The sequence below is a fragment of the Chelonia mydas genome, chromosome 6 (genome assembly GCF_015237465.2).
Source record: "Chelonia mydas isolate rCheMyd1 chromosome 6, rCheMyd1.pri.v2, whole genome shotgun sequence".
Lineage (NCBI taxonomy): Eukaryota > Metazoa > Chordata > Testudines > Cheloniidae > Chelonia > Chelonia mydas.
This window is the reverse complement of record NC_051246.2, coordinates 14,400,510-14,461,457: the sequence shown is the minus strand read 5'-3', so window position 1 is coordinate 14,461,457 and position 60,948 is coordinate 14,400,510. Positions and strand designations below refer to the sequence as shown.

Sequence of the window (60,948 nt, the reverse complement as noted above, 5' to 3'; positions counted from 1 at the left end):
GCTGATGTGTCCCAAGTCTCTAAAGTCCCCTGCAACCTGCGAGCGTCTGGAATTGCTGGGGCGGTGGGGACCGGTGGGTGCTGCAGGCTCAGGCCCTGGCACTGTTCCACCAGGCTGACCTCCCCCAAGGTGCCAGCCTGAGCTGGGGGCTGGCGTCTGCTGCCCTGGGGGGTGTCGTGCCCTCACTCTCAGCAGGGCTGCTTCACTCCGCTTGGGAGCGCTGGTGCTGGGGGGTGCCCAGTCTGGCCACGAGGGGGCTGGGGGAGCAGGCAAGAGGCCCTGAAGTTGACTGCCAAGGGCTGTGCATTCAAGGCCCGAGCGGGGTTAGTCAGGCCCGGTGTGCCCAGGGCCAGGGAGCTCAGCAAGAGCCGTGGCTCCCCCAGTGACGGCTAAGTGGGCCTTTCTGCTTAAGGGCTGATTCTCCAAGTGCCATCAAACCCCTGTGTGCAGCGAGCTGGGCTGCCAAAGTGCTGCCCCCCAGCAGGGACCGGGCAGGTGCAGGGGTGTGAATCCAGCCCTCCCCACTGAGCGGCTTATATCCTGGCCAGATGCCTCCTAGACTTTAAGGCCAGAAGGGACCATTGAGACGATCTAGTCTGACCTGCACATTGCAGGCCACAGAACCTCCCCCACCCGCTCCTGCAATAGACCCAGGGCCTCTGGCTGAGTTACCAAAGTCCTCCAGCCAAGTCCTCCATGCCTCCACTACTGACTCTGTCTGGTTCAAACCAGCAAGTGACCCATGCCCCGATGTGGCAGAGAAAGACAAAAAACCCCAGGGACTCTGCCAATCTGACCAGGGGGAGAATTCCTTCCTGACCCCAAACACGCCCTACCAGCCAGGCACTTAGTTATGGCCCCACCCTGGAGCCTGCACCCCCAGCCGGAGCCTTCACCCCCTCCCGCACCCCAGCCCCCTGGGTCAGCCTGGTGAAAATGAGCAAGTGAGTGAGGTTGGGGAGAGCAAGTGGGGGGGGGGGGGGGGGGATGAAGTGAGCAGGGGGGGGGGGCTTTGGAGAAGAGGCGGGGCATCAGAGGCGGGGAGGGGCAAGGGTGTTTGATTTTGTGCCAATAGAAAGTTGGCAGCCGTAGCAGTGCAGCAGGGGCAGGCTCAGCGCAGGGCGCAGGCGCACAGCGGTGGGATGGCAGGGGCGGGCAGGCAGGCTCAGTGCATGGTTAGCATTGCCAACTTCCTAAGCGTACAAAACCGAACCCCCTAGCCCTGCCCCTGCCACTCCCTTTCTCTGAGGCCACTCACTCCATCCCCCCTCCCCCTCGCTTGCTCTCTCCCACCCTCACTCTGGGCTCACTGGGATGGGGCCAGAAATGAGGGGTTCAGGGTGTGGAAGCGGTGTCCGAGCTGGGGCAGGGTGTGAGGGTGCTGGGATGGGGCTCGGGATGAGGGGTTTGGGGTGTAGGAGGGGTCTTTGGGCTGGGGCCAAGGGGTTTGGAGTGCGGGAACAGGCTCAGGACTGGGGAAGTGGAAGGGGTGCAGGCTCCCGGAGGGGAGCAGGGCTGGGGCAGGAGGTTGGGGTGCGGGATGCAGGCTCTGGGAGGGTGTTTGGGTGTGGGAGGGGTTCAGTGTGTGGGTTCCAGCCAGGTAGCACTTACCTCGGGCGGCTCCTGGTCGGCGGTGCAGTGGGGCTGAGGCAGGTTCCCTGCCGGCCCTGGGTCCGTGTGGCTCCCTGAAGTGGCCGGCGTGTCCCTGCAGCCCTGAGGCGCAGGTACGATCAGGGAGGCTCTGCGCGCTGCCCCCACCCTGAGTGCCAGCTCCACAGCTCCCATTCCCCGGGAACGGCTGGGATGGGCGGGCGTGGGGGAGGCTCAGGGCAGGGCCCAGGCACACAGCGCTGGGATTGGGGTGTGGGGCTCAGTGCATGGCCCAATGGAAGGACTGGGACAGGCATGGTTGAATGGTGACCCTCCCGGTCCCGTCTGGGGCATCCTGGGCCGCTGTGGGTCTGAGGTGCCCTGAAGGGTACAGCCTGCCTGGAGTTGTGCTGTACTCACGCCTGAACTGCAGCCCACCCTGGGAGCGGCCCAACAGCCTTGCACAGCATGAGCCAGGACCCGGCGCAGCCCCCGGGGCTGGCTGCAAGGCGGGTTCGGTGCCCGCCTCGCGCCCTGCAGATGCGTCAGCGGGACTGACCAGAACAGGGCAGTTGTCGAGCGAGCCAGCCCCTATCAGCCAGTCCCAGCTTCTGCAGCGAGAGGCTTAGGGACACCCAGAGTGCAGGGCTGGGTCCCTGACGAGTAGCTTCGGTGGCCCTAGCCTCAAGGTTAGGTGGTTAGGTGGTGACTTGATTACATTCTCTGCATGGGACCAGACCTGTACCAAAGGGCTTGTCAGTCTAGTGGAGAAAGAGCTAACACGAGCCACTGGGTGGAAGTTGCAGACAGCTAAAGGCCAACAGGAAATAAGATGCACATATTAAAAATGAGAGTAATTAACCATTGGACCAATTTACTGAGAACCGTGGCCAATGGGAGCTGTGGGAGTGGAGCCTGTGGGCATGGGCAGCACGCAGAGCCCCCTGCCTGTGCCTCCACCTAGGGGCTGCAGGGACATGCCGCTGCTTCTGGGAGCCGCCGGAGGTAAGCACTGCCTGGAGCCTGCACCCCGCATCCCCTCCTGCACCCCAACCTCTGGCCCTGAGCCCCCTCCCACACCCTAACTCCCTCCCAGAGCTCGCACCTCAACCCCCTGCCTCAACCCTGAGCCCCATCCCACCCTCCAAACCCCTTGGCCTCAGCCCAGAGCCCCAGCCCTTCCACACTCCAAACCCCTCATTCTCAGTGCCACCCCAGAGCCCGGACCCCCCAGCTGGAGTCCTCACCCCCTCCCCCTGCCCCAGCCCGGTGAAAATGAGCAAGTGAGCGGGGGTGGGGGACAGCAAGTGACAGAGGGACTGGGGCTAGAGTGAGCAGGGGAAGGGCCTCAGGGAAGGGGGCGGGGCCTAGGGGGCAGGGCCAGGATGTTCAGTTTTCTGCAATCAGAAAGTTGGCAACCCTACCCCCAGCACATGACATTCAAACTGAAGTCCCCCTCGATCACAGCTCCCCGCCCCCCCACGCACACAGTAGACAAGTGCGTAAGGAGCAGCCATCCCATTCGCTAGTGTGGTTTGGTGGCTGCAGCAGACACCCGCCAATACCCCTCTTTGTTCTACCGGGTAGGGCACTGGGCCATGAGCAGTTGAGATCATTTTCTTCCAAGTGATAATCCTGTCTTGGACAAGGCCTCGCTCCCCGCTGAATAGGTTATAACTCGTGATTTTAATACTCCAGTCACATAAACCTCCCCCCTGCTGCCCTGTATTCCTCTTCCTCGCCCGCAGGAACCAGCCCTTCTTCTTTGTACCATTCTCTGTTTATTTATTTTTACATTTTTATTCCACATTTACACATTTTTTTAAAAAAAACAAAGAACCATGAATCTTTCTGCATCCCCCCCACCAGGCCCCGCCTCCTCTGGGCCTGGCCCCTCCCTTGCTAACTCCGACACCAACAAAAATAAATAATGAACCCCCCTGCCCCTGGGTGGGGGTGTACCGTGCCCAGCCGGGGTGCATGGCCTAAACTCACGCCCAGGCCGTCTGGCCCTGCTTCTGGGATCCAGCATCACACAGGACACAGCCGGGGCTGGGTGCATGGGTGGGGTCTCTGTGCAGGGAGGCAGGGTCATGCAGGCTGTGAGGTACAGGAGCTGCCCAGAGACAGGGGCAGCTACCCCTCCTCCTAGTCGCTGTGATGGGGACAGCAGGGTCCAGGGGCAAATGTGCCAGATCTAGGCCTTGCATGGGGGGCAGGGTGGAGAGGCCCAACCCCCTAATTCCCAGCAGCGACTCACCTTTCCCCGGGAAACCCCGCCACATGGCAGACACTTGCTCCCAGAAAGCAGCATGGGCAACAAGGGGGTCTCAGGGATGGGCTGGCAGAGGTCTGTGGGTCAGGATTGAGGGGCACCAACAGAGGAGGGGGAGGAGGGGGGGTTGGGCCCAGGGCTGGGGGAGCAGGGAGGCTGTGGGTGGGGGAGGGGACCCCAGGGCTGGGAGAGCAGGGGGTTGTGGGTGGCAGGCAGGCCATGCCCAAGAGAGCAGTGGACTGTGGGTGGGGGAGGGGAGCCCAGGGAGATGGGGGGCAGGCCATGCCCAGTGCTGGGGGGCTCCTCTGGCCCCCACGCATAGTTCTTGCCCCGCACCGGCGCTGCGGTGCAGCGCGTGGTCCCGTCGGAGCGCCCTCTCTGTGCTGGACGCCCTCGTCTCCTCGTGCGGGCGCGGCGTGTGCTCCAGGCCGGGAAGCCGCGGGGGGCTCACTCCTCGCTCTCCAGCTTGAGGCTGATGCTGCGGGCCTTGGCGCGGGGCGGAGCCGGGGCGCCCCCCTCGCGCTCCGCCTGGCTCTGCCCCCGCGAGCGCAGCAGCTGGCTCTGCTTCCGCAGGAAGTCGACAGGGGCGGGGCAGCCGTAGGTGCCTTTGCCCAGCGTGGGCCGCGGTGCCCCCTTGGGCGAATGTGCCAGCGATGCCGACTCCAGCTGGGCCAGGTGCGCCACGTAGCCCTCGGACAGGAACTGCGGACAGACGCACAGACCGAGCATAAGGACAGCTGGACGGGGGAGCACTGGGGCCCAGCCCCCACGGTCTCCATGCCATGGGCACCACTGCCTCCCAGCCCAGGCGCTCTGTGCCCTCTGGAAGGGGCTCCCGTGTCCCATTCCCCACCCCCCTGAGCCAGCCAGTCTCCTGCCCTGGGGCCAGACCAGAGCCAGCGCCCCCTAGAGGGGAAAGGCCCCAGGTCCCAGTCCCTGAGCCAGCTAGTCCGCTGCCCGGGGACTGCGACTTGTACCCGCTGGTGTCCGCGTACCTGGCACTGGTTCTGGAACTTCTTGACGGTGCGCCCGACGATGTAGATCTGGGTGGGCGAGAGCCCCAGGGAGCTGTAGACCGAGATGTCCTTCGTGGAGCCATAGCCAGCCACAATGGTGACCTCTGCCTGCAGCACATGGGTACTCAGCCTGGCACACCACCCGAGCCCCGCCCACTCCTGTTGCCCGAGCCCCGCCGCCTAGCACCTCCTGAGCCCTGCCCCCACATCCCCTCAGCCCCGCCTCCTCGTGCCACCTGACCCATGCCCCCTTGTGCCGCTAGAGCCCCACCCCCATACCCCAAGCTCCACCTCCTCGTGCCATCCCAAGTCCCACCCCCTCACACCACCTAAGCCCCACCCCTCATGCTGCACGAGCCCCACCCCCTCGTGCCCCCCAAGCCCCCCCCAAACCCTGCCCCCTTGTGCCACCCCCTGGCACTGACTGAGCCCCGGCCTGGCCTGACCCCCGCCACTCCCAAGCCCTGGCTGTGCCCTGTCCACCGTGGCGCTGGGCGCGGGCCCCACCTCGGTGCGCAGGCTCTGCAGGAAGGCAGCTTTCTGGCGCAGGGGGTCGTGGGTGAGGCCATCGCAGAAGGAGACGACGCCGTGTGGGAAGTTGTGTTGCGACAGCCAGGCCACCACGCGGTGCTTCTGCATGTCAGGCCGCCCTGTCACGTAGATGATCATGTACCCCGAGTCCTGCCAGTGCCTGGGGCAACACAACATGAGCATCACGGGGGGCTGTGGGGAGCTGGGGGGGGGCAGCAGCTGAGAGGAAAGCAGCGGGAAGGTGGTTAGCAGGGTGGTAGGGGGTTGCTGGGCGTAGGGACAGGAGTGGGACGGTTACCCGGGGGGGAGGGGGCGGGTGTCACTGGGGGCACCTACCGCACAACGTCGACGGCGCCTGCCCGCACCTTGGGGTCGCTGCCCATGATGGAGACGCTGGCTGTGAAGGAGCCGTCGATGCTGAACACAACCGCCTCGGTGCTGCTTGCCACCACCGTCAGGAAGGCCTCGGCGTAGCTGTGATCCCCTCTGCACAGGAGCGGGGGCACGTCAGGGACCGAGCGGGAATTGGGAGCCCAGAGGACCCCCCCCCCCCGCCCCTGCACACAGATCTCCCCCTCCTCCGCACACACACTGCTGGGGGCGGGGGCTCCCACAAGTCTTACCCAGAGGGGTCCCTGGGCTCCAACAGCTTCCCCTCACCCCTTCCCAACACTGCTTTCCCCGGGCCTTCCCCTGAGGGCTCTCCCTGCCAAGCTGCTGGTACAGCCCCACTCCCAGTGCATCTCTCCCCAGGATCACATGCACACAGACAGGGCGGGGGTCTCACCTGACCACCATGCGCACAGGGTACATGCCAATGCCCAGTGCCTTCTCGGGCGGGATGAGGAAGGCCAGGCGCCCGCTGCTGCTTGTCACCTCGGTGCCGTAGTGCAGCCACTTCCCCGACAGCGGCTGTGTCATGATGTAGATGTCCACCTGCCGGGAGCCGCGCAGGCGTTAACGTTGGCTCTTAACAGCCACTGCTCTCTCGGCTCCTCGGCCTGCCCGGGATCCGAGATCACCCCTGTGCAGCACCCAAAAGTCCAGCTTCCCCTTGGAGCGGCCGAGACCTCTTGTCTGGAGACCCCGGCTACCTCTCGAGTCTAGAATTAGGCTAAAGCTGAATGACACCGTTCCCAGGAACGTCGAGTGATACCTGCAAGGGATCTCCCAGCTGCTGTCAGACCCTCACCCCAAAGACTGCCCTAGTTCACTCACGGATGAGACGTCCAATTCGCTTAGTCTAGCTAAGAGCCCCTGCCAGGTGACAGAGAGGAGCAGTTGCTCCCAGGCGTGAGCCAAGGGCCAGGGAGAATAGGTAAGTTTAAGGAGCTGGGAACAGCTTGCAGGGTGACCCAGAAATGTTCCTGAGAGCCCAAGAAGTCTCAACCAGCTAGCCCTCGCTGACGCCAGCGTGCAGCTGCCTGCCTTGGGAGACAAAGCCACCCCTCTCCTCGCCAACCCTCCGGCTTGTTCCTCCCTGGGACGTCTCAGACCCTGGGACAAGCCTGAAGGGTGTGGCAGCAAAGGTCTCAGAGATCATCCGGGGCCGGGGCATTGGGCCCACCAGACTGCAGGGATCTGTCGGGGGTGGTGTGCGTGCTTTGGAGGTGACCGGGGCTCTCTAGGAGTGACAGGAATTGCACAGCTCCTCACCAGAACCGGACTCTGGAACAGTAAGAGAAATTGCTCGCGAGGGGGCACTGGGCTCATTATGAACCAGGCCTGGCCATGAATCAAAGCAACACCCCCGCTCTCTGCAATGTGTCACACACCAGCGCCATCTCCTGGACAGCAGAGGAACTCAGAGCTGGAAAGCGGCATATAAAACCGAGGTCACCTTGGGGGACCCCAGAGCTAGCTGCACCCTCTGCAGGCAGCCTCTCCCCTCGGCCACGGTCACAGCACCAAGAGATGAGCGACTCGCCCCCAGCCCAGGGTTCGCAGGAGAAGAAGAAGTGATGAGATTTCATTTCCCCCCTGTTCTTTAACAGAAATATCTGCAGGTTGGCTTGTTGAGTGTACATGCCCTAGCAACACCTCGGGCAGCCATGTGTTGGATTTAACCACCGCGCTTTGCGCGCCCTTCTTTGTAGGCCTGAGCATTGAACCAATCCACTCGGGGACCAATCCACACCCATAGCAGTGTGAGGGGCTCGAAAGACAAGCGCTTCCTTTCTCCCCGGTGAAATACTGGGCAGGAGTGTCCGTGTGTTCGGGGCGGAAGAATTGCTGAGTGATGATTATAAAGAAACCCGGGTGCTCTGCATTGCTCCTTGATCTAACCGCTTGTCCTCAACCCCACGGTACCGCTGGCAAGGCTGTGCAGGACAGAGCTGAAACGGTGGTTGTATCTATGCTCGAGTGGTGCACTGCTGTTGGTATGCTAAGGTGGCTCTGGCCAATTAATGAATGGGTTGGTTGGGAATAACAGAGTGTCCAGCTGTGAGAAATGCCCTCCGAGGTGAGCGCTGACCTGGGAAGAGCCCAGTGTTAATTAGTAGCTAAGGCTCCTTGGGCTCAGTAAAAGGGGTTCTCTTCTTAGCTTCCACTGGAATATTGGCTACGAAGTGAGAGTTTTCTAATGTTTTTATGAGGCCGACGTGTGCCTCAGTTTCCCCCTGTTCTTTGCATTGCTGGCCAGTGGGTGCAGAAGGGTGAAATCTGCTCTTGAGGCGAGCAGGAGGCTTGAGGTGTTTGTGTCACATGACTGCCAGTGTGGTGGGGAGGAATGGGTCATCGGAGGCCTGGGCGAAACCGACCCAGACCAACGGAGGGTGCAAATAGAGAACCCCAATCGGCACCGAGCAGCCGGGAAGGCCAGCGGCGGGGCGCCCATGCGGACTCAGCTGGAGAGACCCAGGAAAGGAGCCAGGAATGGAGTCCACAGCTGCATGGCACCCCAGGGCACTAGTGCCAGGGTTCACGCTCCCAGCCCCCCCCGTGGGACCCCGCCCCTCCCTCACGGTGCCGGTACCTTCTCCCCAGTCAGCGTCACCACGTCCAGGGGGCCGTACATGAAGCGCCCACTCAGCACCTGGGGCCGCCCCTCGCACACGATGATGTCGCTGGCTCGGTGATTGGACGTCACATTCTGCGGGGCAGGGCAGGGGGGTCAGTGGCGGCTGCTCCCCCCCGCCCCACGCCCGCAAGGGCTGTTGGGGTCTCAGCCCCCCACCCCAGGGGGTCCTGCCTGAGCTCAGGCAGCACAGCTGGGGCTGAGTCCAGCGTCCCGTCCAGAGCCCTGTGGCCTAGGAGCCGAGCCCAGCCCAGCTGTGGGGGCCAATGGAGTACTGCTGACTCGGCATCACCCCGCTGACAACCCCTGCCAGCAAACCCAATGACTCAATCCCCACCTCTCCGCTCGCGCCCCCCAGGCCCCTGCCCCTCTCCATTCTGCCTGGGCCCCCACTGCCCTCACCCGACTATCCTCAGCCCACCCACCCCAGCAGCACCATCTCCTGCCCCAACCCCGGTCCCCCCATGCAGCCCCCTGCTCGGGCACAGGCCAGCTGCCCCAGCCTCAGGCCGGTGGAGGCCGCGTACCCGGATCTTCACTTGTGTCCGCTTGCGCTGCCACTTCTCGCGGGGGATGGCGGGGCTGTAGATGGAGCTCTCCTCGCACTCCGCCAGCTGGGGGCGCTCCTTCTCGATCACCTGCAATAGCAGCGCGGCCTCAGCGCCCCCCGCCAGACGGCGACTGCCCGCGCCCCTCCCCGGCGACGGGGCCCGGGCCACTGCACGCTCCCCACCCTGCTCCCGACACCCTCTGTGCCACCGACCCTGCCCCCAGGCCCGCCGGCCCCTCCCTTCCCGGACCCCTCCGGCGCACCTGGCGCAGGATGAAGGCTACCACGTCGGAGGACTCCCAGTAGCTGGCGTGGAAGAGGTGCGGCAGGGTGATGGTGGGGAAGGCGGTCAGCGCGTCAGGGCAGTACAGGGAGTAATCAATGCGCTTTGGGCCCCACCACCGCTCCAGGACTGCGGGGAGAGCGGTGTCAGGAGAACTTGTACCCCGGCCTGGTCCTTCTGCCCGGTACCCACACTCCAGTCTGGACTGGTATCCCCTCCCGAGACTGGACTGATACCCCGCTTCCTCTGCTCGGTACCCCCTCCCCAAAACAACCTGTACCCCGCTTCCTCCGCCCGGTACCTCCCACCCCAGACTGGCCTGTACCCCACTTCCTCCACCCAGTACCTCCCACCCCAGACTGGTCCAGTACCCACTCCCCAGACCGGCCCTGTACCCTGCTTCCTCTGCCAGGTACCCCCTTCCAAGACTGGCCTGTACCCCACTCCTTCTCCCGGGTACCCCCTCCCCAGGCTGGCCCGTACCCCGCTCCTTTCACCTGGTACCCCATCCCCAGATCAGCCCTGTACCCCACTCCCTCCACTCAGTACCCCCACCCCAGAGCAGCCCTGTACTCCGCTTCCTCTGCCCAGTACCCCCTCCCCAGACAAGCCCTGTACCCCGCTCCTTCCACCTGGTACCCCCACCCCAGGCCTGTTCCCTACCCCCTCACCTTCTGCACTGCTCCCCCCTACCCAAGACCTGCCCCATACTCTGCCCCTTCCACCTTGTGCCCCTCATCTCAGACCTGCCCCTACCCCTCATCCCCTGGCCTACACCATCCATCCTTGAGATGCCCCCTACCCCTCATCCCAGACCCGCCCTGTACTCTGTCCCTTCCACCTTGCATCCCCCACCCCAGACCTGCCCCTATCCCCCACCTCCTGCCTACACCCCCTACCCCAGACCTGCAGCCTACTCCTCACACCCTGCCCTGCAGTCCAGCACCCCAGACCTACCCCATATCCCACAGCCTCCTGTCTTGTACCCCCCTCAATGCTCCATCCCCCCGACTCCCTCACGTCACTCTTGCTGGTGCTGGGGGGCGGGGGGGAGGCAACGAGCTAGGTGGGCAGGGGAGGGGTCGCACTCACTCTTGACGACCTCACTGGTGCTGGAGGGGGCGGGAGGCTCTCCTGTCTCGCTGCCTCTCCAGAAGCCTCCAAAACAGCTGGTAGGGGTGGTGGGAGCTGTCAGCTCCAAGTCGCCCAGGAAGAGGGTGGAATGAGTCTGCAGGGCCTCAGCTGAGCCAGGGAGAGAGAGAGAGAGAGAGAGAGAACAGGGTGAGCACAGCAACCCCAGGGACCCTGCCCCCCACAGTCCCCTGGGAGACAACCCAGAGGGGACCCCCCAATCTTCACTGTCCCCCTGAGAGACAACCCAGAGGGGACCCCATATCCCACCACCACCCTGACAACCCAGAGGGGACCCCCAAACCCCACTGTCCCAGCCCCCCCAAGGGACATCCCAGAGAGGCCCCCTTAACCCTCACTGCCCCCGAGGGACCCCTAACCTCCATTGTCACATCCCCCACTTGCCGACCCCAAGGGGACATCCCAGAGGGAACCCCCAAACTCCACTGTCCCCCCCTTTACCCCACAATATTACCCCCAGCCCCTGGGGACCCCCCTGCTCCCAATGAGACTGCCCCAAAGGGATCCTGTCATCCACGCCCCCCGTTCCCAGCCCTTACCCAGCAGTGCCGAGGTGCCGTCGCCCAGCGGGTATTTCTGGTAGCGAGGCACGCCCAGGGGGGGCACGGCGTGGAAGGCCTTGGCCAGCAGGGGCTCCAGGCGCGAGGCGCAGGGGTCGGCTGCGTGGAACAGGTTGTAGATCTGCTCGCAGGCCGGGCGCATCTGGGCCACTGCAGGGACAGGGGGGTTAAAGGCCTGCACTGGGGGGAGGGGGCTAGTGAGCTACGCAGGGGAGGGGTCAGCCCCTGCACCTTGGTTGTGGGGGAAGTGCGGTGTGAGCAAGCAATGCAGGAAGGGTCACCCACTGAGTGAACAATGCAGGGGAGGGGAGCAGTGATGCAGGGGGGCAAGCGATGGGGGGCAGCAGCCCCTGTGCCTAGTGGGGATGTGAGCAATCCAGGGGGAGTGAGCGCAACAGGGGAGAGAGGCTCCTGCACCTAGGGGGTGGGGGTGGAGCAAGGCAGCGGGAACAAATGTTTCAGGGGGTGGGATCGGCACCTAGGGGAATGAGGGGGCCCCCTCTCTGTTGGAGAGCCACGGGGAGAAGCAGGGGTGCCAGATGCCCTGTCTTGGAGCAACGGAGCTGGCCCTAGCTCAATAAAGGGGACACCCCAGAGGTGTCTGTATAAAGGCTGGGGCAAAGCAGAGACCCTGGAAATCTGTGCCAGCTTGGTGGCAGCAGTGGGTGTCATTTCCCACTTTCAGTGGCTCCAGCCACAGAAACAAGCTTAAAACAATTTGCCAAGGGCCGTGGTGGGTTCTCCAGTGTTTAAATCAAGATGGGATGTTTGTTCTAAAAGCTCTGCTCTAGGAATTATTTTGGGGCCGGTCTCTGGCCTGTACTAGACAGGAGGTCAGGCTAGCTGATCACAATGGGCTTTTCTGGCCTGGGAATCTATGAAAAAAGAAATGGCAGGAGAAGTGACATCTAAACGACTCCCCATGAGGGAGATGGCAGAGCAGTGCGGACACTGGGAGGCCTGCTCCAGGACATCTGGCAAAGAACCCTGGTTCCAGCCCAGCCGAGGCTCTGAGCGGCCCAATCCACCAGCCGCAGGGAATGGAGACCCAGACGCCCCAGAGGAGAGGTGAGAGGCCAAGAGTGACAGCCGCAGTGGCCCCAGCCCAGGAACTAGAGCAGGCCAAACTGGAGCTGGAAGCAAAGGGCCGGCGTCTGGGGCTGCAGCGGCAGGAGCTGGCTGAGCAGGGCAAGCAGCCAAAGAGCAGCAGGGGAAGCAGGCCGTGGCAATGGAGGCCTGAGAAGCAAGAGGCTGTGTGGCAGAGAGCTCAGGGGGCCAACTCCACTGGGAGAGAGATGCTGGATTGGTGACCCTGTTCAAGGTGCATCCTTTTCCTCCGAGGCAGCCTGTGAACCGGATCCCCCTTCAGGTGGGCTGCATAGCCTCACTCCCTTCCTGGGCCACGCGGCCAACTGGGAGGGGCCGATGGGGGGATTATGAACAGTCCCTAAAGGAATCTTTTTGGAAGGTGGCTGCCGGCATGGGGCCCACAGCACAGCCCCCGACTCCCTGCTCAGGGAAGAAAAACATTCTGGTGGTGGCATTTGTCACCACTCGCTACCCTGAGCGGTAGGCTTCCCCAGCAAGGCAGTTACCAGCCAGGAGGCTAATTTCATGTCAACCTTTCTCTGGTGCTTGTGGGTCATAAGAACGACCACACTGGGTCAGACCAATGGTCCATCTAGCCCAATATCCCATCTTCTGACAGTGACTGGTGTCAGATGCTTCAGAGGGAATGAACAGAACTGGGCAATTATCATAGAATATCAGGGTTGGAAGGGACCTCAGAAGATCACCTAGTCCAACGCCCTGCTCAAAGCAGGACCAATCCCCAATTTTTGCCCCAGATCTCTAAATGGCCCCCTCAAGGATTGAACTCCCAACCCTGGGTTTAGCAGGCCAATGCTCAAACCACTGAGCTATCCCTCCGCCCTTGTGATCCATCCCCTGTCATCCAGTTCCAGATTCTGGTGGCCAGAAGTTTAGTTGCGTCTCTGACTCGCTTGGCTAATAGCCAGTGATGGACCTACCCTCCATGATCTCATCTCATTCTTTTTTGAACCCACTTATGCTTTTGGCCTTCACAACATCCCCAGCAATGAGTTCCATGGGTTGACCGTGCATTGTGTGAAGTACTTCCTTGTGTTTGTTTCAAACCTGCTGCTTATTAATTTCATTGGATGACCCCTGGTTACGTTATGTTATGTGAAGGGGTAAATAACACTTCCCTATTCACTTTCTCCACACTATTCATGATTTTATAGACCTCTATCACATCCTCCCCTTAGTCAAAACAGTCCCTATCTTTTTAATCTCTCCTTGTTTGGAAGCTGTTCCATACCCCTAAGCATTTTTGTTGCCATTCTCTGTACTTTTTCTAATTCTAATATATCTTTTTTGAGATGGGGCGACCAGAACTGTGCACAGTATTCAAGGTGTGTACGTACCATAGATTCATATACTGGCATTATATTTTCTGTCTATTCCTTTCCTATTGGTTCCTAACATTCAGTTTGCTTTTTTGACTGTCGCTGCACATAGAGTGGATGTTTTCAGAAAACTATCCACACTGACTTCAAGATCTCTTTCTTGAGTGGCAACAGTTAATTTAGACTCATCATTTTGTATGCACAGTTGGGATTAATTAGCTGGTGGCAAGAGATAATTTTCTTGTTTTCTTTCTCAGCTCTTCCCCAGAGCGGGGTGAAAGGGCTTGAGGGTACCCCACAGGGAGGAATTCCCAAGTGCTCCTTCCTGCGTTCAAAGGGGTTTTGTTTTTTTTTTGCATTTGGGTGGTGAAGAAACAGATTGACAGAGCCAGAAGGGTACCCAGAAGTCGCCTTCGACAGGACAGGCCCAATAAAGACAGTAACAGAAAGCCACTAGCCGCCACCTACAGCCCCCAACTAAAACCTCTCCAACGCATCATCAAGGATCTACAACCTATCCTGAAGAACGATCCCTCACTCTCACAGACCTTGGGAGGAACATGTTGTGACAGAGTGGGCATTGTCTATACTATTTGTATGAATCTTGCCCATGTCTCAGTTTCCCTCATATTTTGCAAGGCTACCCAGTGGGAGGATGAAAGAACTGTTTGCTCTCAGGCAGGTGAAGACACATAGGTATGAATAGCGCCTAGCTGTCTGAGCCGCGATGGGTCGCTAAAAAGGACTGGCTGAGGCTGACCCCATATCAACAGAGAATCTATGAAGAAAATGGAAAGCCAACCACCAGGACTGTGACACCTAGCAACCTGAGGGACATGGATTTCCCCACCTCTCAGCAGGGAAGCTGAGCGACCTCCTCCAGCTGGAGAACAAAGGCCTGAAAAGGTGGGAGGTGGGGATAAGAGTCGGCTGCTGGAAGGAGACAGGGCTCTTGCCTGGGATGTGATTAACGAGGTCAGACTCAGAGACATAGCTTGAACCATGGGGTTCACTATAGCTTGGCTGGGCCCTGGGCTGACCAACCTGTGCTAACCTAAGGGCTTCCTATGCTGTGTTCCAGCTGACTAATAAACCCCACTGTTCTGACAATGCTGTGTGAGCGTCACTGTAAATGCTTGGTGAGGTGCATTAATCCCTGGTGACTGGGCAATGGGGGATAGTGGGGGTTTGAGGGGGCCCCCCTCTGAGATGTCCCTCGAGGTGGGCACACTGAAGGGGTTCCCCCAGAGACTCTTCCAAAGCTGGGGATGTAGCACTGAGCCCGTGGCTCCGTGACACATGGCCCAGGAGTGAAGGAGGCAGGAGCGACTGTGCAGGTGGACAAGTGTAAAGTGGGGCTCACAGAGATGTCGTGCCTGGGCCACAAGTGCCTGGGAGCAGCAGCACAAGGCCAGATCTGCCAAGGTGGAGGCGATTAGAGACTGAGCCGCTCCCCAAACCAAGAACGGGCCCAGGCCTTGATTGGGATGGCAGGGCACTACTGGAGGTTTGGGCTCCACCCTAGTGCCCTAGCAACTCCCATAACCAAACTGTACAAGCAGGGGGAGCTGGACAAGGTGGTCTGGCCGAGCAGTGCACTGAAGGAGGCTCTAAGCCCAGACTCAATACGGGTGAACCCAGACTTTGGAAACTAGGATGAGTTACCTCAGACACAGGGCTGGGTGTGGTGCTGATGCAGGCCAGTGCTAAGGGGGAGAGACACCCGATTGTACCCTTGAGCAAGAAACTACTACCCCAGGGGACAGAGCTATGTCACCCCGGAGAAAGGAGGTCTGGCCGGTGGGTGGGCCCTGAAGAAGCTGCAGCCGAATCTGTTTGGGCAGCAGTGTACTTTGTGTACTGACCATTCACGTCTCACCTGGCTACAGCAAATGAAAGGGTTGAACGCTGAGTTGTTAAGATGGAGTCTGACAATCTGGAAGAGAGTCACGTGAAGGGGGAATGTAAATGTTACTGCTGACACATGGTCCTGAAAGGAGAGGGTCCAACTTCCCTTGGTCACTGGGGTGGGGGGGGGTCACCTGGAAAGAGGGTGCAACATGGAGAATGCAGGAACATCTATAATGTCTGCATGAATAATATACATGACTCAGTTTCCCTGCTCACTCTCGATAGCCCCAAACACACTGGCTGTGAAGAGGTTGCCTTTCCCCTCTGGGGACCAGACCGATGAAGGGGTGCTGCTGGAGGCACTATCCCCAACTATCCTCCAATAAGAGGAGGGAGGGTCCAGCAACTGGATGTGGTTCCATGAATGCCAGGCAGCCAACGCGAGGGGACGTGGAACCAGCGCAGCTGTGACCAGGGACAGAGAGTCCCAGTGCATCACAAATTGAATATGAGCCCACACCAGGATGCAGCTGATGGCTAATGTCATTCTGGGGTGTGTATGTGTGACGGAGGGAGAATTTTCCGTAAATATTTTGCATGAATACTATGTGTGCCTCAGTTTCCCCCATATGCGGCATTGTCACCTGGGGTGTGGGGAGGATTGTTTACCGTCTGCAAGGGTGCGGGCTTCAAGATGCAGGTGTGACTGATGCCTACTTGTCTGGGGTCTGGCCCAGCTCAATGGAGAGTCTGTGAAGACAATGGCATATCCAGTCACCGGGATTTGGTACATTTACTAAGTACATACTTAGCAACTCATGACAATGGATGGCCCACCCCTCTGCAGGAAGCCAGCCCTGTTTCACCAGGTGGGGAACAAAGACGGAAGAGGAGCCAGCTGGGACCTGCCAGGAACTTGAACAGAGGACAGAGAGGGAGCCAAGGGGGACACACCGCTTGGCTGGGCCTCTGGGTAACCACAATGCTGTAACTTTCTTTTTGCTATGCTGCGTTCCAGTTGACTCATAATCCCTGCTGTCTTTACAGTCACTGCAGATGCTTAAGGGGTGTGTGTGTGTACGAGTCTCTCTCAGGTGTCCATCCCAGCAGGACTCACTGAACAGAGCTCAGTCAGTTCTGGGCGCCGCACGCAGGACAGATGTGGACAAACTGGAGAGAGTCCAGAGGAGAGCAACGAAAACGGTCAAAGGTTCAGAAACGCTGGCCTGTGAGCGAAGGTTGAAGAAACTGGACATGCTCAGGCTTGAGAAACGAAGACTGAGGGGGGACCTGATAATGCTCCTCAATTCTGCTAAGGGCTGTTATAACCAGGACTGTTCTCCACACCCACTGAAGGTGGGCAAGGAGCAATGGGTTTAACCTGCAGCAAGGGAGATCGAGGCTAGGTATTAGACGGGCCTTTCGAACGCTAGGGCTAGAGAAGCTCTGGAGTAGGCTGATGTGCCGAAGTGGGAATTCTCTGCAGTATTTTGAGGAGTGATCTGCACAGCAGGGACTGATTTGTCATGGGGCCGGTACACAATGGGGGCAACAGGGGTGTGGCTCAGTGGGATGCGCCAGGCAGAGCTCACAGGGTGGAGCAGGAGGGCTGGAGCCCAGAGGCTCTGTCTCGGAGGTGGTGAGGCCGCGTGGCCGGCCCTGGAGGAAGGGTGGGACCCCTGGGGGGCTGCTGCACTCAAGGGTTCCTCCGAGGGACAGTTTACAAGCTGGGGGGCAGCCCACATCCCTGCAGGTGGGACAAACCCCAGCTGTCAGGGATGGTCTAGATTTACCTGGCCTGTCTCAGTGTGAGGGGACAGAGTTGACCTCTCGAGGCCCCTTCCAGCCCGACATTGCTATGATCAGAGCGTGGCCGTCCAGGGCACGGGCAGGGGCAGTGGACCCCAGAGGCTCTGGGCAAGGGCAGGGAATGGGACTGTGATGAAGTTTGGCTTCCTCACGCGGCCCCAAGTGGCCTCCAGGGGCCTGCCAAATGCGGACTGTGGGAGAGGGCATGCTCTCTCCCTGCAGATCCTTGTGGGGCCCATTGCTCTGCCAGGGGCCTGAGCTCACGTGGACCCGCTGGGGACCCCTGGGGAGAAGCAGGGCCCAGTCCCAGGGGCTGAAGCCACAGGCCTCGCCCTTGGAAAAAGCTGAGCCAAGGGCCTGGCGCCCTAAGGGTACGCCGACACCGGCACGGCCGTGGGTTGTGTTACCTTCACGCTGGGTAACAGCCAGGGCATCGAACCCCCTGGAAGTCTGTGCCGGGGGGAGCGCAAGTGTGTGTGTGTAGGGGGTAAGTGCCTGCACCAGAGAAGCGTGGGGGGGTCAGCGCGGGAGGGAGAGAGGAGGCCTGGTGTCGGCCCCGGGGGAGCCCTGTGGGGGTGCAGAGGCCGGGGCAGGCTGGCGCGAGGGACCCTCACCATCCAAGGCTGGCATGACAGTCTTGCGCAGCGCTAGCACCAGCCCCAGCGGCGAGCCGAACAGGAAGAAGCCGGACACCTTGAAGTCGAGGCGGGCGGCCGTGCCCTCGCCCCCGTCCAGCGCTGAGCCCGAGGAGTAACTGCTGGGCCGCAGCTCCCCCTCCCCCTGGGGGACGCTGGCCTGCAGGCTGGAGAGGACAGGAGAGCAGGCTCCAGCAGGCACCGGGACGGACACGGGGCCTTTCCCCTCCAGGGGGCACTGGCTCCTGTCCAGCCCCAGGGCAGGGGGACTGGCAGACTCAGGGAGTGGGGAATGGGACACGGGGCCTTTCCCCTCCGGGGGCACCGGCTCCTGTCCAGCCCCAGGGCAGGGGTCTGGTTCTGTGCATGTCCACATGGTGCTGCTCCCATGGGGTTGGGGTGCAGCTGTCACACGCGGTCAATCTCCTGCCCCCCAACTGGGGTGAGCCGTGCCATGGGGCCCAGAGCCATTGCTCCAGTCCTGCCAGTGACCTCCTCCCCCTTCCCTTCCCCCAATACCCACCGAGGGCAGCCCCCTCCCCACCCCGGGTGCTCTCACCTGCACAGGAAGGTGTGCTGCTGGCGCACAGAGTCCACGTCGCTGTGCTCCGGGGGGGGCGGGAGCACCCCAGGCTCCGGGCTGGCCCGTCCCATCCCCCCTGCCCCCTCGGCCAGCGGGTCCTTCCTGCTGCCCAGCTCCGGGGAGATCGGCTCCAAGTTCTGGGCAGTGGGTGAGCAGTGAGAGAGCAGCACCCGGCTGGGACAGTACCCAACGCGGGCACCCCACCCCCACGGGGCCGGTGCCGCCCACCCCACCGCGGGCACCCCACCCCCACGGGGCCGGTGCCGCCCCCCACCTATCATGGGCACTGTCCCCACCTCAGGAGGCCCTCGGTGCCCTGTACCCCATCACCTCTCAGAGGTTTGTCCCCATCCCAGACCAGGGCTTCCTGAGCTGCTGCTCCCTCCCCACCACGTAAAGGGTCGGGGCCACGGACAGCCCAACAATCTCCAGCGCTCAGGGGGGTGGGTATGGGGCAGTGTAGAGTGATGTGGAAATGGAGGATCCCACAGAGGGGTTGCCAGAGCCACCCCAGCTCCCTTGGCAAAGAGGGGCCCAGGCACTCACCAGGCTGCCCCGGCGGCTGCTGCTCCGGCTCCCCGCAGTGCCTGCCCGGCTCTGGCACAGGGCATCGAAACCCAGGATGCCCCCAACACAGTCACCGATCAGCACCACCTGCTGGAGGGAGGGACCGTCAGATCCGGGAGGGACCCCATGCCCCATAGCCATAGCCCACTTGGCCCTGCCCGACCCCCACAGCTGCTGCCCCCTTCCCCGTCCCACAGCATCCCCCACAGCCACCAACCCCCACTCTTCACAGTGCCCCCCACTCTGCCCCCCACAGCCAGTGCTCCCTCCTCCAGCCCCACAGCCAGAGACCCCCATCCTCACAACTCCCCCATCCCACTCCCCACAGCCAATCGCCACCCTGATCCCCACAGCTTCAGCCCCACCCTCCTCCCATCTGTGCCCCTCTTCACCTCCCCCCAGCGCTGCCCCCCGACCTGGCCGCAGAAGCCGGAGCCCTCAGTGGAGTGCAGGAAGGCGCTGTGGGCCTGGTTGGCGCGGGCGATGGTGGTGGCCACGGCGTGCTGGTAGCTCCCGGAGGACGTGGCCAGCAGGGGCAGGGCGGCCAATGGGATGTGGTCCTGGCTGCTGGACAAGCTGTCCCTATCATGGCTGTAGGGGCTGAGGCTGGGGGTGAGGGGTTAGTGGTGAGAGAGGTGGCTGCTGCCCGGAGATCCCCATACTCCGTGCCATTGCCGGAAGGCAGCCCCTCCCATGCCAGCTGAGGGATGGCACAGGCAGCTGGGCAGGGCCCTGCGCCCATAGGACCACCACCCGCTGTAGCCCATAGAGCCTGTGGTTTAGCTCAGCAGGAACACAAGGAACCCACAGGCCTGTGTCCTGTAAGACACTGGCTTAAGCAAGTTAGCATGAGTGACATGGCCCTCAGCATAGAGAAAATGGCCTGACCGTTACCCGAGGTTTGGGGAGCTGGGAATAGCTTGCTCGAGAGAGAGTTGGGTCATAACAGTACCAGGTGACCGCAGGAGCGCTGGGGTATTTTGGGACAGAATCGCTGGAAGATGTCGAACCACCCACGTGCCTGAACAATAGGTAAGGCTCTACCAAATTCACAGCCAGGAACCGTGAACTCTGGGTTTGTGTGTGCTTTACCCTGTACTATACAGATTTCACGAGGGAGACCAGCGTTTCTCAAATTGGGGGTCCTGCCCCAAAAGGGAGTTGCAGGGGGTCACAAGGTTATTTTAGGGGGAGCCGCGGTATTGCCACCCTTACGCCTGTGCTGCTGTCAGACCTGGGTGGGCAGAGAGTGGCGGCTGTTGGCAAGGCGCCCAGCTCCGAAGGCGGCGCCCCGCTAGGAGCGGGGCAGAAGTAAAGGTGGCAATGCCATACCATGCCACCCTGACTTCTGCGCTGCTGCCGTCAGAGCTGGGCGGCCGGAGAGTGGGGGCTGCCGACTGAGGGCCCGGCTCTGAAGGCAGCAGCCCAGAAGTCAGGGTGGCAACACCACACCAGGGCCATCCTGGCTTCTGGGCTGCTGCTGGGGGTGGCTCTGCCTTCAGAGCTGGGCTCCCGGCCTGCAGCCGCCGCTCTCCAGCCGCCCAGCTCTGCAGGCAGCGCTGCTGCCAGGAGCAGTGCAGAAGTAAGGGTAGCAGAACTGCAACCACCCCCCCCCACACACACTAATCTTGTGACACCCCCCACAACTCCTTTTTGGGTCAGGACCCCCACAATTACAACACCGTGAAATTTCCGATTTTAAGAGCTGAAATCATGACATTTACGATGTTTAAAATCCTACAACCATGAAATTGATCAAAACAGGCCGTGAATTTGGTCGGGCCCTAGCAATAGGTGACCTATATGACAATGAGCTAAAAGGCACTGATGTGTTAACCGACAGGATACGGTCACCCCAATATTACAAGGGTGAGGAAGATAGATTGGACACCGAAGGCTGGGCATCAGAACGAACGGTCGTGATATTGCCCAGGCTCTAGAATAGGCCAAGCCACCATGCAGCGGGGGCTAGCTTTCCATAAGTGACCCTTCAGCTCTCCACGGCTATCTACCACCGACCTTTGGGCGTCGGGGGTCTGGACCATCGGACTCCTTGGGCAGGCCAGGGACATGGCTGGTCCTTTCTCTCTCCCCACCACGTCCCCAAGGAAGGGCGTGAGTAGATGAGCACATGCACGGAATGGCACCAAAGGGGCCCCTAGTACTGTGTCCTGCTATGGGGTTTGGAGCTTTGCTGTCTATGGATTGCATGACTAAAAATCTCCATGACTTTGCTTTGCCCGCAGCGGGAGAGTCTTTGCCATTCACCTGAGGTTCCCTACAAGATATTGAATTGTCAGTTTTAATTCTGCGGAGCCTGGTTCTGGGACAAGACCCCTAGTACCCCCAGCTCGTTACATTAGTATCAACTGGTAATCAATGCAATTATTATTCACCCATCCAAAGGACTGGGCAACACCATACCCAGCAGCCACCTCATCTGCTGATACAGAAGCGCAGCCCCCCTAGTGCCATGTTAGAGCCAGCACTGGCTGAGGGAGAGTGCCCCCATGGAGTCCCCAACCTACTCCCCGCAGCAGAGCACCCTAGCGCCGCACTGGGGCACAGGGGCCAGCCCTGACTGCAGGCAGTGCCCCCTGCAGGAGGGAGGACATACTTGGAGACCAGGGCGTAGGCGGTGGCGCAGATGGGTGGGCAGGGCACCAGGCGCAGCGCCACGTGGCCCAGCGCCTCGGGGAAGTGCACGCGGGCGACGGCATCGAAGGTGGAGGCCAGCGTCTGCACATCAGCCTGCTTGGAGCCTGGTTCGCCCGCACCCTGGTCCAGGATGTTCCCACTGTGCAGGATCAGGAACAGCGCGTGGATTCGGCAGGCCTGTGCCACGCTCTCCACAGAGCCACCCTGCGGAGACACATGCCGTCAGTGGGGCAGGCAGGGACGGGGAGGCGTGGCCCTTGTGGGGCGGGAGGGGAGATAACTGTGCCTCTTGGTGCAGGGGGAAGATGATGCCCACAGTGGGCACTTGGGAAGCATGTCCCTGAGGACCAGGTTAGCCAGCTTACGCAGCTCTGGACTGGGGTCAGAGAGCCCCCACTTGGCCCCACGCAGCTGCCCTAGGGACACTGGACTGTGAGCAGCCAGCTCTGCCCCCAACTGGGGTCGGGGGTGTCTGTGCCAGGGGAGGCCATGGCTGGTGATTCCTAGGGGAAAAGGCAAACTGGCATCTGGGTCGCAAGGAGAGGGCCAGACCAGATGGCGTGGGGCAGGGGCTGGGGCAGGTGAGACAAGACAGGTAGCAGGGCTGGAGTCAGCACCAGGTGGGCCGTGGGTGGGGTGGGGGGTAGGGCTGGGGCCAGGGCAGGGGGCACACACCTCGGCAAAGCTGGCCCCGGTCAGTCCATTGCCACTGGGCTTGGCCACACTGGTTCCATCTCCTGCACAGACAAAGTCCGGGTGAGCCTGCTGGCGTGGGAGGTGCCCCACGGGCCAGGCCCAGCTGCTGGATCCTAACCCCGCTACCCTGGGGTGCTGGGTGGACCACGGGGGCCCTGGCATTCACCCTGCTGTACTCTGACCCACTCCCCCACCTCCCACCCTCTTGCCACCCTCCTCCCATGCCACCTGCCACCTTCACACCACCCTGTTCCTCTACACTATCCCAACACCCACCCTCCTGCCTCCCTGCCCACCTGAAGCCCTGCCTCCCTCAACAGCCCTATCCTCCTACTGTCCTGCCCCACCCTCCTGCCATCCTGTCCCCCTACCCTCTCCTATCCCCCACCCTCCCACTCCCCTGTCCTTTAGGAAGTGTATTTACTCCTTCTATTAACACAAGAACTAGCTAGGGGTCACCAAACGAAATTAATAGGCAGCAGGTTTAAAACAAATAAAAGGAAGTATTTCTTCACCCAACGCACAGTCAACCTGTGGAACTCCTTGCCAGGGGATGTTGTGAAGGCCAAGACTATATCAGGGTTCAACAAAGAACTAGATAAATTCATGGATGATAGGTCCATCAATGGCTATTAGCCAGGATGGGCAGGAATGGTGTCTCTAGCCTCTGTTTGCCAGAAGCTGGGAATGGGCAACAGGGGATGGATCACTTGATGATGACCTGTTCTGTTCATTCCCTCTGGGGCACCTGGCACTGGCCCCTGTCGGAGGACAGGATACTGGGCTAGATGGACCTTTGGTCTGACCCAGTAGGGCCATTCTCATGTTTACCCTGCCCCGACCCTCCCCCTGCCCCATGCTTACCCAGACCCTCGTCCAGCTCTCCTGGCCGGTCCAGCGTGTCCAGCAAGTCGTTGGAGTTCCACTTGGTCATCTCCTTGCCAAAGACCTCGTCACTGTCGGACAGATCCTCTGTGGGGGAGGGTGGGTCATGAGACTGAGACACTCCCCAAAGAGACCCCCCAAGAATGAGGGACCCTCGGGAGAGACACCCGTGGGAATCGGGGACTCTGTTTGCACCTGCCCCTGGGAATGGGGGACCCCCCCGGCATGTGCCCCTGGGAATGGGGGACCTCCCAGCAGAGAGACCCCCAGGAATGCAGGACTCCACTTGCACACCTGCCACTAGGAATAGGGGACTCCCCCAGCAGAGATACTTTCCGAGAAATGGGAGACTCCCCCCAGGCACACCAACCACCAGGAAAGGGAAACCACTCCCCTCCACTCTCTGTACCGTGTGCATCGAAGAATTCCTCCTCTGAGCTGTTCTCCGAGTCCCGTGCGATGTTCTGCATGCGCCACTCTGAGAGACTCTGGGGCGATACCCCCCCTAGAGGATGGGATGGGGGTCAGATACCAGAGACTGGCGAACCTGCCCCACAGCTCTCCCACCAGCAACCCACCCCAGCCCCCCTGCCAGCACCCCACCCCTCCCCCTGAATGCCCCATCCCCCAGCGCCCTGCCAGCACCCCACCCCTTCCCCCCCCGAGCACCCTGTCCCCCAGTGCCTCTGCCAGAACCCCACCCCCCTGTCTGAGCGCCTTTGTACCCCAGTGCTCCTGCTAGCACTTCCACCCATCCCCCCAAAGTGCCACTGTCCCCTAGCGCCCCACCCCACCCTTCCCCGAGTACCTGTCCTCCCACACCTCTGCCAGCACAACTCTGTCCCCCTGAGCACCCCAGCCCCCAGCACCTCTGCAGACCCCACCCCTCCCCCCGAGTGCCCCTACCCACCAGTGCCCCATCCCCCAGTGTCCCCACCCCCTGCGCCCCTGCCAGCAGCCCCACCCTTCCCCCTGAGTATCTCTCTGCCAGCACCATGCAGTCCCCGTGAGCACCCCGGCCCCCAGCACCTCTGCAGACCCCACTGCTCCCCCATGAGAGCCGGCCCTCCTGCCAGCACCCCCCCCCCCCGAGTGCCCTGCCCCCCAGCAGCCCTGCCCTACATCCCCATCACCCCCAGCTCTGCCCAACAGCCCACAGTGCCTTTGCCAGCAGCCCCGCCCTGTTCCTTGCAGCATCCCTTGCAACCCTCCAGCCAGTGCTCCCATCCTGCTCCATGCCAAGGCCTCCACCCCACTCCTCGCAGCACCCCCACCTCCTACCAGCCCGCCCATCCTGCTCGCCGTCACTCCTGCCCCTGCCAGCTCACTCCCCACACGCCCCCAGCACCCACCCCCGCCCTGGCCCCCTCACCTCCATGCTGGGAGGAGTAGGAGGAGCGGGAGGACGTTGACCACTGCTTGGCAAAGGTGTCGTCGGGGGAGGCATCGGGCGGCCCCTGCCCCTCAGCTCGGTCCTGCCCATCGACACCGCCCAGCTCGGCCCGGTCCTCGGCGCTGGGGGCAGTCGCCGCCTCCTCGGCCTCGGTGCACTTGGCCATCTTCTGGGCCAGCATGCGGGCCGTCTCTTCCTCCAGTTGCCGGATGTCCTCCATGGTCAGCTCCGTCCACTCGTCCTGCCAGCACCAGGCCTGGCGGTGTGCCCGCAGCATCACCTTGCGCAGCCCTGGGGGGGAGGGGGGGGGAGGGTCAGGGGAGTGCGGCACAGCCAGAGCACCCCTCCCCCCCTCCAGAGCATCCCTCCACCACCGGGCCTCCCAGCTCTCCCCCTGCCTGAGCCAGAGTGGCCCAATGTGCAGCTCCAATGGGGAGATTCCATGGTGGGGATCAAGGAACTGGGGTCCCCTTAAAAGGGCTCTGCTACACCAGTGTGACCCAGCAGGCTGTGTGAGCAGCTCCCCCTCCCCTGGTTGGGTCCCCCAGCCTTATATCAGGAGGCTGGCGAGTCACGGGGAGCAGCATCAGGGGGTCTTCCCGGGTAGGGCTGGGTGGCAAAGCCAGGGGGTCAGGAGTAGGAGGGCCAATGCTAGGAGGGCGGGGGGGGGGGTGGCACAATGCTAAGGGGCAGTGCTGGGTATGGGAGGCAGTGACACTGGCCTGGAGGTTAAGGCGGGTAGGGACTGCACCAGGGGGCAGCACCAGGGCAGCGCTAAGGGGCAATGCAGTGGGGCGCAGTGCTATGGGGCAGCACTGGGGCACAGCTAATGGAGAGCACCGGTGGAGGGGGGGCATCGCTAAGGAGCGGGGAAGCCAGGGGACTGGGGCCAGCGCTCACCTACGTCGTGGATGAACTGCTCGATCTTGGACTGCATGCCCCAGTACCGGAACTCCACCTTGCACAGCTTGTAGGCGCACATGAGGGGCCCGGCAGCCACGGCCCCCTCCAGCCAGTCGTCACCCAGCGGCCCCCGGCCTGTCTTTGCTGAGCGATACAGCTTGGGGTCCTCCTCCACCTTGTACTCGTTGGGCGAGATGGGGTCCCGCACAATGTCAATGGTGTCTGGGGGTAGCAGGGAGTCAAGACCCACACACGGCACCTGCCTGCCCCAGTGCCAGGGGTCTCACCCGCTGCAGCCCCCCATGGACAGGGAAAAAACCGGGCCCATTCCCCAAGGTTTTTGTTGCAGAGCAATGGAACGGGGGGTTGGAGCAGTGTGCGGGGGGGTGCACAGAAGGGAGGGAGATTAGTGGGTGAAGGAGTGGGGAGAACGCCTGCCCTCCCAGCCCCACAGAACTCTGGGCTAGAGCACACTCGGGCAGCAGGGCTCAAGACGACACCTTCTCCCCACTCCAGCAAACCCCAGACTCAGAAGTAGGGAGCGGGAGCTCTCCAGGCTCCAGCCCTCACCCACCGGACTTGCCCCAGCACTGAGCTCCCGTACAACTAAGGCACTTGTGAGGTAGGTCTGTGCCCTGTTCACGGGCTTCCTCCCCTGGGGGCTGGCTCTGTTGCTCACCGTCTTGGTGGAGCAGCACCGGTGCCAGGTGCCCTGAGCGTGAAGGCACAGATTGGCCCACCCAGTATGGGGCTGGAGGACCCCGTGGGAGCTGTCCCCGCGAGCACGCTTACCCAGAATCCGCTGCCTCTTCTCGGCCGCCGTGAGGTTGAAGACATTGGTCTGTTTGCCAGAGTCGGGCCGGTAATAGGTCTCAATCTCGATGGAGAACTTCTCCACGAAGGGGCAGGTGTATCTGGGAGACGGGAGAGATGGGGGAACAGGGGGGTGAAAATGGGCAGCTTCTGCCCTGCCCCAGCTCTGACCAGCCCCACCCCAACCCTGCTCCAGCCCTTGCCCCAACCCCACCCACCTCCCTCTCTGCCTCACTCTCCCCAAACCCCACCCCCTGGGGCCTGTACCAGCCCCACCCCCAGCTTCTCCCTTGGTCTTGCCCACCCCACATCCCACCCCCTGGGGCCATCAGTGCAGCATGAGGTGGGGCCCCACAGCGCTGCAGGCTGTCCCCTACTCTGTGCCGGTCCCCTGGCCCTGCAAGGGACTTTGGGGTGGCTCCAAGACGAGTGCTCCCGACCAACCACACAGCAGGGGCAAGGGGACAGGGCAAGGAGGCAGCCCCCTGAACACTGCTTCCAATGTTCCTCAGCTGCCTGCCCTCCACCCTGCATGCCGCTCAGCTGGCCTCACACACCCTGTTGTCGTTCCCCCACCCCATGCCATGCTGCACCTGGTGCGTGTGTAGGGATAGGCATTCCATGACTCCTCCTCCACCTGCAGGGCAGCCTTGGGCAGCAGGGCACGGAACCAGCTGGGGATGTGAGAGCCCACGTGGTAGATCTTGTGGGTGTACTGGCCGCTGCCTCCCGGGCCGTCACTGTAGGGCTGGTTGGCCAGGATCTCGACCCCGCTGCCCTCCCCGCTGGATTCCTCCCGGCTCTTCTTCTGGAGGGGAGACACTGACCCATTGGCTCCAACCTGGGTCCTGGAGCCAGTCCCACCCCAACTGCCCCCCGGTGCCGACCCTCCCAGACAGACAGATCCAGTCCCTGCTGTCCACCCAGAGTCCACCCTGCACCCAGACAGACAGACAGACCTCACCCCGCCCGGCACCCACACACAGACCCCTCCCCTCACCTGGATCATATAGAGCTGGGCCACCTGGTACTCCTCGAGGCTCATGGGCAGCAGGATGTGATACTCCTTGATGAGCATGGTGACTGGCAGGGCCTGTAGACAGGGACAAGGAGTTAGATCCCCACTGCCCCCCGGCACAGACCTCCGCCCCAGGGGGCCATCCCTGCCCCAACCCTCCTCCCTCCCTTCTGGCTGCTTGGCCCACAGGATGGGGGATGGGGACCCAGAAGCAAATCCCCGTGTGACCTGCTTAAAAATCCATCCTGCCTGATGCGTTTCCATAGCAATGTGCAGGGAAGGGGGGGGCAACAGGCTGGGGGGCCATCTCCCCTCCACCCCCCTCTCCCCCACACACGCTGTCAGGTCCTCTCGTATCCACCCTGCCCAGCTCTGCATCATCAAGGGACAGGTCTGGACTCCTGGGTCCCAACCCAGGCAAGGTTGGGCCCCTGCCCAGTTCCAACCCCCAAACTAGCTGGATGCTACTGGCAGCCCAGGGCTGGTGGGGGGGCTGCTCCCGGAGCCAAGGGAACACAGCAATGTGGGCACCGCAGCCCCATGGCCGGGGCCACCAAACCTGCCCCACACAACTCCCTGCCTGGGCCTAGGCCACCAAACCTCCCCACCCAGCCCCTGCCTGGGCCCAGTGCACCAACCCCCCTAAAAAAACCCTGCCTGGGGCACCAAACCTCCCCCCACCACACAACCCTCGCCTGGGTCCGGGGCCCCAGATCTTCCCCCCCACAACTCCTGCCTGGGCCTAGGGCACCAAACTTCCCTCCGCACATTCCCCCCACCTGGAGCCGGGGTACCAAACCTCCCCGCACAGCCCCTGCCTGGGCCCAGGACACCAAACCCCTCCCCCAACCCCTGCCTGGGGAACCACCCCCACACCCTCAAAAACCCCTGCCTGGGGCACCAAACTTCCCCCCCCCACACCCCCTTCGTCTGGGTCTGGGTCCCCAAACCTTCCCCGCCCCCCTCAAACTCCTGCCTGGGGCACCAACCTCCCCACAACCCTCACCTGGGCCTGGGTCCCCAAACCTTCCCCCACAGCCCCTGCTTGAGGCACCAGACCTCCCTGCCCCAACTCCCACCTGGGCCTGGGGCACCAAACCTCACCCTTCCCCACAACTCCCACCTGGACCCAGGACAGAAAACCTTCCCTCCCACGCGAACTCTTGCCTGGGCCATTAAATCTCCCCTCCCATAACCCTCGCCCCGGGCACCAAACTTCCCCCGCCCCCACAGCCCCTGCCTGGGCCTGCGCCACCAAACCTCCCCCACTCAGCCCCTTCATGACCCCAGGGCACCAAACCTCCTCCCCACACAGCCCACCTCTGCCTGGGCCGATGGCACCAAGCCTCCCACCCGGGCCACCAAACCTCCCCCCACAGACCCTGCCTGGGCCCGGGGCACCAAACCTCCCCCCCCCAACACACTCACTCCCCCTCCGCCTGGGGCATTAAACCTCCCGCCCCACATTCCCCCCACCCGGGCTTGGGCACAAAACCTCCTCTCCACTCCACCCAGGCCACCAATCCTTCTCCCCCCAACAGCAAACATGTGGGTCTGGGATACCAACACCCCCCACCCAGCCTGAACCCCCCTTCCCAGTTTCACCACAGGCAGCTACTGACTAGAGCCCAGCAATGGGACACCCAGACTTTTCTTGGGGGACAATGCCCAGCCAGCTCCCCTAGAGGAGAAAGGCCCGATGTCCCATTTTCTACCCCCTGAGCCAGCCAGGCCCTTGCCCTGGGGCTGGATCAGAGCCAGCAGCCCATAGAGGGGAAAGGTCTCTGCCCCATCCCTTCACCCCCACCAGGTCAGGTCCCAGCCAGTGCCCCCTAGAGGGGAAAGGTCCCTTCTCCATCCCCCCGCCCCCAGATCAGGTTGCAGCCAGTGCACCCTAGAGGGGAAAGGTCCCTGCCCCACCCCACCCCCAGTCAAGTTGCAGCTGGCACCACCTAGAGGGAAAAGTCCATGCCCCCCTCCCTGGGGTGAAGTCACAGCCAGCACCCCCTAGAGAGGAAAGGTCCCTGTCCCATCCCTGCCCCTGGTCAGGTTGCAGCCAATGCCCCTGAGAGGGGAAAGGTCCCTTCCCCATCTCCCGCCTGAGTTTGCAGCCAGTGCCCGCTAGTGGGGAAAGGTCCCTGCCCCATTCCCCCCCCCCCCCCCGGTGAGGTTGCAGGCGCTGCCCCCTGGTCCCTGCCCCATTCCCCCCCCCGTGAGGTTGCAGGCGCTGCCCCCTGGAGGGGAAAGGTCCCTGCCCCATTCCCCCCCGTGAGGTTGCAGGCACTGCCCCCCTGGTCCCTGCCCCCGTTAGGTTGCAGGCGCTGCCCCCTGGTCCCTGCCCCATTCCCCCCCCGTGAGGTTGCAGGCGCTGCCCCCTGGTCCCTGCCCCATGCCCAACCCCCGTGAGGTTGCAGGCGCTGCCCCCTGGAGGGGAAAGGTCCCTTCCCCATGCCTCCCCCTTCCGATCATGTCGCAGTCGGCGCCCCCTGGAGGCCAAGGCCCCGCGCTCCGCTCCGGCCCGGGTCGCAGCCGCCCCCTGGCGGTCCCGTCCCACCTGCTGGCGGCGCGGGCTGCTCTCACTGCACCAGCCGGGCCCTCGCCGTCCCGCGGCCGCTGCAGCGCGGCCCCCTCCGCGCCGCGCAGTGGAGCATCCCGCGGGGCCCGGCGGCTGCAGCCCGGCCGCTGCGCTCGGCTCGGCTCGGCTCGCTGCCTGCCCGCGTCACCGCCGCCCCCCACCTCCCTCCGGCGGCCGGCTCCGTGCGGGGGGAGCGAGGGGCGGGAGGAGCGGAGCGAGCGCGAGGGGGGATCGAAGGGAAGGGAAGGGAAGGGGAGGGAGCCGTGCGGGGCGGGGACCGAGGGGAGGGCTGGGGGTGGAAGGAGGAAACCGTAGGGGGCAGGGGAGGGCAAGGCAGGGCGGGAACTGAGGGGCGGAAGGAAGGGGAGGGGAAGCGGAGGGCCAGGCTGGAGCGGGGCCGAGGAGGGAGCCGTGGGGGAGCGGGGGGCAGGGGGAGCTGTTCCAGGCTAAGTTGCTGGTGATGGAGCTGTCGCTGCTCCCTGGCTGGCGGCCTGGGCTGGGTTCTGATTCTCCCTGTGAGGGGGAGACTCGCTCAGCGCAGGGACAGCACCCAGGGGCCCGGGGCAGGGGGACTCCCCCTCCCCACATTCCAAGCAGCCGACACGTGGGGCTCTTTAAGAAATCAACACGCCATCCTCTCTGCCTGTGACATCACAGCTAGTTGCCATGGAAACAGCTGTGACATCAGAGGCCAATGACATCAAGCCCCAAAAGGGAATAAACTGCTGCGGGGAGAGAGCGGGGGTCGAGTGTGACTCACTTAAAGGGTCAGCTGTCATCCTTCACTCCGCAGCCAGGGACTGGCCCCACACTCTCAGCTCTGCCCCCCGCCCCCCCCCAGTTCTGCCAGTACCCCTCAGTCCCGACCCGCAGCCCCTGTGATCCTAACCCTTGGCTCCCCCACCATAGCTCTGCTATTGCCCCTCAAGCCTGACTCCCACCACTTGCTGCTGTTAGGCGTGTTGTGGCACACAGCCCAGCTCATTTCCTGTCTCAGTGCCACATGCCAGCTGCTTGCGGGGAAGGCTCAGGAGCAGTGACTGGGTAATTAGGCACCCTTGTGCCAGGGGTCAGTCCCAGCTGCAGAAGCAAAGCCCGCTCCCTGCGCACAGGAATCTGGTGGCTCTAGCCCTCTGCAGCACCCAGACCCACCTGGGGTCTGGTTCAGTGGGACATGCTGGGTAGAGCTCTCAGGGTGAAGCAGGAGGCGATGAGGCTGCATGGCCAGCCCTGCAGGAGGAATGGGAACCCTCGTGGGCCTGGCACACTGAAGGTTTCCTCCACAGGACAGTTTAAAAGCTTGCATCTACCACAGACCCTCTGGATCTATGACACCAGGCATCAAGCCTGCCCACCCCCAGCTTCCTCCCGCCCAGCTCCAGCTCCGTGTGCCTGGGCCAGGCACTGGGCCTGCCCATCACCAGTGCCCGGCTCAGACTCAGCCCAACATGTCTAGCCCTGTTCAGCAGGACCCCAGCAGAAACTGATTGGTGCTGGCTGCAACTCTTGCACTGGTATCACTGGTGCCATTCTCCATGCATCAGCCAGGACCCCCAACCCATCCCAGCCACACCAGGTGTCACAGGCCTGGCAGGTGGGTAGGTGGCAGGGGCCAGAACTTCTCAAAAAGCACACTCCCACCCCAAGAGCCTGGCTGTGGCCCAGACACTGGGCACAAAGGCTGGGAGTGTCCTATCATGCCCAGCATCCAGGAGAGGGCTGCAATGCACAGGCCATGGGCTGCTGGTACAGCACTTGATCCATCAACCAGAGCGGGAGCACACGTCTCACACACAGCTGCTGGGGAGCAATCGCTGGCAGAGATGCCAACCATCCACAAGCAAATCGACCCAAGCTCGTGTAGCTCAGCAGTTTCTGAGCTGGCCCTTGGTGCCACTGAATAGCTGAGCTCACGACAGGCTGTCCCATACCTGGCACCAAATAAAAGGTATCTGGAAATGACAAAATTAGCTATTTGAGGGAGGGTTGGATCTCAGGACCCCTTGACCGAAGGACCTCAGATTTTCCTCACAAAATCTACTCCAGTCCCTGCTGTGTTGCAGCAGTTTTCAAGACAATCTCCCTCTGTATAGGAATTTTAAGCTCTTTGATTATTAAAGTCAGCTCTTTATTGGGGTATGGAGTAAATAAAGTAGTATTATTTACTCCTCATAACACAAGAATGAGGGGTCACCAAATGACAGGGAGCAGGTTTAAAAACAAAACAAAAGGAAGCATTTCTTCACACAATGCAGTCAACCTGTGGAACTCTTTGCCAGAGGATGTTGTGAAGGCCAAGACTATAACAGGGTTCAAAAACTAACCAGATAAGTTCATGGAGGATAGGTCCATCAATGACTATTAGCCAGGATGGGCAGGGATGGTGTCACTAGCCTGTTAGCCAGAAGCTGGAAATAGTGACAGGGGATGTCACGCTCTGGGGCACCTGGTATTGGAAGCCAGGACAATGGGCTAGATGGACCTTTGGTCTGACCCAGTATGGTCATTCTTACGAGGGGAGGCAATAGCTGAGAAACCCCTTTGAGCAGATGATGGTGGCTGGCACTTCAAACTACTGTTGGCCTGAACATGGAAGCATACACTTTGTGCAAAGCATTTCATTTTTCCATCAAAATGACTCCCACCTTTGGAGGCCCTTGTCAGAGTCCTAGAGGAAGGAACCACCAGGCAGATCTGGTCTAACCTGAATATCACAGGCCACCAGCATCGCCCAGCCTTGCTCAAACAACCCCAAATTTTGACCAATACCCTACCCCAGGCTTCCACAGGCACAGCAAGATTCAAACCAATCCAGGTACAAACATGGATTCTAGAGCTCTTATAAGTATCGGCTGTTATCCGGTGAGTGAGCCTAACTCTTAGCTGTAGTGGCCCTGCCACCCCACCCTAACCCCCTTCAGTAACAGCTGTGTGTTCCCCCCTCCGCTCCACTGGAACATGCCCTTGATCCAGGATTCTAACCCTGCAGGGCTCCAAGGATGAGGCCAGGCTTGAGTGCTGGACCCATTCATACTGCCAGCTGACTGGTCATGCTGAGTCAGTAGGATGCTTGGCTAAGATAGTGGGGAGGCAGTGCCAGGCTACTGCGCAGGCAGAACACACTTGGAACGCAGGGGGTTGAGCAGGGCAGGTGTGACTAGAGTAGGGCCAGCACAGCCCCGCCCAGGTGCAATCCCAGCACCACCATGCTGCTTTCCCATCAGCCGCGGTGACTAAGCCATATGCCCCAGGCACACTCCCAACCACCAGCTGGGGAGTGTAGCAGGTGGCATGGCTCCGCATGATGCAGTTCCAGGCTCCAGGTGCTGTGGGCTCTCTCCAGCTAGCCCAGGGAATACAGCATTCTGCCCCTGGTGCAAGGCAGCCTCCCTCCTGTGAGCTGCTGCTGCTTCCAAGGCCCTGGGAGGCCCCAGGAACCTGCTGTGGGAGGGACCCACTCCTTCCTCGTCACTGGGGGCAGCACAAACCACAAGGGCCAGAGGCAGGTCAGAATCCCAATGCTTTCTTTTATTGAGTTATAAAAACAAACATGTTATAAAGATGCGAGAAAAGCCGCTGGCTCCTCTCCCTGGAGATCTCTGCAGCATGGTCCAAGCGCCAGCTTCCCCAGCGCTGACTGCTGGCAACAGCTGCACTCCAGCAGGACCCGCTCCAGATCCTCGGCTGATGAATGCTGAAAGGTCCGTGTGGGGTATGGCAGAGCCGGGTCTCAGGTGGGAAGGTCCATGGGAGGGCAGATCTCCAGGTTCTCAGATCCTCATTGGTGGGAAGGTCCATGGGGCAGGGCAGCAGCTGTTACGTACGGGCATTGCGCTCTGTCTCTGCCAGACACTCTCTCACCAGCGCCCGGGCGTGAATAATGCCTGGAAGGGGAAAACCCAAGGGAGCCTCAGACCTGCTGAACGGCTTCCGAACCCAGCCCAGCAGGACACAGTGCCAGGGCCACACCTAGGCCACTGCAGGGATCCAAGCACTTTTGGAGCTCTAGGAGGTCTGGCACCAGCTCATAGCCAGGAGCAGAATGCCCACAAGCAGAGCTGAAAGGGTAGCATCAGCCTTGCGGGAGAGGCACCAGCCAGCCCTCTGACCCCCCTGTCCAGGAAAGACGGAGTGGATCCCGACTCCTCAGGCTCCACTCACATGGCACTGAGCCATCGGCACTGCAGGCACTGGCAGGGAGCTGTAGCTTTAAGTGGCTGCACGGGGGCACTTTCAGCTTTAGCCTGTGAGGGATGTTTCTCCTCTTTGCCTCCTTGTTGGGCAGGGATAGAGGGGACCTTACACTGGGCAGAGGGGTGAACTCCTCCTTCCCATCCGGGAACTAGCTGCCCCACAGCCCCTCACCCCAATATCTGCCATTGCACCTGACAGCAATGGATACACGCTCACAGGATGGTGCTGCCAATGCCACTGCCAGGAAACAACGCGAACAGAGCAATTGTCTTCATGGGGTTCGGCAAGAACTGCCACTGAGATGCCTGGGGCAGCCCCTGCCCCCTCCCAGTGATTGGTTCAGGCTCACTGCAGATTCAGGCAGTGTCGGTCACACCCAGGGCAGCTCCCGACCCCCAGCACCAGCAACGGGCTCAGACTCAGGCAGCGTTGCTGTGTCAGTCACGCCCAGGGCAGCTTCCTCACCCCGCACGACCCACCAATGGGCCCAGGCTCTCTGCAGCCTCAGTCAGCCTCACTGCACTGATCACATCTGGGGCAGCTCCTCCTCTCTCCCCCAGCAATGGGCTCAGGCTCTCTGAAGACTCAGGCCGCAACAGTCACACCTGAGGTAGCTCAGGCTCTCAGCAGATGGCTCAGACTCTGTGCACAGTCACTGAGTCAGTCACACCCAGACTGACCCCCCAGGGCCTCGTACCTCGTTTCAGCCGCTCCATGGCACTCTTGCTACCTGCATAGGTGGGTCGAATCTCTTTGCCCATCTCCTCAATGACTGAGAGTAGGTCAGTGTACGTGCTCTGGGAGCCCTGGGAACCTGGTGGCTTCATGGCCTGCAAGGGGCAGAAAGAGCATGAGAGAGCCAGCCCTCCCCAGGCCGTGCTGGAGCAGGCAGCAGAGGTGGGGGCAGCAGCTCACCTGCACGTAGCCCATGGACGGGGGGCCAAAGTCGTTGAAGAGGGGCCGGAAGGGGGCAGAGGCTCCAGGGACAGATCCAGATGGCGATGGGACACTCGTGGCTGAAAGAGATGAGAAAGGAGAGGGGAGGTCACCCAGGAAATAGCAGCCCTGTTCCTGCCCCAGTGCCCTGTGGCCAGCACCATCCAGCACACAGGCCCCTCCCAACCCTGCTGTGGGCTGCAGTGATGCTAGAGGCACTGCACTATCCCGCTCACAGCACACGGTGTTCCTTCCCCCTGCTGTGCGGAGTGGGTGAGGGAGTGGATTGGATCTGCTGGGCTTCGGTTGGGGCAGGGCTCTAGCCCTGGTGCTGTTCAGTGATCTCTGGCCTGTGCCATTCGCTGTCACCACAAACCGGAGGGAAGAATCTGCTGCTTCCTCCCTTTGCTTCAATATCCCCTGTAGTTCCCCCCGACCTATCGCCACCTGCCTATATAATAGCACCCAGGCTGTGCCTCACTGCTAGAGCTACAGGACACGCCTCACCAACCCCTACATGCTTGTCTAGCTGGGCTCCTACACTGGCACCGTCAGCATGGTAACCAGGGCTTCTGAGGGACTGCCTTGCCTCTGACAACAATCAGGGACTAGTACAGGCCCATGGCCTGAGAAGCACCACCAGCACGCAGCCCATTTCCCTTCCTTTGGACTTAATGCAGCCTGTGACACTATGGCTCTTCCCTGTGGTGCTCCCGCCCCATGGAGGGCTCAGTTCCACTCTCAGCCCTCGCCACCTTCCTGGGGCCGAGAGGCTGGGCACAGGGCTGGGAGGAGACCAGAGCTCTCGCCCGCTCATTGTGCAATCCTACTTGCCCGCTGTGCCATGGGCAGAGTGCCACTGACTGAGCTCTGCCAGGTGCTGGGAGCATTAACCCCAGCTCACAGCAGCACCACAGGCTCCTCTCCCCACACCCTCTGCTGGCCTTGGCCACAGGAGCTGACGGGTTTAGCTCAGCTTCCTGCAGCCAAGTGTTGCAAAGGAACAAAAGCCTATCTTGGGCAAGAGCTGCCTCCGCCCCACAACCCCATCTCCACACTGCCCCTCCTACTCCCAGCCTGCACTTGCTCCACTGTCTGTAAGCTGGGCATCATCCGTGATGCTTAATTCTCTCCTTCCCCAGCCTTGGGTCTGCAGCTCAGCCCACCACCCCAGTGCTGCCTCCCCAAGTCCCTGCTCTAGCATGCTGCAGCTGCCTTCCTCTGGGCACAAAGCAGCATGGGTATCTCCATGCATGCAGCTCACTTGCCTCCCTCCAGATCCCAACAAGTCACCCTGCTCTCCAGAGGCTTCTCAACACCACTCCAGCCTCCCTCACTGGCCTGCTGTCTCACTCAGACCTTCCACGTCTAGCCTCCTGCATAGCACAGGCCAGGGAACCCACCCAGCCCAGATATCTCCTGCCTCCCCTGCTTCCTCCACTTGGCTGGCACCAGCTCCTCACAAAAGAATCAATGTCAGAGCTTCCCCCACGTCCTCCCTCATCTGCTTCACCAACTTCTCTCTCACTTCAAGTCTCAGCTACAAGCATCTCTCCATTTGCCTCAAGTCACCTGCAGTATCAATCCTGGCTTAGAGAACTCCTTGTTGGACCAGAGAAGTGGGAGACTCCTGGGTCCCTCATGCAATGGTTTGGCACAAAATATCTTTTCTCCCAGCTGTATGCCAGACATTGACATCAGACAAAGTCCAGATGTTTAAACCTGCTGACTAAGGCCTTGTCTACACAGGGTGGTATTGCAGAATAGCTGTTCCCTGTGTGGATGCTCTTACTCCAAATCAGTTTAATCCACTTCCCATGTGGTTTAAACTAACTCAAAACAAGGCACTCTTGTTCTGGAATAAAAGCATTCACACATGCAGTTAATCAGGAAGAGTTAATCCACTTTTGATTCATATGCCAGCTTCTTCCAGGTTGACTTTCTCGTGTAGACACGGTCTAAGCTTCCCTTCCAAGCTCCACAAATGAGGATTCACTTTTTTGGTGAGGTCACAAGCCTATGGACTGTCCCAGGGGTCAGAGAGTCTTACAGGAGAAAAATGGAAGACAAGATCTGAATATCTAACATGAGTCACACAAGCAGATCAAACCACTACCACAGTACAGCTTTCTTTACACATCACACACATTGGCAGAAAAAGCCAATACCCCTCCTCCCCCCAGCTGTGACATTTCCTGATTTTTGCATGCTTAAAATATGCAGCATCTACTTCAAAGGAAGGTGCAAGATACTCTGCAGCACAGTTATGGGAGAGCCTGCCCCATGGCAGAGAGAATATTAAATAATAAGAACTGGTTCTGGCTGGATGAAAGGAATCCCCTGTTAGATATCTGACCCTTTTCTGTATCCAGCTAAGGTCTTGGCCTCGGTGATGTCCTAGGGCAGTGAGTTCAACAAGCTAATTGTGTAAAAAAGTATTTCCCTTTACCATAGATTCCTGGAGTTAAAAGCAGTGAGCCTGATGTGCCACATTCCAATGGCATCGAATGCCCTTGTTCCTTGCATTATGACAAGGAAAATACACAGTTCTGCTCTACAGTCTCTAGGAGTCCATTCAGTGTTTTGTATCCTTTTGTCAAATCCCCTCTCTGCCAGGCTGAGCTATCCCAACCTCCTTCCAGGGCTGAGAGTTTCTTGTCACTCTCATCTCTGAAGCCCCTCCAATTCTGAAGTGACCAGTATTGCACATCATCTCCAAGGGAGGATGCCCCACTGATTTACAGAAGGGCATGCCGAGGATTTCAGTAGTATTCCCCAGCCCATTTCTCAGGCAAACACAGCGCTGCATTTGCCTGTTCTCACAGTTGTTGCACAGCAAGCAGAGGAATCACAGAGTGGTACACAGCAGTGCTGTGAGTGGTGATGGTTAATTTACAGCCCAGTAAAGTGGACGGTGAGTTCAGATTAGTCCCTTTAATGTGCATTACTATGCATCTGTCCCTCTGGAATCCCACCTACCATGGTGCTGCTTTTTTTCCCATACCGTGATTAGGTCCCTCAGAAGTGCCCTATCAGCATGAGTTTCCCACTCCAGGAACAGAATTGACACTTCTATCACCAGCTACAAATGCAGCTTTTCTGCATTTAGCCTCCTAATTCCTTAGGAGGGAGTGTACAAGATTGCAGAGTTAACTGATCTGAAGTCAGGAACGCCCAAGTCCCAGCTGCATGCACTACCCTGTCCCCGTAGGCAGCATTACAATAACAAGTCGGACTTCACAATCCGAGGTTATTTCTCAAACAAACTGCTCTTCCAGCTCAGAGGCTACAAAGCAGCATCTGCTACAGACAAGCAGGCTCTCCAAGTCACTGAATGGAAGAAGACACAGTAATCAGCTGAATGACCCACACAGCCAAGAAGAGCAGTGGGGACAGGCCAGCTCACTTCACTGCCAAGGGATGGCCCCTTCCTCTGAGCTGCACTCCAGGAAGGCCATCTTGTGGTTTGAAAAGCAAATGCCTGGCCTGGGGCATAGCTCTCATGGCAGGCTGATCCAGGGGAAAAAGCACTGAAGTGGGTGTCAGATTTGAGTTCCACTCCTTGCTATGCCATAGACTCTGGAGAAGCAAACTCCCCCCACCTCCCAGTCCCCCATTTGTAAGATGGGGCACCTGTACTTTACTTTCTTAATAATGTGCTCTGAGGCCTCAGAATGAGAAGTGTTACCTAGGTGCTGAGCTGACAGATCACGGTGAGAGAAGAATATACAGTGTCAAAGCTCAAAGGCAGCAGAGACAAACCTGCCAGCGACCACATTAGCTTCTCTGATGCACAGTGCCCACGCATCTACCCAAGGGGAAGCGGAAAAAGTCCCCAACCAGTGTAATACTGAAGAAACAGTGTGAGCCACAAGCAGCCTGTGCCAATGGCACAGGGCAGGGGAAGGCCTGCGGGCAACAGAGCCATGGTACTGTCTGGCAGGGGGGGAAAATCAGGATGTTGATGTGGACCAAAGTTACTGTGAAGGGGTTCTGGCCAGGGGGGCCCCCCAGCAGGTGGTGCCCTCGGCCCTTGGAGATTTGGTTCAGGGGCTGGGAAGCCAGGTAGGGCTGTGGGGGCGGGGATAGTCCTGTGCATGGGTCTGTCAATGGCAAGTGGGGGGGGGGTGTCAGTTGGGGAGCTGGGCTCCTGGGGGAAGGAGGAAGATCTACAATAAAGTTACTCGTGGGGGGGTAAGGCTGGGAGGGGGCTGGTCCCAAGGGGGTTCCTTGGCAAGGGGAGGGCTGTTCTCTGCAGGGGTTAGTCTCTCACTGGTGAAGGGAAACAAGGTCAGACACAAGGGGAGCAGACTTCTGGGTTGGCGGGGGGGGGGGGGGGGTTGGTTTTTCACCGGTGGGTGGGGGAAATCACTGGCTCCCGTGGGGGGAGGGAAAAGGTCTCCGCTCCCAGGAGAGGGGCTGTTCTGGGGGGAAGTAACTTGTGGGGGGTGGGTCACTCCCAGGAGAAGGGCTGTTCTGTGGAAGAGTCATGAGGGGGAGAGAAGGGGTGCTCCCGGGTGAAGGGGTGTTCCGGGGGAGGGACTCAGGGGGTGGGGTCGCTCCCAGGGCAGGGGCTGTTCGGGGGGGGAGTCACTCGGGGAGGGGGGGATCACTCCTGGGGGAGCAGCTGTTCTGAGGGGCAGGGGTGTTTCTCGGGGAGGGTGGGGGTTGTTCCCGGGGTCCAGGCTGCTCTGGGGGGTGGTCACTTCCAGGGTAGGAGCTGTTCTGCGGGGGGTGGGGGTCGCTCCCAGGGGAGAGGCTGTTCCCGGGTGAGTCACTCAGGGAGGGGGGTCACTCTGGGGGGGTCCCTCTCTCCCTCACCGGCAGGCGGGGCACTGGGGGCAGGGGTGGCGGGGGAAGGAGGGATCGCTTCTGGGGGAGGAGTGTTCTGGGGGGACTCACTCGCGGGGGGGTCGCTCCCGGGGAGTCACCGCGGGGGGGGGTTGCTCCCAGGGCAGGGGCTGCCCCAGGACGAGTCACTGGGGGGGGGTCCCTGTCTTGCTCGCCGGCGGGCGGGGCACCAGGGGTCGCTCCCAGGACAGGGGCTGTTCCGGAGGGAGTCACTCGGGCGGGGGGGTCGCTCCCGGTGGAGGCGCCGTTGCGGGGGGGGTCCCTCTCTCCCTCACCGGCGGGCGGGGCACTGGGGGCAGGGGTGGGTGCCGGGGGGAGTCGCTCGCGGGGAGGGGCTGTTCCGGGGGGGGTCGCTCGGACAGGGGGAGGTCGTTCCCCGGGGAGGGGGGGGTCGCTCCCGGGGGAGGCGCTGTTCCGGGGGGGGGGGTTCCTCTCTTGCTCACCGGCGGGCGGGGCCCCGGGGGCGGGGCTGGCGCTGCTGCTGGTGCCGGCTGCTCCGGAGCTGGCGGGGGCGGGCGCGATGGGCTTGTAGGACATCCCCGAGTCCCCTCCCTGACGCGGCGCGCGACTCCTGGGCGCTGATTGGCTGCGGCTCCGGCGCGGGGCGCCTCGGTTCCCGGGCTAGCGGGAGGATCCCGCACGCTGCCGCTGATTGGCCGGCTGGCGAGGCTCCTCGCGCCGATTGGCCGGCCCCGCTCACCCCTCGCGGTTGATTGGCCGCAGCCTCACCGTCCCGCTGGGTCCCGACGCCGCTCTCGGCTCTGTCCTCACGCTGGGTGGGCGCGCGGCCCCTTCCCGGCCCCTCGAGCGCGCGCGCTCTGGCGCTCACCCCTCCTGCTCGCGGCCCGTCCCCACAGGCCTGGGCCCGCCAGGCCCGGCGCGCGCCTCTGCCGCCTGGCTCGCTCCGCTCGGTCCCCTCAGCGCCCGCTCGCGATGACGCCTTTCCCCCCCGCGCCTGCGTCTTCCGCCCCCTCTGTGACGTACGCCTCATACGTAATGGCGCCCGCGCGCTCTCTCCCGTCTCCATGGAGAGCAGTGGGACGCCCGGCTGCGGCCTAGGCGCCCTCGGCCAGCCCGGGCCCGGAGGGTCGGCCCCGGTCCCGGACCCGCGGCAGCAGCAGCAGCGCGGCCCGCCAGGCCGGGTCCGGGTGCCCCCGCCCGCAGCTGCCCCCGGCCCGGCTCTCGGCCCCTCCGGCGCCTGCTGCCGGGCCGCCGCGCCACGAGGCTGGGGCGGTTCCAGCCTCGGCCCCGGGCAGGGCGGGCTCTGAGTCGGCGCTACCGGCACCGGGCCGCTCGGCTGGAGCCGAACCCGTGCCGTGGCCTGGGGTCCCTCCGATCAGACCGCCGGGCCCCTCGGAGGTTGCTCTACAGCCCGTTTGCCCGGGGCTGGACCAGCCTGGCCCCGGGGCGTGGATGGGGCGCCCCCGTCAGGAGGAGGGCGCCATCGCCTGGCTCCTCGCCGCCCATCGGCCGCAGCTGGGGAGCAGGGAGGGCAGCTTTGGCTGGCTGCATGGGGGCACTCGGGGCGGGGGGCATCTCCTCTTTGCCTCCCTGTTGGGCTGGGGTGGCACTTTCACTGAGTGCCGGGATGGATTCCCCCCCCCCCCCCCCCCGGAGCTAGCTGCCCCACAGCCCCTGACCCCAGGAACAGACTCTGCAGCGGATGCACGCTCCCAGGATGGCACTGCCGCCGCCACTGGTGGGAAACAACGCTGACCGCGCGATTGTCCTCATGGGGGTCGGCAGGAGCAGCGGCTGTGATGCCTGAGGCAGTTCCCCCCTTGCACAGCAATGGGCTCAGGCTCTCTGCAGACTCAGGCAGCATCACTGGGTTGGGCATGCCTGGGGCAGCTCCCCCTACCTCAGCGATGGGTCAGGCTCTTTGGAGACAGGCAGCGTTACTGCATGAGTCGCACCCAGGGTACATGAGAACAGCTAGAAGGTGAATGTTACGAAGCCAAGGGCACCACCGTGCAGCAACTGCTGTCTGAGTGCAGGACCCAGAGGGCCCTCCAAGCACGAGCTTGGCCTTGAAATCTGATGTCCCAGTGATCCCAGTGTCAAATATTAGCACAGACTATCCATGGCTGCGACACAGCCAAACCCAGTGGTTGCTGGGAACTCACCAGAGCAAGCCCAAAAAGGGGGCAGCTGGGCCGTACAGCTCTCCCCCAGCACCCTGCAGGAATGGCTGCAGCCTATAGGGGGCACCAGTACTTCCAACCAGAACCCTGTCCTGTGACAAAGTGGGAATATTTTGTAATAGTTTTATGACCCCTGTGTGTGCCTCGTTTCCCCTATATGTTGCATAGCTATCCAGTGTGGGGGGAAGGATTAAGTTTACTCTCAGGGCAGACTCGGAGACAAAGGGGTGGGTGACACCCTCCCTGTGTCGGTGGAACAAAGAGTCATTAACGTACTGACTGAAACTGACCCAGACTGTCAAGGGGGCCAAAGAGAAAACACAAGCTCCATGACTCACACATCGACACTCAACAGCAGGATGCTCCGGCCAGGGGGGCTGTGGCCTCAGCATGGCCCTGCCTGGAGAACAAAGGACAGATGGGTCCAGCAGGGAACACATACGAGCTCTGGAAGAAGCTGGGGACTCTCACCTGGGAACTGATGATGGAAGGAAATCAGAGAGATCCAGAGCCTGAACATGGAGTTTGGGCTACGTTCTTTGGGGAGGTGGGGGATAGCTTTATGGGCAGGGGCAGGCTTGGCTGGTAAATTGTGGCTCAACCAGAATGGTTGATTTTTTAACCCTCAGTTCTGTTTGCTGACCTAAGGCCTCCCTGGGCTGTGTAAAAGGCGACTAATAAACCCAACTGTTTTGAAAACGCTGGCAGGAGTCTGGCTCAATGGGACGTGTCGGGCAGAGCTCTCAGGGTGAAGCAGAAGGCCTGGAGCTGAGAGGCTCCGTCTTGGAGGCAGTGAGGCTGCAAGGCCAGCCCTGGAGGAAGAGTGGGACCTTTGGGGGGCTGGCACACTGAGGGACTCCTCCAACGGCCTGTTTAAAAGCGGGGGCCTAGCACTGATCCTGACCCCCCCCCCAATCTCTGACCTTCACAAAATCTAGATCCCAACCCCATCTCTGACCCTAACTGCCCCCCCACACACACACGTAGCCCAGACCCCACTCGCACCAGAGTTGGCAGCAGCACCTAGGGGTTGGTGATGAGAGCTTGAGAAGGGCTGCCCTTCCCCGGTGCCACCTCCTCCCCACTCAGGTGTGAAGAACAACACTTTATTAAATCATTAGTTGAGCTCACAAGCAGAACACCTGGGGGGACAAGCAAGGGGCACAGGCTGGGTGGGCTCAGGGGGACACACACTCTAAACCTACTGGGAACATGTCTGGAGAACTGGACAGGGTTGGGGAGTGGGGCCATGGTGTGGAAGGCAGCATTGGGGTTGGAGTGCAAGGGTCAGCATCAGAGGCAGGGTGCAGGAGGCACGGCCAGCATGCAGGGGTCCACATTACGGGTCAGGGTCAAGGTGCAAGAGGCTGAATTGGGGTGCAGCGGTCAGCATTAGGGGCAGGGCAAGGTCAGGATGCAGAGGGCAGCATTAGGATTGTGGTGTGGGGGTCTGTGCTGGGGTGCCAGGGCAAGGTCAGAGTGTGGGGGTCAGCATTAGGGGCAGTTTATAGGGCAAGGTCAGGGGACAGCATTGGGGTGAAGGCAGATTGCCAGGGTGGCATGCTGGGGACAGCCCTAGGTCAGGGGCAGGTTCGGGATGTTGGGGACAGTGTTAGAAGCTGGGGTGGGGGCAGGGTTGGGTTGCAGTGTTTAGGGGGAGGGCTTGGGGTGGGAGGAGCAGGGGCAAGGTCAGGATGGGGGGGCAGCGTAAAGAGTGGGATCAGGAGCAGGGCGGAGGTGAGAGGGGCAGCACTGGGGGACCAGGGAGAAGCACTTTGCTATAGGGTACGTGCCTGGCTGAGTCCGTGTTCCGGGGCGCTGGCCTGCTCCGGGGGTTGGAGGTGCAGGCCAAGCTCAGCAGCAAGGGATGGCATGGTCTGAGGTGCAGGCGGAGCCATCTGGGGTGTGGGTGGAGCAGGCTGGGGGTGCAGACAGAGTGGACCAGGAGTCAGTGTGGGGTCGGAGTGTGGGTGGAGCAGGCTGAGCTCAGCAGCAGGGCCGGCATGGGGGGTCGGGGTGCACTGTGGCAGGGCTGGCACTGGAGAGGTGAGCTCCTAGCTCAGTGCTTGCACGTTGCGCTGCTCTGGTGTCCAGACCCTCCAAGCTGCCGCCGGAGCCAGCTCTCTGCAGCCCCCTCCTCTCCGTAAGGCACAGCAGGGCTCTTGTCCCGCACCCTGCACGGCACTTGTTGCCTCAGCGTGACATCATTCGCACAAACTCTGCCAGAGCAACCCAGGGACACTGTTAGGGCAGTGAAGGCAAACAACCCAGGAGTCCTGGTACCTCCCCCAACCCATTAGGCCCCCTTCCCTTCCCAGAGCTGGGGATGGAACCCAGGAGTCCTGGTTCCCAGCCCCCCAGCTCTAACCATTAGACCTCACTGCCTTGCCCACACAGTACCTTCGAAATCCACCAGGCCGTCCCCATTGAGATCCACATCCTTGAGGATTTCGTCCACCTCGCGGTAGTTGAGTTGCTGGCCCAACAGCTTGCGCATGGCCTCGCGCAGCTCGGCTGTGCTGATCCGCCCGTCCCCATTGGTGTCAAACTGCGGGGAGAGTGCTAGGCAGATGGCTGGGCTGGGCGCAGACCCCTCTTGTCCCTGAACCGCCCAGGGCATCTCTGCCCATACCTGGACCTGGCCCCCACCTAACCCTCAGGCCCTACCCACCCTGCTACACCCTCAGGACAGCCCTGCCCGCATCTGGCCCTGCCCGTCCCTGGGACTGCCCTGCCCTGTCTGTCCCTGGGACTGCCCTGCCCCCCCCATACCCCCCGATCCATAGGCCTGTCCTGCCCACTCACACAGCCATCCCCCACACCGGCCTCCTGGGCCCACTGCCCTCCTACTCCCTGTCACACCCCCAGAGCTGCCCCCTCCCGGACCCCTGGGCCGCCTGCCCTGCCCCAACTGCCTAACCCTGTTCCCTCAGGCACCCACCCCTTGCCCTGGCTCCCCTCCTCATGCCCGGCCCGACTGTCCAACTCCCTCTCTTTGCCAGGAGCCAGTTCAGCTGCCTTGTGTCTGCCCCCTGCTCTGCCCTGTGGGCTGTGGCATCAATGGAGCAGTGCCATTGGGGGTACAAAACTGGGCACCACCAGAAGCTCATGGCTGGGCCACACAGAGCGTATAGGGCGCATGGGGCCAGGCCGGGCTCTCACCTCGCGGAAGGCGTCCCGTAGCTCCTTCATCCCAATCATATCGGCAGTCTCTGCCAGCATCTTGGGGCCCATCAGCTCCACAAAGTCATCGAAATCCACCTTCCCCCCAGCTGTGAGACATGGACGCTGTTATGCGGGATGGGTGGGGACGGGGAACTGCGCCTAGTGTGGGGTCCTGGTGGGGGACTCTGCCCCATGGGAGGCGGGGGTGACGAGGGACCACGTCCTGGAGGTGAGGTGCCTGACGGAGTCTGTACCCCATGGGAGGGGAAGCCTGTGGGGTCTGTGACCCATGGGAGAGAGGTCTGATGCGGTCTCTGTTCTGGGGCAGCTGATGGGGTGTGTGTGAGGGTGCAACCTCACGAGGTCTGGGACCCGCAGGAAGGAGGCCTGATTGGGTCTGTGACCCAGGGGGTGGGGGGGCTGACAGGGTCTTTGACCCAGGGCTACAGGGGGCCTGATGGGATCTGTGACCCACAGGAAGGGGGCCTGATGGGATCTGTGAACTGGGGCGACGGGGCACCCGAAGGACGCAGGGCAGTGGGCGGGTGCAGGTGGAAGGGGGTCTGTGACCTACAGGAAGGGGGCCTGATGGGGGGTTGTGCCAAGGGCGAGGGGTCTGCAGCCCTGCAGGGCCTGGGCCATGCCCAGCAGGGAGCTCCCTGGCAGGGGCGCTGTGCCTCCCCCAGCGGGGGCGGGGGTGGGCACATACTGATCTGCTGCGACAGCTCGATGAGCTCCATCTCGGTGGGCATGTAGCCCATGGTGCGCATGCACTCGCCCAGGTCTTTGTAGCTGATGTACCCGTCACGGTCCTTGTCGAATTCCCGGAAGGCTTCCTTCAGCTCTGGGCAGGGGAGACACCGTGACAGTGCACCCTGACACCATAGCCTGCCCCTCAACGAGGGCTCCCCATGCACCAGCCACTGACAGGGACATGGATCCATAGGAATCTGGGTTGAGACCCACCAAACTCGTTACATATCCCACAGTGCTCCATGGGGGTGGGATAGCTGAAGGAGACCCCTAGAGGGGAAAAGCCCTGTGCCCCACTCCCCATCCCCCCTGAGCCAGCCAGTCGCCCGCCCTGGAGCTGGATCAGAGCCAGCACCGCCTAGAGGGGCACAGCCCCATGTCCCTGGGCATGGTGGGTGGGTGCAGCACTTGCAGGTGGCTGGGGGGTGGATCCCCAGTGGGGCAGGCTGGCCCCGTCCCATGGTCCCGCTCCCTCCTTTACCTTCTATCTCCTCCGGCCGCAGCTCTCGGTCCTGGGGAGGAAGGAGAATTGGGAGTGGTCAGAGGGTAGCAGCTGCTGCGGATCCTTCCCCCAGCCAGGTCCTGGCCGAGCCTGCCCAAGGACTCCCCTGAGCTCAGCCTCTGGGACCCCTCTGCTAGACCCTGGGTCCACGTGATGGGTGGCCTAGGTGGCCTTTCCATGGCTGCATGAAGCAGGTGCTGGCAGCTCCGTGGGCAGGGCTGGCATGGGGCGCTGCAGGGCAAGTGCTGGATGGAGGGGGTGAGTGGGTTGGAGTGGCCGGTGGAGGGGGGCATAGGAAAGAGGGCATGGGGGGAGGAACCGGCGAGGGTGGGCATACATACCTTTGAGCTGGGCAACGGGGCGGATGCATGGGAGCAGGGCATGGTGCAGAGGGGAGGCTGGGGCAGGTACAAGCTGTGAGGAATGTGGGATAAACTATCCATAGGACTCTGTCCCTGCCCCTTGGCATACTCGTTCACTCCCTGGCCATGGGAGATCAGGCCAGGGATTTGCGACAGAGCCGCTGGGACTGTCTGGGGCAACGGCAGACCCTGAGGAGACCAGGGGATCTCCCGTGGCAGGGAGAAGGGGCCAGGCTGGCTTCTCCAGCAGCATGGCTCAAGTGGGCTCTGACATTGGCCAGGCTGAACCCTGGCTTCACCTTTGGCTCCCTGTGCCAGCCTAAGGCCTCTCAGCCAGGTGGCTAATACCTCATTCTGCCAAGGCCGCTGGGGGTCGCTGCACTCTGCAGGGCTCTGGCTCGGCTGCATTCCCTGCAGGGTGCTATGGAGGTGCTATGGTGGGAGACAGGGTGGCTGGCGCCTGCAGGCCCAGGTTCAGAGATAAGCCATGGGAGATGGGCACAGGGCAGTGGCTGTGGAGAGGTGGCCGTGTGGAGGTGGGCGCAGGTGGTGGGTGTGAGAGGTGGGCACAAGGAGGGTGGGCATGGGGCAGTGGGCGTGGGGTGGTGGGTGTGGAAGGTGGGCACAGGGCGGTGGTGCAAGTGGTGGGTGCAAGTGGTGGGTGTGGGAGATGGGTATAGGGCAGTGCCTGTGTGGATATGGGTGCGGGATGGTGTCCGTGGGGAGGAGGCACAGAGTGGTGGGTGTGGGAGGTGGCACAGGGCGGTAAGCATGGGAGGTGGGTATGGGGTGGTGGGCATTTGGATGTGGGCATGGGGTGGTGGGCATGCAGAGGTGGGCATGGGGTGGTGGGTGTGTGGAGGTGGGTGGTGGGCGTGTGGAGGAGGGCACAGGGCAGTGGTCGTGCAGAGGTGGGCATGGTGGTTGTGGGAGGGAGTGCAGGGCGGCGGGAGATGGGTACAGGGTGGTGGGAGATGGGCACGGGGAAGTGGCTGTGGGGAGATGGGTGCAGGGCAGTGGCTGTTTGGAAGTGGGTGTGGGGTGGTGGCCATGTGGAGTTGGGCGTGGGGCGGTGGCCGTGGGGAGGTGGGTGCTGGATGGTGGAAGATGGGCACGGGGCGGTGGCTGTGGGGCGGTGGGCGCAGGCGGCGGGTGTTGGGAGGTGGCCGTGGGGAGGTGGGCGCAGGCGGTGGGTGTCGGGAGGTGGCTGTGGGCGCTGGGCGGTGGGCAGAGGGAGGTGGGCACGGGGCAGTGTCCGTGTAGAAGTGAGTGCCTGGCGGTAGCTGTGGGGAGGTGGGCGCAGGCGGTGGGTGTTGGGAGGTGGCGGTGGGGAGGTGGGCGCAGGCGGTGGGTGTGAGGAGGTGGCCATGGGGAGGTGGGCGCAGGTGGTGGCCGTGGGGAGGTGGGCGCAGGTGGTGGGTGTGGGAGGTGGGCACAAGGAGGGGGCCGTGGGGAGGTGGGTGCGGGGCAGAGGGCGTGGGAGGGGTGCGGGTACGTACGAGCTGGGTGATGGCGATGCTCTGGCGCAGGAAGATGCAGGCCGGCCCCACCAGCCCATGCAGCACCGAGTAGCTCTGCAGCGGCGGGGTCTGCGGGGCGGCGTCCGGGTCGTCGGGGTTGTGCCTGCCGGAGGCCGGGGAGCCCGGGGCGCCTGAGCGCTGCTTGCCGTCCTACGGCAGAGCGGGCAGTTAGCAGCGAGCGGGGCCCACGCCTCCCCAGCCCGGCAGGCGCTTGGGACCCACATTGGGGGTGGGCTGTATTGACAAGTCACACACAGGGGAGAGGGTAGTCCTGAGCGAGAGACAGCTGGACAGAGGAACATGGACGGGTCCGAGCGAGGCTCCCAGATGCCTCACCCACCAGTGCCCCGCTCACTGCATTGGGACACCCACGTGGCACCAACACACCTGCCTAGCAACCACACACCTGCATGGCACTGACTAATTCGCCTGGCAGTGACACACCTGCCTGTCACCAACACATCCATGAGCCCCGCTGACACCCCCATCCGTCCCCTTACTCCCCATAGGCCAGCACTGACAGCACACGCCCACGGCAAAGTCCCTGCTGGCCCCCACCCCCATCTCACATCCCCTGCGCCCACGTGCACGACACAAACCCGCCGACACTGCAGCCCCCAGTCACACAGATGGTTACACAAACCCAGAGACCCACAGTCCCATCCTCAGCTGCTGAGATGGCAGAGCTTGGGGGGGGGCGGGGGAGGGATGTATACGCCACCTCACTGCCACTGGGGGCCTGATACACTGGCACTGGTGTGTGTGTGTGTGTACTGGGGCCCCGTGGGGGGGTGCTGTGGGGGGGACCATGCACAGGCGGTCTTGGGGGGGATGGGCCTGTTGGCAGGATATCAGAGGCCTATCAGCAGGCAGGCATGAGGCGGGGCCTGGAGGTGGGAGTGAAGTGGGGCCCTGTGGGCACAAGTGGGGCAGGAGCCGATGGGCAAATGGGGGTGGCATAGTGGGCATGGAAGAGGGACCTGGCAGCAGGAGTGTGGGGTGTTTTGGGGACTGGGCCCCAGAAGCAGCTTTAAGGGGGGCATGGGGAGACCGTCGCCCATTGGCAGGTGTGGGGCAGAGGCCCACAGCTGGGCATGGGAGTCTTGCATGCTCCTGCCCCATTCCCACTGGGATGGCTCGTTGCCCCTAAGCAAACCACTCAGGGCAGCCCCAGGCTGTGCATCCCGCAGGGCCGGGCCCCCATCCCCATCACATCCTGCTGACATCAACAGGCCCCACTGAGGGGTCAGTGGACATCAGGGACCCAGGACCCCCCACTCCCTGCAGCAGAGATCCAGTCAGGGCCCTAACACACAGGAGGAGCCGACTGACACCAGGGAGTGGGTCAGGATGAGAGCCCCTCGTAGATGCTGCCACCTGGTACCCATGGCCCTGGGGTGGACGTGTCTCCGGCCCCACCAGCGTGGGCAGTGTGGGGGGCGAGTGAAGGGCAGGGCAGGCAGGGGTGAGCCACAGGCTCTGGGTGCTGACACAGACATAGGAACAGACAGAGGGATCAGTGCCCATGCTCCCCTGCCCGCCCCGCTCCACCCTGGCCTTACCTTCGAGACCCTCCTCTCAGGGGTCTTGGTGCAGTTGCCCATGGCTTGTGGGCCCCCCCTTGCCAGAGAGCATGCCTGTGCGGGGCTGGCGCTGGCCCCGGCCCTGGCGCTGTGCCTGGCGTTCTGGCCAGGGTGGGATTTTTTATAGTAACAGGGGCCGGTGGCTGCGTGGGGATTTGAGGTTTTTATTGAATATCTCTGGATATGCAGGGCGCGGGGGGGGCTCTCTCCCACACACACGTAATCCCAGGATTACTCCCCTCTCAGTCACGCCGCTCCGGGCATGGGGACAGTCCCAGCTGGTCCCCACATGGCCCCTCTCCCCCCCCCACCCTGCACCTGAGGGGCTCACGGCCCCTCTTGCTCCCCCAAGGGCAGCCGGCTGGCCTGCTGCCACTTGGGCACCTGCCAAAGGGGCGCTGCTCCCCCAGCTGGCATGCAGCCCTAATCTCCAATGACAATCACCAGGGATTTACAAATCTCTCCCAGCGGCGGGCCGTGCTGCCCCGAGCCCTGTACACCGTCCCTCGTGATTGCTTGGGGGGGACACCAGAGGCGACATGTGGGAGGCACATGGGGTCATGCCCCCCCTCAAATTTCTGCCTTCCATTTAGCAACAGCTAAATATTCTGAGGGGACCCATCCAGCGGGGGTGCTGCAGACTCTGCCCCACAGGGCACTGGGGGTGGGCAAGGCTTCCGGCAGCCTCTTGGGGATGCCCAGCAGCAAGGAGGCAGCGGCTCTCCCTGGTGGCACTCACCATGTGTCCGTGCAGCATGGGGAGGGAAGGAGCAGCGGGGCGGCGGGCTGAGCACCCCCATACATAGGGCTGCTTCTCCTTCCCTGCTGCTGAAGTCCCAGCACTTCTCGCTGCCTGCTTTGCAGGCTGCCTTGGGGCGAACGCCACGGGGCAGGGCAGGGGCCGCTCTCCCACTCCTATAGCAGGGGCTCTGCCCAGGGGAAACTGCTCCCCTCGGGCTGCGGCGGGGCTGGCTCTGCCTTGCGTTTAGCAACAGCTTCTATCTGAGGCTGTTGGTGTCTGCAAATGCTCACTGGGGGCATCGTGCCAGCAGGGACCTGGTCCCAGCAAGCCTCTGGCAGGCGTCTGACTTGGCTGCATTCGCTGCAGGGAGCCACAGAGAGAGACGGGGTGGCTGGTGCCTGCACAGGCCCAGTGGAGGCCGTGGGCCTGCCCCTGTGGAGCGGTGTCACAGCCCAGAGCCCACTGATCCATGAGGGTGCTGGTGGGTCTCACCATGCTGCCTGGCTGCCAGCCTGCTTCTGCTCCAGCCTGCGGCATGGCCCAGCTCCCGTGCGGCTGCTGTGCTGAGGGGAAGTCAGGGCTAAGCCTGGGGCATCACAAGGCACCTGTGCAGGTGCTGGGGCCCAGAGCTCCCCAAGGCGGCACCATAGGGATTGGCGGAGAGACAACCCTCAACTCTGAGAGCCCAGCCCAGCCCAGCCCGGCTCTCCCCACCGGCAGGGCCAGGGAGCATCCCCCAGCTTTGGCCTACCCCACCCCACTGCCCAGTCCAACCCACCTCACCAGCAGGCTCTTGGACCTTTCCCCCTGCAGCACTGCAGCCTGACCATGCTGCCCGCAGGAGGCCCCACTGGGGAGCCTGACCCTACCTGGCTGGCTCAGGGTAACTCCACCAGGGCAGGGCCTGGCCTGGGCAACTGGCTGGGGGCATTACTGGGATATCACTCCAGGGACCCCCACCCCTGTCCCAGGCAGCCCCTTCCCTGGTGTCTCTCATCCTGCCCCCGCCATTGCCCCAGCTCCCTCCCCGCCACCCCATCTTTTCCACTGTTCCCCAATCCCGCCCCATTCCTGCTGCCACCCTGCTCCCCAATCTTGCCCCACCCTGCCCAATCACCTGCCCAAAGATGGAGCTGAGCAGGGGCACCAGGTCCTCGGCACCCTGGGGCCCCTCCGCAGGGGCCAAGCTGGCCTTGCCCGACGACGCCTCCTCCTCCGGGCTGCGGGCTCTGTGCCTGTCCCAGCAGGGCATGGCCCCCCTCCCCGTGTGCCCTGCGGGGCCTGGCGGCTCTTCGACCCGCTGGCTGCGGCCACTCCTCCTGCGCGAGCCCTGCCTGCTGGCTGGCCGCTGGCGGGAGATGCTCCGGGGGGCCGGGCAGGGGAGCCGGGGCTCGGGCATCTCGCCACACAGGCGCTGTGACTCACGGAGGAAAAGGAACATGCCAGGGATGCTGAGCTCCCTCCTCCTCTTCTTCCTCCCGCCTCTTCCCACTGTGCTCCCTCTGTCTCTCCTCTTCCTCCTCCCCCTGCCACTGCCACACTCCCTCCTCTTCCTCCCACCTCTGCCACACTCCCTCCTTCCCTCCTCTTCTTCCTTCTCCCGCCACTGGGCTCCCTCCTCCACTCCTCCTGCCACAGGCCTTCCCTTTCTCCCTCCTATGCTCCCTCCCTTCTCCCCCTTCCACACTCCTTTGCTCCCTCCGTCCTTCCCTGGGCCTGCCGCACTCTCTCCCACCCTGGCACCCTCCCTCTGGCTGTGCTGGGTGGCTCCCGGCTCCCTTCTCTCTGCGACTTGAATGCAGGCTCCCAGAAGAGCCAGCTCCAGCTGGCAGCTCTGTCCACCCCCACCCCCCTTGCTCGGGTCCCCTTCCTGCTGCCTCTCTGAATCAGGTTCCCTCATTGCCAGGAGTGAGATTGCAGGGGGGTGGAGGGGGAAATTGGATCTGAGGGGTCAGACACGCGACCCGGCCCCTTCTCCGCCGGGTAAAACTACCCGTGCGGCCCGAAACCGGAGAGTGCCTGGGGCTGCCAAGGGGATGGTGAGAGTGGGGCATCCTGGCTACAGCACCTGGCCTCTCCCAGCAGGGGGCACTGTGGGGAGTGGGGCAGGAGTGCTGGCTAGGGGGAGAGCAGTGGAGAGGGTAGGGTTTGGAGGGGTAGGCTGACTGTGGGGTTTGGGGAGGTGGGAGGGCTTTCTCCTTTCTTGTGGTAGTGGCTGTGAGGCTGGTTGCAGGAAGCGGGGGGTCCCTGGCTGCAGCCGGGTGGGGTTGCGAGACCAGTGCAGTCCCAGCCAGCTTCCTTGTGCATCCGTAACTGGATGCCACCTGCCCAGCACCATGAAATCTGAGACAGTGGGCACTAGCCCAGCTCCCCCCGCCAGCTCCCCAGCCGCTCCCTGCCTACAGCCCGCTCCCATATTCCCCCACAGCTCTCCCAGCCTGTTTAGCTCTGTCCCCAGCCCGCACCCCCCACACTTCTATTCCCAAATCCCCCTATAGCCCCCCGCACAGGTCTCCACCCCCCCAGTGCAGCCCTGCGGCCCCCCTAGTCCTTGGACCAGCTCCCGCACACAACCCCACTCATAGCACCATCCCCATACTCCCTTCCCTGTGGCCTGCGTAGCCTCCCCCAGCCCCTCCTCCACCCCCCTGCCAGCCACCGTGCTCTCACCCAGCCCGCCCCCCACAACTACCTCCAGATCACCCAACCCTTACCTGTCCCCCCACAGGCTACACCCAACCCCTTCCATCCCCCCAGCCTTCACACAAACCTTGCCCAGGCCCCCCACAGGCCTCCCAACCCACACCATCTAACCTAACCCCCACTCTGCCCCCCAACCCCTACCTGCCACCCCAGCCCTCCCCAACCTCATCAGATGTGCCCTAGCTGTGAAGTGTGGGGGAAGGCTCCTGGGGAAAGGCAGTGTCTCTCTGTGCGGCACAGAGCTCTCTCCAGCCCTGGGGGGTTGCATGTGGGGTGTAGGGCTTGTGTCAGAGAAGCCACCTGTTAGCTTTGGGGGCGTTGGAAGAAGAAGGGGTGATTCAGGACCCCCCCCCACTACGCCTGCCTGCATTAGCCGCAATGCATGTGGGGTGGCTGCCAGGGAAGGGCACGGACCCCTCCCTCCCCCCAGTATCTGCGAGAAATCAGGTCACCTCCCAGGGTGTGGAAACTAATACCAGGGAGGCAGCCTGGGGGAATGACCAAGGTAATTACAGCCAGGAAGGAGGACGACCCCCCCCGCCCCGACTGCCTGATGGACTATGAAGACATCTCACACACACACACACACACACACACACACACACTGGGTGGGGGAGGGGAGCCCCTGGACTTGGTATGTGGGAACAAAAGGCTGCCCCAGGGGGCTGGGAGATCAGTTCTCTTCCTCCAGAGAAGCTGAGGTAAAGCCACAGGAGTCCCAGCCCCCTTTGTGCCCCCCCTCCCCCAGAGGGGTCCTGCCCTTCTCCTCAGCCCCTGACACCTTTTCCCCTGTGTTCCCCAACTCGGTTCCCACCAGTGTTTTCCCCAGGAATTGAAATGGGGGGGGTGTTTAAATTTACAGGGGTGTGTGTGTGTGTGTGTCAGGGCCGATGAGGGGGGAGACTATGAGGGGTGAATGGGGGCTGTATGGCACCATAGTAAAAACTGAAAAATGGTTCATGACCATTTTATTAGATTTTAAAATCATCACACAAATTAAAGCTGGCTACTCAAGCCTTCTGTGAAGCACGATGTCTACATCCTTCTTGGTTTCTTGTTATAATTTTGCACAACTCTCTTAATGAACTTCTTGAATGCAACACATTCATCTTTGGTGGCTTCTCGTGTGTCCGGTACTTCCATTCCTTCAATGGATATGCTCATTAGTTCATTCACATGATCAGGCAGAAGGCGATTTCTTTCAAGACACAAAGTTCTATTCAGTGATGAAAAAGAATGCTCGACTGTAGCTGTTGTGACTGGGAGTAGCAAGAGATGAATTCCTACTTCTTTCAGCCCCGGAAACACAGCAAGAAGATCGGGTCGAGCCACTAGTGATGACAAAAAAGAAGTTGAAGACAAATCTTCATTCGTTCGTCATAGGATATTCCACTCTGTGTTCAAATTCTCTATTCTGTCCTGAGCACATGGCAGCCGCATTGCTGGTAGTGCCTCACTCCACTCAACTGTCGGTGTTTTATAGGACAGGGATCTATAAAAGCTACGTAGAGGTTGAGTAGAATCTAGAAGTTGCTGTTGTAGATTTTTAAGAATCAAGTTTGTGTACTTTTTCAGTTGTCTTAACAAACACTTCTTGTCCTCTTCACTTAAGGATTCAATATAAATGCCTTCATTAGTCAACTTCTGGACTGAAGTCTTTACTTCTTCCAGTACTTTTTCAGTGGATAGCTCTCTGATTGATCCAAATGTAGCTTCTGGACCAGCTTTGCTGGACAAAGATCTACTACTATTGTAGCAGATGCCTGGATGGCATTGTTTAATGATCTAAGTGGTGTCAACAGTAGACTTAGGAGAGAAAATGGCAATAGTCTCCTCTGAACGTAGTAGCAAAAGTAATCCACCAGCCTCACGACTTAGATCCATCCCATCTTGGTAGATACTTTCCAAAGCCAGTAATAATGGCTGGAGTAATTTTAAGACAACAGCCAGGGCTCGCTCATGAGAAAGCCAGCAGGTTTTCCCAGGTTGGACTAATTGGAACTTCAGTCCCAGTGTATCTTCTATATTTGCCAAGATATTCAGTCTTTTTGGACTCTTGCTGAAAAAAGAATATAATGAAGACATTAAATTTATAGCTTTTTAAATGCCTTTTGAAGAGTCTGCAGCTCGTACTAGTGCTAGTTGGAGAAGATGGCCTCTGCAGTGTGTATAGGAGAGACGAGGGTTACACTTTTCTGTGAGTAAAGCTTGTGCTCCACCATGTCTTCCAGAGAAGTTTGCAGCTCCATCAAATGCACAAGCAGCCATCTGTTTGGGGTCCAATTGACAAGCATTTAACTCTTCTAAGATGTGGGTTGTCACCGATGCAGCCAATCTGTCTTCTATAACTTGACCATCTAGAAATCCATCGACTGGCCTACCACTGACATCAAGATAACGTACACAATGCCTTAGTACTTGATGACCATTTGCATTGATGCATTCATCAGCCATGTATGCAAATTTTTTGATTGTGGTGAGAGAGTTCTTCACTTTTTCAACTGTTGACTCTTTCACTGTTGCACCACATGCGTCTAGCCAGTCTGTTGAGTTTCTTGCAGAAAGATAGTGAGCATTTGCTGGTCTTGTTCGGAACCAGTGTTCAACTTCAGGATGAACAAGTGACAATGCCCTGAACATTGGCCTCCAGTTTGCAGTGTGTGGTATCTCTTCCTTAAATAGAAAGTACGATGCCACGGCCACGTTTGTTCGCATGAACTGTGTTGTGTAACAGCCTCATTAACACTCACCGGTGTTGTCCTTGGTCAGTGGAGACTCAGAGTTCAGAGGTGCTTTCACATCAGTTCACCTCCCAGGTGTGGGGCAAGAAGGCACCTTGCTCGTTCCTCCAGCTGCTCACTGTTCGCTCTGGCCACTGTTGTTTGTTGTGCCACCGTTCACTCCATCGACCTGTTGCCAGTGGCCCTGCGCCGTCACCTTCTGCTGCCACCTGCCACTGTGACCTCTGCTAGTTGGTCTCTCGAGGTACCAACTAGCTCTCAGTGATTTCAGCTGAGCTCTCAGTGAGGGAACCTTGCGGCTAGTGCAGCCTGGGCCGTCTCTTCCATAGAAACACTGTCCCACAGCAGCTCTAAGCACTTAGACCTGATTATCAGGGATTTCAGCTGTAGCGGTCACTTAACACAACAAAAGACTATCTATGGAGCCTAATCAGCTCTGTCTTTAAACAGTGGAGAGGGGCAGGTCAAATCGTACTTGTGACTCAGGAAGATCATCAAGCAAAACACCTGCCCCCACCCTCTCTCTTGACGCCCTCAATCAGCACAGGCTAAGTACAGTTCTACTGCCCTTTACTCATACAATAAGAACAACATTTCTTTACCCCCCGCATTCAAGTGATTTGTACCCCAACCCCAACCAATACTTATTATTAGGTTGGCCAACATCGAAATGAATGCACTGACATGGTCATAAAAACAACAGCTGTATAAGGAAGCTAGTCTATGTTCTTACTTTTCAAATCTATTATAATTTTTCAGATAAAATATGTGTATCATACCCTTTATATGCTTTTAAAGTGTGTATTAATATTTCAATTTCAATTCAAATTTCCAAACAATCATTAAATTGACAACACTGAAGGTAACTAGTTCACAAAATTGGGGAGGATGTTGGGGAAATTCAGGGGGGAAACACCCCATAGGGGGGTGTCAAGGTTCCTTCCCCACTCTGAACTCTAGGGTACAGATATGGGGACCAGCATGAAAACCCCCCTAAGCTTATTTTTACCAGCTTAGGTTAAAACTTTCCCAAGGTACAAACTATTTTACCTTTTGTCCTTGGACCTTATTGCTGCCACCACCAAGCATCTAACAAAAATAACAGGGAAAAAGCCCACTTGGAAACGTCTTTCCCCAAAAAATCCTCCCCAAACCCTACACCCCCTTTTCTGGGGAAGGCTTGATAAAAATCCTCACCAATTTGCATAGGTGAACACAGACCCAAACCCTTGGATCTTAAGAACAATGAAAAACCATTCAGGTTCTTAAAAGAAGAATTTTAATTGAAGAAAAAATAAAAGAATCACCTCTGTAAAATCAGGATGGTAAATACCTTACAGGGTAATCAGATTCAAAACACAGAGAACCCCTCTAGGCAAAACCTTAAGTTACAAAAAGACACAAAAACAGGAATATCCATTCCATTCAGCACAGCTTATTTTATCAGCCATTTAAACAAAACAGAATCTAACGCATATCTAATTAGATTGCTTATTAACCCTTTACAGGAGTTCTGACCTGCATTGCTGCTCTGGTCCTGGCAAAAGCATCACACAGACAGACAGACAGACCCTTTGTTCCCCCCCACTCCAGCTTTGAAAGTATCTTGTCTCCTCAATGGTCATTTTGGTCAGCTGCCAGCGAGGTTATCTTAGCTTCTTAACCCTTTACAGGTGAAACGGTTTTGCCTCTGGCCAGGAGGGATTTTATAATTCTGTATACAGAAAGGTGGTTACCCTTCCCTTTATATTTATGACAGGGGGTGTAGGGAAATCCCTGCTTCCCACCTCACAGCTGGCCTTGATGTGGATTTCTCAGCCTTGGGGCCTCTTTGGCTGGCTGGCCCCTCTGTGAATTTGGGTTGGGTTCAGCTTTTCTTTAATGGCCCAGACAGGGAGGTGACACCTGTCCACCTGAGAGCAGATCGAAATGCCCCCCCTCCCACTGGGTACCCATACAAGGCATTGGAGGAAACTGAGGCACGCATTGGTCATCATAAAAATATTACAGAACCATCCCTCTTCATGACAGATGGGCATTGGCAGAGGGCTGGTTCTGTGCATGGGTGAAGTATGAAATTATGCAAGATCACAGCAGAAATGCCATCCAGGGACTAAACCAGGAAATAAATCAAATGTACCTTGCCCCTCCCCACCCCAGAGAAGGGGGAATGGCCAGGGGCATGGAGCCCAATGTGACCCAGAGAAGGGCAAGTGATGGGGTTGGGTGTGTGTGAGGGGAAACGAGGCAGTGAGCAGGGCATCACCTGATGTGGGAAGGAGCCGGGGCGGGGTGGGGGGAGGCAGTGAGCCTAGCATCCCCTCATGGGGGGAGGGGCGGGGGTGTGGCCAAAGAGCCCGGCGTGACCCACAGTGGGGCAAGGGCGAGTGGGAGCCCCTAGCCCAGTCTGACCCAGTTGTGGTGGGCAAGAGTGGGTGGGAGCCCCGAGCCCAGTCTGACCCGGTTGCAGGGGCACTGAGCCCAGCCCGAGCCAGTGGGGGCAGAAGGGCCGGGGGTGCAGCGCAAGCCGTGTTGCGGGGTTCGGCAGGTGCTGGTCACAGACCCAAGGATCAGCCAGTCCATGGGGCAAGGTCCTGGCTGGGGCTGGAATGTTAGAAACTGCTACCAGCACAATGTGCTACTGGCAGCTATGACTGACGCCTAGCAGCTCTCTTAGAGGCCCTGTCACCATCTGCTACCTCTCCCCTTTCCCTATCTCCTGGTCTGGGCATGGCCTGTTGGGATGGTTAGGGGCACTGCTCACCCCCTTTGCTACTGTGGTGAAATCTCCCATTTAAATGTGGACACAAATAAAGAACAGTATTTCTGTAAGCTGGAGAAGCAGTGTGCAAAACTGCTCTACGTAAAACTCTGACTGAAGGGCTTTGTCCTCTATTGGTCCCTCTCCATAGTAGATTAGAGGTTTATTTGCCGCTGGCTATACAATTTCTAATGTAGGCCAAACATTAACTAGCGGGAAGCATTGTAAACAGTATTTGAAATACTTATGAATAACTTTTCAACGCAAGCAGTTAGGGGGTGCTGCCGGTGGGTGCCTGCCTATCAATGCCTCTCCCACCCCCAGTGCCTCCTGCCCGCTAGGGGGCCCCACCAATCAGTGCCTCCCACCTGCCATGGATCAGCTGTTTCGTGGCATCCGGAGGCACTGGAGGGGAGGGCGAGGGTGCAGCGCGCTCTGGGGAGGGGGCAGAATGGGATGGGAAGAGGTGGAGTGGGGGCAGTGTCTGGGCAGAGCTGGGGGGGGAGCAACCCCTGCAGCAGATTAGAAACTCGGTGCCTAAGGTAATGAGGCATAAAAGTCAGAAATGGTTACAAGAAAAATAGAGATAAAAACTTACTAGTATCTGCTTAAGAAACTCTCTCAATTGCAAAGCAAATTTTCTTACCACATGCTCCAGTAGACTACTGACAAAACTTTCATAGAATCATAGAATCATAGACTATCAGGGTTGGAAGGGACCTCAGGAGGTCATCTAGTCCAACCCCCTGCTCAAAGCAGGACCTATCCCCAATCAAATCATCCCAGCCAGGGCTTTGTCAAGCCTGACCTTAAAAACTTCCACCACCTCCCTAGGTAACGCATTCCAGTGTTTCACCACGCTCCTAGTGAAAAAGTTTTTCCTAATATCCAACCTAAACCTCCCCCACTGCAACTTGAGACCATTACTCCTTGTCCTGTCCTCCTCTACCATTGAGAATAGTCTAGAACCATCCTCTCTGGAACCACCTCTCAGGTAGTTGAAAGCAGCTATCAAATCCCCCCTCATTCTTCTCTTCTGCAGACTAAACAATCCCAGTTCCCTCAGCCTCTCCTCATAAGTCATGTGTTCCAGACCCCTAATCATTTTTGTTGCCCTTCGCTGGACTCTCTCCAATTTATCCACATCCTTCTTCTAGTGTGGGGCCCAAAACTGGACACAGTACTCCAGATGAGGCCTCACCAATGTCGAATAGAGGGGAACGATCATGTCCCTCGATCTGCTCGCTATGCCCCTACTTGTCAGGGCCCCTCCCCTAGTGTCCAATGGCTATTTCAATTGTCTTAGGTGCAGCGAATGAGGTGGGCAGAGAGGGAGGGTGTCTCAGGGTGTTTGAGTTTCCTTTGTTTCCCTTCCTGCTTCATGACTCTGTTATAAAGGCAAGTATACATTCTTTTGTTTAGGACAGACCTCTTTGCTGACTTTTGTTCGGACAGGTCTGTGGGATTTGGAACATCTCTTAAAACCAGAACACAGGAAAATCTTATGTAAGCAGTGTCAGGATGAGCTCCACCCTGACATCTGGTGATGAGGTGTGGCAAGTTGTGGAAAAGAACTTCAGGAGCTGGTCTCATTTGCATAGGCACACCCACGCCGCCTAGAATGAGGCCATAGCTGCCCAAATGGTCACTTTGGCTGCTGTGGGATCCCCAGTGTCTCTGTTATTGGGGCAGGAAGAATAAATTGTTATTACCCTGATTATGGGAACTGTGCTTGGAACTATACTTGGCCTTTTGTTATGATGGAGGGATTCACCATCAACTAAGTAGCACTCGCTAGGCAAGGGTCATGGGTTCCAAAACTCTGTGAATTGAGAGAAATTGGGGACAAGTATTAATACTTGGTGGCATGGGCCCCTGGGTGAGGGACTTACATGCTAATTGCACTTCCTCCTCTCTCCATGGTGGAATATCAGAGCTAATTTTGATTTCATTAGGAGTCTAGTTACAGGCTGCTGAGCTCACTTTGGGCTAATGGTGCACCAGCACTGAGGCTCCCCTACTACAAGCTGAATTCACTGAGTGTTGTGTTAAGTAGTGGGAGAGCCTGAAGATATATTGTGGAGCAGTTTGCGGGACAGCTGGAGTGCCTTGTGGACAGGCTGGTGGAGCAGTTTGTGGGACAGCGGGAGCTGCTTGTGGGCAGCGGAGCTGAGCGAAGCAGTTCATGGGGCGGCTGGTG

General features: G+C 60.5%; 3 protein-coding genes across 9 annotated transcripts; all 3 read right to left on the bottom strand.

Moving 5' to 3' along the window:
- Positions 1-3,119: 3,119 nt before the first annotated feature.
- On the bottom strand, positions 3,120-30,023 carry PITPNM1 (phosphatidylinositol transfer protein membrane associated 1). Of its 2 annotated transcripts, none has more exons than XM_043548893.1 (24): positions 29,771-30,023; positions 27,199-27,291; positions 26,792-27,006; positions 26,178-26,299; positions 25,383-25,607; positions 24,462-24,773; positions 23,499-23,594; positions 23,069-23,176; positions 22,184-22,245; positions 21,468-21,712; positions 19,267-19,456; positions 18,830-18,940; positions 18,260-18,420; positions 17,680-17,867; positions 10,956-11,126; positions 10,357-10,506; positions 9,245-9,393; positions 8,959-9,069; positions 8,390-8,506; positions 6,200-6,348; positions 5,749-5,898; positions 5,389-5,572; positions 4,861-4,989; positions 3,120-4,567 (listed from the first exon to the last, which is right to left on the bottom strand). In XM_043548893.1, the coding sequence occupies exons 2-24, from the start codon at positions 27,274-27,276 to the stop codon at positions 4,313-4,315; spliced, it is 3,678 nt and encodes a 1,225-aa protein (XP_043404828.1). In that variant the 5' UTR covers positions 27,277-27,291; positions 29,771-30,023; the 3' UTR covers positions 3,120-4,312. The 2 variants fall into 2 exon arrangements, with proteins under 2 accessions (XP_043404828.1, XP_037755186.1); XM_037899258.2 differs by having other exon boundaries at positions 3,121-4,567; positions 18,830-18,937; positions 29,771-30,022.
- Positions 30,024-33,298: 3,275 nt separating this feature from the next.
- CDK2AP2 (cyclin dependent kinase 2 associated protein 2) lies at positions 33,299-40,744 on the bottom strand. Of its 6 annotated transcripts, none has more exons than XM_037899257.2 (4): positions 40,602-40,744; positions 34,901-35,001; positions 34,683-34,815; positions 33,299-33,675 (listed from the first exon to the last, which is right to left on the bottom strand). In XM_037899257.2, the coding sequence occupies exons 2-4, from the start codon at positions 34,913-34,915 to the stop codon at positions 33,608-33,610; spliced, it is 216 nt and encodes a 71-aa protein (XP_037755185.1). In that variant the 5' UTR covers positions 34,916-35,001; positions 40,602-40,744; the 3' UTR covers positions 33,299-33,607. The 6 variants fall into 6 exon arrangements, with proteins under 6 accessions (XP_037755185.1, XP_037755180.1, XP_037755181.1 ...); XM_037899252.2 differs by having other exon boundaries at positions 40,502-40,723; XM_037899253.2 differs by having other exon boundaries at positions 40,216-40,685.
- A 2,890-nt stretch (positions 40,745-43,634) lies between these two features.
- On the bottom strand, positions 43,635-49,822 carry LOC102944473 (calcium-binding protein 2). Its single transcript, XM_007070122.4, has 6 exons — positions 49,781-49,822; positions 46,316-46,346; positions 45,785-45,925; positions 45,079-45,188; positions 44,317-44,464; positions 43,635-44,135 (listed from the first exon to the last, which is right to left on the bottom strand). Exons 1-6 carry the CDS (start codon positions 49,820-49,822, stop codon positions 44,110-44,112), a joined length of 498 nt encoding a protein of 165 aa, XP_007070184.1. The 3' UTR covers positions 43,635-44,109.
- Positions 49,823-60,948: the final 11,126 nt, after the last annotated feature.

What these genes read in the sequence shown, in the direction of transcription:
- PITPNM1 (XM_043548893.1), bottom strand. Translation starts at nt 27,276, where the DNA reads ATGCTCATCAAGGAGTATCACATCCTGCTGCCCATGAGCCTCGAGGAG. An exon ending in AGAGCTGGACGAGGGTCTGG is followed by an intron (nt 22,246 to 23,068) that starts GTAAGCATGGGG and finishes TTGTCTGTGCAG; the next exon opens with GAGATGGAACCAGTGTGGCC. An exon ending in TGACGCTGACTGGGGAGAAG is followed by an intron (nt 6,349 to 8,389) that starts GTACCGGCACCG and finishes GGCTCCCGGCAG; the next exon opens with GTGGACATCTACATCATGAC.
- CDK2AP2 (XM_037899253.2), bottom strand. Translation starts at nt 40,309, where the DNA reads ATGTCCTACAAGCCCATCGCGCCCGCCCCCGCCAGCTCCGGAGCAGCC. An exon ending in CCCCGGGGCCCCGCCCGCCG is followed by an intron (nt 35,002 to 40,215) that starts GTGAGCAAGAGA and finishes CATCTCTTTCAG; the next exon opens with CCACGAGTGTCCCATCGCCA. An exon ending in CATGGAGCGGCTGAAACGAG is followed by an intron (nt 33,676 to 34,682) that starts GTACGAGGCCCT and finishes TTCCCCTTCCAG; the next exon opens with GCATTATTCACGCCCGGGCG.
- LOC102944473 (XM_007070122.4), bottom strand. Translation starts at nt 49,822, where the DNA reads ATGGGCAACTGCACCAAGACCCCTGAGAGGAGGGTCTCGAAG. An exon ending in GTCGCAGCAGATCAGTATGT is followed by an intron (nt 45,189 to 45,784) that starts GCCCACCCCCGC and finishes CATGTCTCACAG; the next exon opens with CTGGGGGGAAGGTGGATTTC. An exon ending in CGGCCTGGTGGATTTCGAAG is followed by an intron (nt 44,136 to 44,316) that starts GTACTGTGTGGG and finishes TTGCTCTGGCAG; the next exon opens with AGTTTGTGCGAATGATGTCA.